Source organism: Aquila chrysaetos, chromosome 1, assembly GCF_900496995.4.
Source record: "Aquila chrysaetos chrysaetos chromosome 1, bAquChr1.4, whole genome shotgun sequence".
In the NCBI taxonomy this organism is placed as follows: domain Eukaryota; kingdom Metazoa; phylum Chordata; class Aves; order Accipitriformes; family Accipitridae; genus Aquila; species Aquila chrysaetos.
Window position 1 is genome coordinate 4,803,176 of NC_044004.1, and position 72,089 is coordinate 4,875,264.

Here is a 72,089-nt window from a genome sequence, read left to right on the forward strand (position 1 = left end):
CTCAATGAGGTATGAAAGGACTTGAAGGAAAAAATAATAATTTAATGCAGGCTACCCAATAAGAAAGCTTTACGCATAAGGCTATCAGTATGTTAAATTTAATAGTCTAGCAATGCTTCTCCCCAGTTTTAAAGACTGAACACTAATTCAGTTTTTAATGTCAAATGACAATGTCAGACTGTATAATCAAATCATGCTAATACAGCACCACACCACAAATGACCATGACAGACCTCATAACCAAAATTATGGCACATTTTTCCTTTTCATGCAATAGCAAAGATCTTAAATAAGGAGGGAACACACAGATCATCTCTTCTGACATCCACCAATTTGCAGGTTTCCCCTGATCAGTCCAAAATTATTGAATCTAAGCCACTGCCAAAGAGGCATAGGGATAGCAAGTCAGTTGTCCACTTTTACAATACAGGCTGCTCCCAAACTGGTCAGTAGCAGCAACTGTGCCAACCAATTAAAAAAAAAAAAAAAAACCACACAAAAACAACCCCCCCCCCCAAAAAAACCTTCAAAAAAACCAAACCCCAAAACACAACACACTACACATACTAAAAACCCCACAAAAAAACAATAAACCACACCACACTCCACAGATACATCTCAGGAATTAGATTTTATGGTCAGCCCCAACTGTGGTATCTCATATAAAGAGAATTCCACTAGCTCTACTACATTTGATGAAAAGGGTTCATCCCTGCTGTGTGTTTTGGCACCCAGTGCAGATCACTGGAAGTGGCTGTGACCAGCACAGGGCAGTTCATGGCCGCCTCCCACACAGGTCACCCCACCTCCCCCTGCTACTGAAACTGTGCAATTTATGCCAAATACATTCCACCCCTTGCCTCTGTAAAGCATATATATAAGAACTGTTTGAATGTACGACCACTACAAGCTCTAGTTTCAGTATCATCACAACCTTAACATAAACACAGAAAAACCGTTTATCACCTGTTTACACACTGTTTGCACCTAGCATACCAGCAAACTCCAACCCCAGGCTATGCCTGGTCCCAGTGTTGCCCACACACTCCATCAATGGGCTACACAGTCTTGACTGAGGGCATTTCACTTAATTTACTTACTACCAATTAATACAAACTTTTGATTACTTATTTGGGTGCTGAAGGAAAAAAATAAACAAACACTTAAGGAAACACCCTGCCTCCCCCTTCCCCCGGCTCAACCCCAGTGTAATACCTCTCTGGCCCCCTTCTAGCCTTGACTTGCCTTGTTTTTACTGGGAGGTATGCTCAGTCCATCCTCCATCCCTTCTGTGAGGCAACACGCAGCACAGGACATCGGGGTCAGCAAATAAACATGTCCACCTGCTGCCCTTTGCCTCTTCCTGCTCCAGCACAGGCCATAGCGACTCAGAATATCCCTCACTCAGGCCGGGTCGGTCCCCTGCAGGCTGCGGTCCCGCAGGGGCACCCCTGCCCCTGGGTGGAAGTCCCCCAGGGCCGCCATCCCTCAGGGTATCCCTGCCCTGAGGTGAGTCACGGGTAGGCCGCAGTCCCCTCAGAGGGAGGCCCCTGCTCTGGCATGGAGCAACCCCCCCACCCAAAAAAAAAAAACCCCAAACCCATGATTTTTCACACATCTCCTTGCAGCAGTTACTTACGTACACCTGAGCAGCAGCACGGTGCCTGCCTGTAAAGTTTTGGAGTGAGAGGGGGTGTTCCCTCCTGTTTCGGAGGTGGCTGGAACCAGCTGTGACCAGCACAGGGCAGTTCGCAGCCTCCTCCCACACCGGGCGCTCTTGCGGCTCCCTGGTACCAAAACACTGCTGTTTATGCCCAAGACACTTTCATAAAATCCCATGTGATATTTTCACATGTAACATAACGTTCTTTGACACTCAATGTCACTCAATAAAATGAATAAATAAGTGTAATCCCTTACCAGGCAGAGAAAGAAGAAAGGCTGGAAATAGAAGTTGGTTCCAAAATGGCTTCTTTAGAGCTGCCAGGGTCCCAGTGCACTCCCAAACCATTAAATAATAAATACTGGGGTCAGAGTCCAAACAGCATGATTACGCAGCAACCTCTTTAATGACACTGCAGGATTTCTGCAGGTGGAGCTCCTTTTGGTGATGACGCTGGGGTGGACACCAGGTGTGTGAAGCAACCTCCCACCCACAAAGCACGTGCTCTACGAAGGCATGCAATGGTGAAGCACAAGGAGAAGCAGGACAGCTTGTTCTGCCGTACCAAAAGGCTGTGTGGATGTGACTGCAGCACTCCGAAGAGGCTGAGGTAGATATAAAAAGTTGTGCGGCTGTTATTGTTTAAGCGACAGCCATGAACGGTTGTGTGCCTGTATTGGGTGGCTGTGGCAAGGTGGGTTTTTGGGGGGGAGGTGAGCTCGGGGGCTCCTGCTAGACACAGTTCCACAGTGGACCCACTACAGGGCACTGGGTGAGAGACTGAAAGAGTTAATGTCTCAAACATTGTGGTGGGGCAAGTTCTGCTTAACTACAAACTCTGCATAAGGAGGAACTCTGCCTAGCGAGGAACCCCCGGTGGAAAGAAGCTGCTCAGCACCCATCAGCAACAGGAGGGGGAGGGCGTGCTGGAGGGCGCGCAGCTCCCTGCTCTGGTGTGCTGAGCAGGGCAACTCGCCATGCAGGGAAGGGGAAGTTACTCCCCAAAGGCTCACAAACTGCTCGTGACGCCTAATTAGCCTAATGTCCACCCAAAGGAGCAGCAGGGATGACAAAAGGACACAAACTGAAGCCCCGGGTGCACAAGCCCACTGGAACCAGACCCCTCGGCTGACTGGACCAACACTGGACCCAGGACTGGTGAAATCTTTCTCTCTTCCTTTTTCTCTCTGTCTTCTCTCTTTCTTTTTCCTTTTCCACAATCCCTACACCTCATCCCTTTAGACATAAAACTGTTGACCAAGTCTGGGACTAGGATTGGATCTAGCTGCCCCTGGGCTCCTCTCTGAGGAGGAGTCTAGAAAGTAATGGGGTCTGCTCTGAGCCTCAGGACTCAACGGGAGGGATCTCCTTATTGTCTTCCCTGAACTGATCCCCAAATAAGCAAGGCCTGTAGTATATGTTTGGTGATGTATGGTTAGCACATGTTACATGGTTTGCTGATGTAGTTTCATGCCAATTTTTGTTGTGAGCATACCAGTTTTGGTGGTGAGCATGCCAATTCTCGTTGTGAGCAAATAAAAGTTGAGTTTTGTGAGTTAAAGGATCCCTGGTGTTGTTTCACCTGAATCGTGACCTGAATCAGCAAACCTGAGTCATCTTCCTGGGAAATTGGGATGTGACACACTGCTTAGTCTGTCAGCAAAGATGGTGGTGCCTCTGGGAAAACACACCTAAGAAAGGGCAGAAAATGCTGGACAGGCAGAGGAGGAGGGAAAAGAGTGAGGAATAACAGAAGCAACCAAGGTCAGGAAAGGTAGAAGAGGTGCTCCATAGTGGAGCAGATATTCCCTCGCAGCCTGTGGAAGAGCCTATGCCAGAGCAGATGGATATTTCTTGAAGGAACTGCTGCCCGTGGAGAGCCTGTGCTGGAGAAGATCTTTTCCTGCAAGACTACAGCCTGGGGATAGTCCGTGCTGGAGCAGGAGAAAAGTGTGAGAGGCCAAGAGGAGCTGTTATGGACTGAGCATCCCCCTCCCTTTGCCACTTTGCCACCTGGAAGGGGAATGGAGTGAAGCTGAGCCTGGGAGAGAGGAGTGGAAAGCTGGTGGTTTAATATTTGTTTTTGTTTCTCACTACCCAAATCTAGTTTAATTGGCAACTTAGAATCATAGAATTGATTAGGTTGGAAAAGACCCTTAAGATCATCAAATCCAATCCTTAACCTAACATTGCTAAGTCCACCAGTAAACCATGTCCCTAAGCACCACATCTACACATCTTTTAAATACCCCCAGGGCGGTGACTCAATCACTTCCCTAGGCAGCCTGTTCCAATGCTTGACAACTTTCCACAAGTTCAGCCTGTTTTGCCCATGACTATAAATGATTGGTGATGTCCCTCGATTTATCTCAACCCATGAGCTTTCTCATCCTATTTTCTCCCCTGTCCTGCTGAGGAGGGGGGCATAAGTGAGCAGCTGGGTGGGAATTTGGCCCTTAACCACAGTTAACTCACCACAAGATGACTTGTGATATCTGCAACAAGAGAAGTCCATAACAAGAGAACTAATTAAAAAAAAAAAATTAAATGAAGATTTTAAGAACACAAAGCACAGTGCTAGGCTGATGATTTGTTGTCCAGTAAACAGACAGAGAAAATGTTCCTTGCAAGAACAAAGTAGCTATTTGTATTTAAATCTACAGAGCACATCTATTTTATGCAGTACTAAATATAACAAAACATTACAGCTAATCTGTTCAATTTATAGCACCTAGATAGCTTTTTGTGCTTCTGTTGTCTGGACTATTAAAACATATAACTATAATAAAGTAATATCTATGGGGGTTAATATTCACAACAGCGATACTGCTGCATCACTACTTGAGAGCAGAAAACATATTGAAATTACATGATATTTAAATGCCACCTCCTCAGAAATTACATTTGATCTTATTAATAAATAAGAGGGGCAAAATCAAACAGAGCAAAAATATTTACTTAGACTTCTCTGCAGGGAGCAGATGTATAATGTGAGAGAAAATATGGGTCTAATGCTGGACTTGAAAAATGTGAGTTTAAGTCTGTTATAAGCCCTTTTTGTAATTTTGTGAAAGTCCTACAGGTCTGATTAATTCCCGTAACTGAGGATCCTAAGAGTGACCTGTTCAGTAAGGGCACCTCTGCTCTCAGCCAATATGAACAGGCACACGAACTCAGCTTTCTCCAGGTGACTTGTCACTGCCATGGGCATAAGTGACAAAGTTAATGTCGTGGGGGCTGCAGCGGTGCTCTGCGTGGGAGGAAGCCATGAACTGCCTTGTGCTGGCCACAACAACTGCTGGGGCAGGAACATCCCTGATGGACAGCAGCCGTGGGCGATCCACGCGGGGACAGCCCCTGAGGGGCTGCAGACGTGGGTGTCACGCACTAAAGCATAGACACTAAGGAACAGTGCAAGAGTGTCCATACCTTGTAGCCTGTTTAAGGAAGGGCAGTGAGAACCCGATTCCACTGGCTCAGCCTTTCCTCCATAGAGCAGAATGGAGCAATTTAATCTTTCATCACTTCCCTAGAAAATGACTGGATCCAGGTGGTTTTGTCATGTAATGAACATGTAAGCAGGGCCCAAACTATTGTTTTTTTTCCCCAGCACCCAGAACAGCGAGTTGTCTCAGCATCTTTTTGGGGGTGGCAGAAGAGAAGAGTATGGAAGCCAAGACAGAGAGCAATGAGTCAGGAAACAAGACTCAAATCATCAGGTGGCAGGGACTCATCTACTGGAAGGAGTCCTTACATTTTATTGATATAAAGAAAAATACTGGTTTACTGGCCATTCCCACAAACCTTATAGACAAAGAAAAAGCTTGTCTCAATCCACCCACAAAGAAGAGCATGCTGTGCTCAGCAGTCTGTGGTCATCTAAAAGTCTTTACAGAAAAGACTCTTGTCCCCTGCTGCTTTGCAGAATGCTTAGCAAGGAGCCACAGGTAAGTAGGCTGCCGGCATCCTGAGACAAAATACCATCTGAAAGACAGGCAGTGCTGAAAGATACCTTTTTCTTGTCTTCCAAATTACTGTGCCCCTGTCAACACTTGTCCTTAGCCAAGAAAGAATCCTACCCAATTTTTTGTCCATTTTTGGCATTGCCTAGGAATGAAGGCTGTGTGCCCAAGGACTGAGGCAGCTGGTCTGGTGAAAGCAATAAAGGGCACTGATCATGAGCACAGTCCTTAGCTATTTGTCCCTGGACCCCATGCTTTTCTAATAATTGTCTATAAGCCACAAGCTCTGGGCTCCGTCAGACCTTGATTTCTGCTGGAGCTGGCATTGGAGAATGTCCAAAGCTGGTTTGGAAAACTCTTTCTCAGACATATGTCTGTGCTGAATACATAAACCATGCCAAAATACTGCATCTCCTTGAACTCCTCTGATTTCAGACGGGAGGGGTAGAACCCTGATTCTTCTGAGACTCGAAGACAGCTCTCATTTTATAAAAGCTTGAAGTAATTTGTTTTGGAAGTTTAAAAAAATTCACTCAGCCTCTCTCCCTTATAGCTGCTCAAATGAATCTGCAGGGTTTGTGAGAGGGTAGATTAGAATTGGCCAATCTTAGGTTATTTGTTTACCCAACCCAGTTGTGTGAGGAAGGCAAGGAAAGACCAGAGCAAACCTCAGCTTCCCTCACATCTACAGTTCTCTCATATAACATAGTTTTATATATTACGTATTCCCAAAACCTCTACACATATTTTTATGTTTTATTTCTGAGGCTGCCTAAGAGGAAACGAAACTTCAAGCAAGCCAGTTTGTACTTTGTTCTTTGTACCTAGTTAACAGTGTTAGAAGTTGGGTACCAAGTTGAGGGCAGGGCTGGAAAGGTGAGGGAAGAACTCCCACTGGAAGTCAAAGAATTTTAGAGGTCCTATGGCACAGCTATTTGTTGGATATACATTCCTATTGTCACAAAATAAATTGTGTTAGGAAGTCTGGTCTGTCCCATCTAGATGTGCTGATGCATATTTCAGGGAGTGCCAGCAGAAAATGCTTTCTTGAAACAACCGATGCAACCCTCCAGGTTCAGCAACACGAGGGAAGTCCTGTGTAATTTTTGTCACAGAAACTTTCTTTAACCATTGTCATTACTCTCTTTCTGTTTATTTAATTGCTATTTTTGGCATTGATTATTGAACTTCTGTGATTTTTTTCTGTACTAAGAAACTAAGCAAATATCCAGACAGTAAGATTACTAATTACAATGGTCTGATCCAACACCCATTTCAATGAAGAAACACCTGAAACTCTCCTCTCTTTCTCGTCAGATGACACATCATTCCTTCTTTCAACTTCTGCTCGCTTCAAACTGATTCTGGGCAGTGTGAAAATCATGGTTTTTTTTCTTTGAATCTCTGTTCTTTGAACATTTTTTTTTTTCTTTGAAACTGTTTGCTTTTATAAAATAGAATAAAAACAAATAAAAGGAAAGTGGAATACAGGATAGAAGTTGTAAGAACAAAGCATCTAAACAATCTTTCGTTCTCTTTTTTTTTTTGCACTAAACTAAGATCAGAGGATGGCAAAAGGCCCTGAAATACAAAGATACATAGGATGTGATTATGTATGTGCAAGTTCTCCAAATCAGGACTAGATTCAGAAGCATTGTATCAATATTGATATTTCTAGGTAGACATAGGTGGCAAGATGCTAAGAAATCTGCAGGTTTTGTTCTTTTTCCTGTTCTCAAGAAAATAGTAAAGCCAAATTATCAATTTCAAGAATGTGGGTCAGTACAAAAAGGTATTCGTTTCTGTTTCTGCTTACGTGAAATAATGCAAAATCTCAGTTATTGCATTGTAAAGATGCTGTAAACTATGAAACAAAGCAGGTGACCATTTAGGCTCCATTTTTGAGAAAACACATACATAGAGCAATGCTTAATGATTCAGTATGTGCTTTGATGTTGATCTCATCTGTCTTATTCAAGGCACTGAACTCAGAGCTTTGGTAGCTTCTTGGTACAGTAATATTTTCATCCTGTGGTCTGGTACAGAACACAATCTAGACTCTTTTGATTGTTACTTGATGATACTCTGTGACTTCTGTTTATAATTTTTATTCACTTTCCTATCAGCTCCTCATTGTCTTAGGCAGTTAGTTGAGGCAAAAAATTCCATGCCTGGGATAAGATAGAGAGCCATGGCTGGAAACCTTCTATGTAATTGAAACAGAAATGGAAATGAGTCACGATAACAAAAATAGATTAATCACATCAACCTAATTTGTTACCTTCACTGTGGTCTTCCCAGAACATAAAATTCCAGTATTAGTAGTCTTTACAAATCTATTTTGTGTTTTTCTTCTCATAACATATTATGTGGCAGGTTGTTGGGTTTTTTTTATTTGGAGAATGGCAAAATTTCAGAGGCTGTGGGCTATTTAGTTGAATTGCTCTAGGTAGTATGGCAGACAGTCAGAATTCTGTTAAACACTAACAATTTTTGAAATAACAAAAGAAATAAACTTTGTGACAAATACAGATCCAATAAATAGAACTGAAGTTCCATTAAAATTTAATTAGTCTATTCAGCCATACTTTTCACACTCCATTCCTTCCTTCATGGGCTAAATCAGATGTTAATGCACATATATTTTTGACAGATTTTGATAACTTTGCTGCTTTTTAGAGATTAAATCTGACAAGCCAGCAGGCCCATTCTATGGCTGTGAATATGGAGATGGCAATAACAGGAATTATTTTAGGCAGGGGAAGCTGCGTTAATAATGAAGAGCAGTTTTCAAATAAAGCAGAAATTAGTGAAGTGCATTAAGAAATTCTTTAAAGTCTCAAAGCATTGCCTCTTTTCCATTTCAATAAAATTATAGTAAATTTCTATGAAGGGCTTAATGACAGAACCATTTGCTGCTGCAGTAGCTGTAAAGAAAAATGACTTAATGAACATGAAGATATAACAAAAAGTTGCAACACTAACTGTTAATATAAAAGCCTGTTATTCCCAGGCCAGGGAATGTAAGTTTTGTTTACTAACATTAGAATTTATAAACTCTTACACAACCTTATTACAAATAACTAATTACATTGAAGAACAATTCCATTAATTTCCTGAAATAAGGTTGCAAAGCTGAGTGCACGGAAGCTAGGGAATATTAGTATTAACAGAGTCTCAAGTTTTGTTCCTATATTTTTCCTAGAGCTGTTTTCCACTAAGTAAACTGAAAATAAGAATTGCATTGTGTGGAGGAACGCTAATGCTCTCAGGAGTGGTCAGTAGGGCTAGAAGCTTTACCTCCACTGTGTAGACCCGTGTGCCTAAGGCCATCATTGAGCCTTGAAGGAGCATTCTCTAGAGCATGCTGTATCCTGTCTCAAGCCTGAGCCTTCAAACTAGTCCCTGATACTGGGTTGCTTCTTTCTCATGAGCAACTGCTCATTTTAGGCTCACTCTTTACACTAAATAACCAAGTCTTTGCTATCCCTTTGGCCACTTATTAATTGTTCAGCTCAAAAAGTCCTAGCTTCCCCTTTTCTTCAGATTCCCTACCCAAGGCCCCAAACACTGTCTCTAAATATGTCATCCTCCTTTCTCCTTCACAGATCCCATGACCTAGTTTTAAGTCACTTTGCTCAACTGGCTTCATTGCTTCTTCTAACTCTCTTCCTTACCTTGGCCTTTAAGTGCTTATTCTTCATGCAGTCTTAATTCATAATCAGCCTCTACTGTTTCTTTCTGTCCATCAACTCTTTGACTTATCTAAGTATTGCTTTTGCCCAATGACTGTCTCAAACTCCTTGCTTACCTGTATCTGTTTCCGCTGCCAACTTCTGGAATCTTTGGCAGGGGAAAGAAAAATCTCCTCCTCCCACTCTCAAACCGTTTAATTCACTGATTTCCCTTCTTCCTGAATGACAAGAATGTGAAAATCCAGGACTATCTTTTTCACCTGTCAGTTTGATTTTCTTATTTCCTCCAAGCCCCTTTCTTCCAAAGCAGTCTTTCTGAGTCCCCCAATTGTCAGACAGTGTAGGATTCATCTTCTCTAGCTGTAGCTATGTTAAATTTAAGAGTCTATTCTAAAGTGGCCCGTTGATCTCCATGTACTCTAAGTTTCCAGAAAGTTAGTTATCTACCCCCTGATATCACTTACAATTCTCCTCTCTTACAATTCTACTGCCTAAGTAGGATTTAAAGGAAATCCCTAGCTGTGATTTAAAACTCCCCAGCTATGATTCCTTTCTTAACAAAAGAAACATATTTTCCCCTTACGTTGTCTTTAGAAACAGGACTCTTCTGGCTGAAATCTTCCAAAATGTTTTTAGCCCAATGGGGACATTTAGCATGCAAAAACATCAGTTTGAGTGTTTTAGGCTTGTAAACCAAAGTTCCATGGGGCCAATATTAAGATCTTGGTTTTAGTAGATAACTTGATAATACCACAGTTATAGTGGGGAACAGGTCAGATTGCAGAAGATTCTAATGGACCTCAGAAATGTCATTTCCCTACCCAGTGTTCAGCAGCTTTGTGTAACATACATTTATTAATGGTAAAAAGAATTAATTACTGGCTAAGAGCTCTGTTATACACTTTTTAAAAGGTCTAATTGAAAGCCCATCAAATTCAACAGAAAAACTTGAAATGACTTTGTTGCACATTTTTAGAGCAATAAAAGAGGCATGTCCCTGTACAGCCTGGAGAGAACACTGAACTTCTTAGCAGAGATCAGCAATTAGGGGAGAAATGACTTTGTATTTCAGGTAAAATATCTTCTCCTCACCAATCCTATTTAGTCACATACCCATTTATCAAGCAAAGCTGTATGTCTCCTCAAGGGTATCAGTGACGTGAATTGCAGTTTCCTAAAACCCCAGTTTTGAATCTGCACTAGGGAAGGATCTAAACCCATAGCTGGAGACCATTGCCTGAGAAGATTATTTTCCATTTCTCCCTCATTTCTTCTTTCCCATAGCGCATTGGTGTATGCCATAGAGGGTATATGCAAAATTCTTTTCTCTCTGTCTACCTATGCATATTATTTAAAGAAAGGGAATAGTTCTTGAGGAGCAAATTCTATACTTCCATTTATGTCAACTTTGCTGTCCTCACTCCATTGAGGGAGGTTTATTTCTCAATTTGGCTTTTCACAGCTGGCCCGTATTTCAACCTAGATAAACTGATCCCCTACAAAGACAATATCTAGAGGTAGCAAAATTTTCTGCTGACTCTTGCCCCAGATGTTCAGCTTCCAGCTGCTTACGATTGCTGAATAGCTTTTGATTCATAAACAGGCAGTATTGACAGTAATCCCTCACAAAACCATTACTTCATATCAGACATTTGCAGCACATAAATCCTATTCTCCAAGGAAAATACATTATGTTTTCCCCTTTATATACTCAGAAACACTGCATACAGTACATAATATCATTCTCTCATAAAGAAATTTAATAAAACAAGAACATGTAACCATAACCTTCTTCCATCAATGTGTGCAAATTCATCTCACTTGCACATCACTGGGGATACGGATAGATAGAATGAGCACTTGCAGTAATGGCAAAAATTGCACTGACTTGTCCCATTTCTGAATGGATGGATTTCATGTGATCAGCATTGTCTCTCCAGGAAGTTTGCTGATTCTCAGTAAGAGTTTAACAAAGAATTTATTAAGCTACTTCTGCAAATTCTGACTACTCAGTGGAAACCTTAAGCCTTCTTTGTAAATCAAGACATTGAGCTTCTGCATCACTGAGACTCCCCTGAGGTCTGGATCAGACATCTACAGATAGAGAAACTACACAGTGAGTCAAAGATCAGAATAGGAAAAAGACGTATCACTGATCAAATTAGCTGGTCAAATTTAAAGATGGGCAATGAACCAAAGACATCTATTGCACTGATGTGTTAATTTCAGACTTTTGTTACACATTTTAAAATAAAACATAGTTTGCAGATATTATTAAAGGAACAGTATCTTTACAGATGAGTAATCGGTGCGTAAAACAGATGATAAACACTTGCATTAATGTATATCCATAAAAGTATTTGGCTTGAGAGACAGTAATTAATGTGCTAAAAGAAAATACAGTTTTGCCAGTTGATAACCACAAGTGATGAGTGCATGTTTTGTCTGTGTGGAGAATGAAGAGAGGAAACAACAAACAATTAAACTGGAAATTTTAAATAAAGAAAATAAGCTTTCCCACAAAGTCAAGAGGCTCATCCATTTTCATGGTCCAAATAATTTTTACCCTCCATTATAAGATGGCAGGGGTTCATTCCTGTATAAAGATTGACCCTAAGCCTATGGAATTCAAAAGAGAGGATTTTGGTAGGCTTCAGCTAACTTTGAAAAAGATCCACAGATAAAATGATTTTATACTGTTTACCATATATAGAGGGGAAAGAAACCAAAAAAGCGTAGAACAAATGTACCTTAAGCTTGGTCTAGTACTTTACTAGTCACTACTGATTTTGTAACAGAACACCCTCATTTCTTTGAGCAGGAATACTTCTTTAAACACTAGTAACTCAGACCACAGGATCATAAAATGACTAGAAAGAGATAAGTACAGCACAGGGATTTGCAGACAGTCCCTATACAACAAGGAACAGCTTACTGAAATAAGTACGTGTGCTGCTAACAAGATTGATGTTCCCAACTAATAAACCTGTTGTGAACTTCTCTCTTATTCATCACTTGAAGACTTCCAGAAATCTTATGTGATAGACTACATATATACAAACCCACTTACAACAATGCTTTTAGCTGTTTTAAAGGAAAAGAGAAATACATTATTTTTGAGATTCAGCTATATGGACAGTTAAGTAGTATCTTTTAGATTGACTCAGCGAATATCTGATGCTGAGTCATACACTCTTGGAGTGACTGCCTGGTAACGGTTGCATTAAGGATCAGAAGGATTTATAAAACAGAAGCTCAGCAAGACACATCTGAAAACATCACCTGTCTTAATGAAGGACATTGTATTTGATAGTTGGAACTCCAAATAAAGCATAGTTTGAACAGATTTTTTGAGAGCTCATGTGACAAAGAAATCTGTGTTCACATTTTGTGTTGCCTGAAACTTTTTGGATCATAATCAAACCATTTCCTATTGGTTTATTTTTAGACTTTTTTTCTGTGGTAGATATTTTGTCTTTCCTTTCCATACTACTTGTTTTATGCTCTTTGCCCCTCCCAATCTGCCCAGCCAGCAAAGGGGGATCTCATCTGCTCCTGATAGTGCTTACCTTGTCCTTGATTTTGCCAGTTGTCCTTCATGTGTATTAAGCAGGATGTCCCGGCCATTTGCAGTACCTTGTGCTTATCTTGTTATTTGTTTGGCACCTTTTTTATCCTTTGGGTGTCTTCAATTTTTCTACCTTTAGTCATCACACTCTGATGCTATAATAGTGGTAGAAAAAAGTTATACGTTGTTGGTTACACTATTTTAGTATGCATATATTTGGGTTCAAGGCAAGCTAACATTTGTTGTATCCTGATTAGTGCACTTTTAATTTGTAAGTATCACAGTCCTCTGCTTTCGCTACACTAGTCTTCCCTGTTTACAGTAAATAAAATGTGTATTAGATGACATGGGAGACCTGAAGGAAAACCTCCTCAAAGGAAGTATATTCTCCAAATTCTTTCAGTTTGAAGTTTGGATGTCCTCTTTTTTATGTGACTAATGAAGTTAATGACTCAGCCAGATTCACTTAAAAATAGCTACTATAACTCCACATAAAGCCTGGATCTTTATTTGTGGTGTGTTTGCCTGCCCTCTATCTAATACATGCCCTCACATTTTCTTACTCTCTTGAGAGTCTTTAGATTAACAAATGTTACACTTGTGTCTGTGTTGGCTCCAGAGGTCAGTCTGTAGAACAGCATCTCCGCTAAGGGGAGATGAAATAGCATAATGCAATCACTAGTGCATTAGAATAACAACCAGGAGACCTGCATTTTATTCCTGGCTCTATCACTAACAGTTTGTATGACTTTGAGCAAATAATTCTGTTTTCTGCCATTTCTGTTTTCTTATCTATGAAAAAGAAAAAAAAGAGACATTTTGTTGTAGTAACATCCATGAAATTAATGCATTGAAAATAATGTGAAGTTCACTTGAATTGATTGTCTTTCCTTTTTAATCCAGTGGGAAAAAAGATCTGCAGACTGAAACAGGAAAAGGATTAGGATTCAGTATTGTAGGACAGTTTTATTGCCAGTGTTGACTTTCCTGTTTTCTTGTAGTTTAGAATAGAGGAATATAAGCTCCTTTGTGTCCTGTAATTTTTCACTTAAACCTAATTGCTAAATTATTCTACACTGGCTTGAAATTTTGGGCTAAAAATATCCTTTAGTTGTCATTTTAGCAAGAGGTATAATGAAGAAATAAACTTATAAATATATTTGGTAGACAGATTCAAAATAGAAATGTAGTAAGTTTTTTATTTATTTATTTTTTAAATAAGGAGTTTACCTGACAAGAAAAGCAAGACCTATGTTATAATTTTACCTAATTGTGTTTAGCTTTCACTAGCTTCATAAATGATGCCCTATATTTCAAATTTCAGTGCTTGTGGTAGGTTCTGGAATCCATAAGTAGAATTCTCTGGCTGATACCATGCAGTAGGTTAGACTAGATATTTTCTGTTGACATGATACAGTTGTTCTTTGAGTAGTAACTATTTTTAAGGTTTATGAATTGGAGGAATAGAGGTATTCCAAAGTCTGGAATTGTCACAACTCCCAGAGAGGCTTAAGGGTGAGGATTTCTGGGACAACTAAGCTTGAAGAGTAAGAAAAGAAAGGAAACTGCTAAGAAACAGAGGATGAAGTCTGGGGCAGGAAGCCAGAAAGAACTGCAAGTTGAGCAAAGCAGGCCTCTGGGACAGGGAGCAGCAGTGATGAGAAGCAAAAAAACAGGTAGATTCTGAGAGACACTATGAGAACTGAATATAATCCTAGCACCTCTATGAGCAAACCAGACTGATTTGTCTCTTGTGCAGTCCTAATGCTGTGAGATCCTTTTGCACTCACAATAAGTCAGAATTAAAAACAGGGCTCGGATGAATGCCCCTGTAGCAAAGAGATCTTCAGAAGAAAATAGGGATGTCTCCATAGATAAATCATTTTTTACAGCATCTCTTAGCAGAGTGGGGACACTTCACATCTATGTTACAGATAGCAAAGATTTGAAGTAGTCACTAGATGGAAGTAAAAGGGGAAGAACAGCAAACTGGAGAGCTAAATAATCAGGACCATACATTAAGGAATTAAAAAAGATGTATGGAGTGGCATGGCTGAGTTGCTTGTACAAATATGCAATGATTCTCATTAAAGCCACAGGACCCAGTGATATTTAAAAATGCAGCAAAGAATGGAGCCTACATACCCCATTCCTCTCTTGGGATCTCCATGGAAAGCGGTTATGACTGCTTGAGGCACAAACTTTTATTGTGACTCCATGTTAACTTTCAGGTTTGACATAAGTGTCCCAGTCTAGCTTTTACTATCTCTACTGTGCTTTGAAAATGACAAATATTGTGCACTATCTAAATTGACTAACTGTATAGTAGTTTGCTATATTTGGATCCCAGAACATCATTAATTAGGATTCACTGAATTCAACTGAGTAGATTAGGTTGTCAATGAAAGCAGACCTCTCAGGTAGATATTGTAAATACCAGATCTTGGCTGCATGTGAAAAGCAGTCACAACATTTTGAGCTTCTATGCTGGCTTGCTGAATGATCTTGCACAAATCTGCCACTGTGTTCCCGTCTTCCATATCCAAAGCCTGTTCCTTGCTTTAGTTTCAATATTTTCTTATTCATACAGAAATACCATTCATTTTGACCATATGGAATAAATTTCTTATATTGTTATCAGCTTTTCTGAAAACATGTCAGTCTTGGTGATTAGATTATATAAAGCAAATAAATACGTTGTTCTCTCTTTAGCTCCAGAGCCATCACAATAAAATGAGCATTATCATTATGTACAAGGGACCAAAATTCATTCAACATCTTGCCTGTGAAAGACTCATGTTATAGCAGATGAGAGCTTCAGAAAAGGCCCAGCTAATCCTTTTCAAAATAAGTAAGTATTCTGAATGCAGAGTTTACTTTTTCCTCACTTGGTGCTGGTGTATTTCTTGGATCACATTGTGGTGAATTCCTAGTCAGTCTTCAGTGGAGTTACCTTCTTGTATCAGCCAAAGATGTGCCTCCTTTTTCCTCAAAGCCATTAAAGGATGGCTTTTGAACACTTACAGGTCTTCTAAACTGATGGTTTTCTAAGGGTAAAGCAATAATAAAACTCTCCCTTTAATTGTGCTGTGGAGACTTTATTTTTATTAATTCCATTAAAAGTAGAGAACTCTTTCCCATGTGTAGCTGCAGGATACTGGTGCCCATCTGCAAACACTGTCTGTCAAAGATGACAGAAATAAGGTGAGACATCTTCCTGGGAGGCTAGCGTGCTGGACAGTACTACAGGGGACTGTATGCCTGCAATAAGGAGCTGTTTGAGGTCCAACCTGCCAACCTTCCTCCCTATTCTCAGTTTTTTCACAGCAGATTTCTAGATGACTGAATTCTTCTAGGCAAGATACTATGAAGTTGTGCTTGCTAGTGTTCCTATGGCTTTAATAAAATTTGACATACGCTGTGACTTTTGGATGCAATTGGACAGCTCATGGGGAAATTGGGCTTTATCATTGTTAGTACAAAATAATCTCCTCCTCAGTAAACTACTTGAAAAGCAATCATTAAAAACTTTCGTTAGGAAATGAAGGAGAGCTCTTTCTATTTCAGGTCTTCAGAGTCCAGTAAGATTCTTAATGATGTTTTCTTAGTGCAAAAAAACCCAAGGAATGCCTGCACACCCCTTTGGGTATTAAGAATACGATATAGATATTCCTGTCAGGAACATTTACAGCACATTTCTGTCCTTTCTTCTACCTATTTTCTAGAAAGACATGGTAGAAGAGGGAAAGTGTAACTTTACTTGATTCTAGAAAAAGCAAACTAACTCTACTGCTAATGAATGCATCAATATCAACAGAGTAGGAACTTTGAGGGGAAGGGAATGCTCTTTCCTTGATGAACATGATGGATTCAGATGGTTGTGGATTGACATCAATGTTTGTCATGCATTGTCAGAAAGTGAACATGCTGAACAAAAATGCTGTCTAATATAAAGGAAAACCAGTGTATGCATCTTGCTTTGCCCCTACAGCATGTATGAAAAGGACAAGTACTTAACAGCATATAATATGTTCTTTGTATTTCTGTCTTGCATTTTAGAGGAGCTGATTACACAAGTGCTTCAGAATTCACTGTCCAAAAAAATATAATATGAAGCAATGCTACAAACTATATCACTAAGAAATCATAATCTCCCCATCTTCTTATCACTCAATTTATTAAACTGATAGGTCTATGAAAGATGATACCACCTTCATAAACTTCCTTTCACTGTGGATGAACTCAGGCCCATACGAATAGCTTTTTCCTTTCCTCTTCTACATATATCTGCAGGCCATAGTTATGTCTGCTTAGTCTCCTCTGTTTCTTCAGTTTGTTCTCAGTTCCTGATTTTTCATGAAGGCCTTTCAGTATGTTACATTTAACTGTGCCTTCACTGAAGCACTCCTAGAAGATTATCTTCCTGATTTGATATGTTATTAATAGGTCAGCTGCACTTCAGCTTTGCAAAGTCAAAATTGCACATTTTCTTTTTTTTATGTATTTTTTTTCTCAGAGAAGGGGAGTTTAACCCCATCATAAAGGAGAAATCAGAGCTTCTGTACACTACACATCATGTCAGAAAAGGCTAGTCTCAAGATAATATCATTGCATATTCTATGCGAGGTATTACCTCTGTATGCCCTTGCTTATATGTAAATCACATAAACATTTTTTCTTGAATTTATAGGACTTCGGCTCTTCTTGAAAAGAAAATAATTGTCCTCATTTCAGTAAATGGTCCCTGATATGAAAAAACAATAAACTCAAAACAAGGTTCTATGGCAAAAAAAATAACATAACATTCTACACTTTTTCTAGGAAGCTGTTGGCAGATGGATGGGAAGTCTCAGCGTTCAGTGAAGATGCTGAAATGAGAGTGATTTCTGTGGAACATTTAGAAGCAGGGCTCTCTATAAGAAATTTTCATCTGGGATTTGGCTTACGCACAACAGCCCAGAAGTTGTTCCACATTATCCGATCTGTATTTGTGAACTATATCCAGCCTTTTCCCACATCAGTATGAGAGGACTCATCTGAGCTATAGACCAACCCTCAGGATGAAATCTCACAGAAGATGTCCAATTGCTGAGCACATCAGTATTTATTTGTGTGTTTGTCCACACAGTTCTACCCTTTGTTCCAGATCTCTGCCATCAGATCAGAATTCTCTCGGTGTCATGCTTCATAAACAGCTTAAAAACATCCTGGAGTGATGTTCTGCACTTTGCAAGAATTAGCACTTAATTTTTCTCTTGTGTAAAAATTTATTGCATCCCTGAAGTAACTCAGTGCAACAAACTGCTGTTTGGAAGATACCGAGAAAACTCACATTCCTCTGTGAGGATCATAAAATGTGGAGGGAGTACCTTCTCTGTTTCCTCTTTGATTTTGTGATGCCTGTAGCTTGTGTAGCTCTGGATGTTATCAAGCAGAAGAGAAAAAAATATGGATGGCACAAGTGCCCCAGTTTCTCAAATGTGTGTTCTGCCCATTCCATTTTGACATGAATGATTCTTGCAGAGTGGAAATTTGACAGTGAGTCTGTGGTGCATCTAAACATATGTGGCCAGGCTTAACAAAACCAGTCCACTGAAGTCCACGGTAGAGGCTGTTTATCCCCATTGTTAATAAATGTAGTGACCATCTGGAAAGCTCATTATACAATCTGAATTTTCACTGGTGGAAAATCTCAACCTGTCAGCTCCATATTTCTTAAATACATGGTTTTTTTATAGCAGACAATGTAACAAATTGGTAAGAGGTAATCGAAACCTGATATTTTTCACCTCTGAAAAGCCAGAATATATTCACAAAATGCTGTTTTCAAGACAGACTCTGACATAACAAATGAGATTTTTTCATGCTGTAATCTGTTTATTTGCTGATGAACAGTAAAGTTCTCACAAACTTTCTTACAAAGTGTCTTACAAATGATGCTACCAGCTTTACAGACCTTGATACAGGAACTTATTCAAAGACTTCTACTAGCCAGGGTATCCAATGAGAAATACCTTCCCTGACTGTATTTTAAACTTTGGGAAGAGGAGACTACATCCAAGAAAGAAAATAACTATCATGTTTCTGAATTTACAGAAATGGTGTTTGGCTGTGTAAGAAAAACTTTTCTGGAGATAGTAGAATAGCTGCAAAAGAGTTTAGGGGAAGACCGGGGAAATCATACTTGATACTGTCACAAATTAGTGGTTGTGCTATGAATAACTCAGTAGTAATTTCATATTAAAGTGTGATGGAAGTTTCACTAACTTCAGTATGCTGCAGACACTGTCTCTCCGATAAAAAAGGGATAAAAGGGATAAAAACCTAGGGAAAGGTTTCCTACACAAGCTCACTGAGCTTTAATTAGTTTCCTGATTCAAATCTTTTAATGTATGTGTCAAACATCCATGACACCTCATCAAGCCTATGCTGTGGATGTGCAAGACCTATCCACAGATGTCTTAGAGAAACCATCTAGATGCCCAGCTCCCCTAAAACCTCACACTTACAAGTTGTTGGCCCTCCTCCCCACTGTGACTGACTTGGCAAAAAGGTGAAATCATGAATAATTGCCTCCTTTGAGTTTTTCAGCATTTTCACTTCCAGCTGATACCTACAAAAAGTTGAAATTCTGTGAAGTACAGGAGGAAAAAACAAGTCATCTTGAGTTAGCTGATCCTCTAAAGTACCGAAGATGGCTGAATGTGCAGGAATCTCACAAAAGAAATCTCATTCTTCTTTGGTAATAAATTCTATTTCTTAAAAAGCTGGAGAAGAAAAATGCAGTAAGGAACACAAAATAGAACATAAGTCGTGAAATCCATTTCTTTCTTTCACTTCTTCAGGTGTTCAGTACTATATACCGGACCGTAGCTTGTGATGGCCAGCCGTAACAGATTTATATTACCAGATACTTATTCAACGCATTAAATTATATCTTGGATTATAAATGACCAGAAATCAAATGCATGAGAGTAATCCAGATGGGAAATGGAATGTATCTTTTTCAATCCCCTTGAAGCAGTGACAGACAAGACAATTTGGGAAGAGAAAACCTTTATCTTCACTTTCAGTATTTGTGTCCTGTAGTAACGTTTGGCGCAACTATCTGCAGCTTCTTTCTGTAGGGCCAGTGCTGTTCCTGTAGAGATTACATATGTTCTGGTCTTGGTTCCAGTCAATCATTAGACAACAGAGACTCCTGAAACTTAGTCACAGCTCTTCCTGGCTTGAGGAAATATCTTCAATAAAGATGAAACCGATGAGACCTACATTATACAACACAGTTTATTTTATGAGGAAGGAGTTTAAAATCACAGATGTTAACCGATCATTTTTTGGTGTTGAATTGATTACAAACTTGATTAAAAACTGCACAGTGCTTACTGAGTAGAGAAGCATTATACCACCCATGGAACATGGATCCTAGAAATGACACGTTAATCTGCATAAACCCTGCATGTATGTGTGCTTGGCAGTATAAGCCCAAGCTGTTCTGTTTAGGGCTTGACTGACTTTGATTTTCACAAATACTTAGAACCATCTCAGAGGCTATGAAGTCCCTTTTCTGCTAGCTTGGCTAATGGAACTCTGTCCCCCTCTTCAGTTGAATTGGGATATATTATTTGCCACAGGTAATCACTTGCAAAGTGTATCCTACTTCCATTTTGAAGTAGGAGCCAACAGCATTGAAGAATTCTTATTTTAGTGTGAAATATTGCTGTTCTGAACTGTCATGACAGCCACAGCAACTGAGGCAGAACTTTTTTTCTCTTCTATTTTTTTTTTTTTTTTTTAGACTTGAGAATTCAAGAGGATTCTTGAGAATTGAAGAACAGGCAGCTGAGTAATACTCCAAAATCATTTATTACAGAAGGCTTCGGCTAGAGAACACTGGTGCCAGTTTGCTTAGTAAGTGAAGAAAGTGAATGTGTACCAAGTAAATCAGAAAGAATATGAAGAGTTTACCTAAAGCCGAGTAGCCACTCAATTCAAGACAAAAATTCTTGGAACTGTAATTACAGATACTATTTATTTCTGATCCTTTCCTGCAGGGGTAGGATGCAGTTATAGAGGATAACCTGATGACAAAAGACAATGACAAATCTGAGCAGGGATCATTAGCTGAAAAATATTAATAATAGCTAAAAATAGAATGAATTAATTTTCCATAGAAGAGCTGTGCCACTGATGATTTCTCACTGACATTGACAGAGGTAGAATGGTCAAGTGTTGGCTCTACTATTTTTTTGACATCTTAAAGAGAAACCTTATTCATGAAGATTTAATTGCTTTGTACACCATTGTCAAGAACAATAGATTTCTTCAAGAAAACAGTGAGAAGACTGTTATGGATGTTATAAATTGCACCTCCAAGCTCATCTAAGCCTGAATGGAAAGGCCATTGATATTATTTTCAACTTTACCCCTTCTTTGACAGAATAAGTCTCACAATTACAGGACAAATTCATTCATTTTCTCTGTTATCTCTGCCTGTCCTGTCATCACTTCTTCCTGAGTCCAAGGGGAAAGGTTTTTACCGACAGGTGAGAGCATGTTAAACTCATCTCTGGTTGTCATAGCTGCTGCTCAAGGATCTTCCTACAGCAACCGCGGATCCTTGTAGCTTGTCCTTAGCACCCATAATTACACTCAGAGCCACTCTTGAGTCATTCTATAACCTGTACCGCTTATGTGCATCTTACTATTTTTCTCACATAAGTTTTCTATTACTGTCATGACTTCTGAGTCTTCCCCTGACATTGCAGACAAGTAGGTACCTTTCTTCAACTTGTCCTGAGTTTCCTGGTAGCACTGGCAGTAGCTTGGTGTCACTTCTGAGTCTTCTGCCTCCATGAGCTGGCTAGGCTGTTAAAGACATTTCCGTACTGCTTTATATCAGATTTTCTGAGTTTATCTCAAACATAAAATAAAGTCTACTAGTCACATGGCCCTGTACCCTGTGTAAGTTGCCTAGCAATTGGGAATTTTAGCTGAAGAAACTTCTGAGTTCTAGAACTGGGTCTTGGAGGGAAGAATAGGAAAATGTATCTGGTTGGACCTTTGTCCATTTCTGCTTTTTGGCTACCAAAATTTCTAAGTACTCCAGACAGCAACTGAATCACCATGACCTGTACAATAGATGGACAACTCATTTTCTCTTTTACATGGTTTTTGTTTACAGGTGGCAGATAGTACTACCAATTTGTCATCAACTCTTAATTTGATTTGGTTTCTATTTTGTCATTTGGTAAATGACATATTACTGGAAATAAATGTTCAAGATGGATGTGCTACTAAAACCACACTAAACCTGCTAAACAATGAGATTGCCACCCAAGTCCCTAAAAGACTATAGACCTGGAAACTGGATTTGTGTGAACTGCTACAAAGAGTGACTGCAAAAGAGGAAACCCATGATCACCAAAACTCTCCCAAATAAATGAACCCTCTTACTAAAGGTACTGTCAACATTGGAAGGTACTCCTACAGGAGATATAACCAGATATCAGACTTCGTTTCTTAAATATATTATTTGTGTTGACAGATGGACTGTAAGAAATGAGGTACAGCACAGAAGTGATCAAAAGCTTATTTTCTATTTTACTACACTGAAATTAGCCATCATTTTGTAGCTTTTCCTTTTTTGGGTGAACAAAGACCTGATAGCCAGGTAAGCTGTTAAATGGAGAGAAGAACTACCAGTGATTTTCTTGACTAGCAGATTGTTTGACAGGTCCCAGCTGAACACTTGTTACTTTTGTTAGGTTTATTGGTAGCCAGTCACTCCATAATTATGAAATCCTAGGTCATCATTTCCTTATCACTGAATGGAAATAATTATTTTCAAAGTCGGTAACTTGTTTCTACATCTTCAACTTTATTAACATTTTGAGTGAGGTGGCATTAGAGATATGCTAGACTTTTTTTCCTTTTACTTGTATTGGTTAGTAAAGTAGGATATCTAATTCTTATTGCCTGCATGTACTATTTACATACCTTTCCATCAGCTAACCAAGGGCTATAGGACATTAGAAGTTTTGGGACTTGTAAATCCCAGTGAAGACCCAGTCTAATTTTGTAAACTTTTTCACAGTTGGTGTTAAAATATCTCCACAGGATCTGGTGGGATTATAACCCACTCCTGGTGCTGAACAAAGTAAAATAATACTACCAGAGTTTTATCACCCCAAATTAATTGGTTGGCATTTGGTAACCTATCCCAAGTTCCTGGTCTCTTCCATCTTTTCTTGCCTGTCTCAGAGAACAAAACTCCTGATTCTTACTACAGGTATCTTCTCTTTCTCTTCTTTGTTAAGGGGGCAGAGTAGCCTTGTGGAAATGGGCACCTAGGAGGGGATCATCACAATCTCATATTAAACGTTTGAAGATATCCAGAACTCTGGCAATAAGCCTTCACTTACTCTTTTAATAAATAAAGAACTCAAAACCAATACCACACTTTAAGAAGCTTTAACCCACTTCTTGGATATTATTTAACTTGTACTGCAGAAATGCAACCTCATGGAAGAGTTATTTTCCTCTTATCTCAGCAGCTGCATGAGAAATTTCAGGTGATCCCATATGAATGCTCAGACACCATCCTTAGTTTACTTATATGGAACAACACTAACACAATTGCTAGCATAACATCAAAAGATTCAAGGAAGAGCAAAATGAAAGTAAAATGTGAGTACAAAGACACATAGAGACAAAGGAAGTCACAGAAGCACCAATAATTAAATCATGGGTACTGAAATAACTCTCACAGCCAATTATTTCTGTGTACCAAATATCATTGTGTAAGCTTGGGTGCAAGAGTCTGTATTAAGTTCTTGCTGAATGAATCATTAAAAGAATCAAAACTCTTCCACAAGAAGCAATACTAATTTGTCAAGAAAATAGCTTTCTTGAAAGCCATGGTTTTTCATAAGTATTTATTTTCCACTCCTCCTCAGTGAACACAGCATTCAAATGTGAGGAATTCAGAAAATAAGTAGATTGATTTGAATATTCTGATCCATATTGGGATTCCCTCCTCTCCCCCCAATTTAGCAGGGGTTTTATAAGCACCTTCATAACAGACTGCTGACAACAGTGAACAATTAATTGAATCACAGAAACAACCACATATTTATGCAATTCCTGACTTGAGTTTTGGGGATTCAGTGTCTTGATCCAACAAATATGCATTTTCTTGTTTTACACTCTTGGTCATCTGAATTTGCCATGCTCTGCTCCAAGGGAAGAATGACTGTAGTCCAAACCCTCAAATATGTTAGTATATCAGTACAAAATTCATTATGTTCACCCCCTTTAAAGCAGATTTATATATTCCATCAAGCTGTTACACAATAGCTGTGTAAGTTATAAACAAGTATAATGGAATAAAGCCCTCCAGTTTGGACGTCCATCATTCAAAGAGGAATAGAAACTGATCCTTTCACTGCATGTTTAATTGCTATTGTTGCATCTTTTACCTATTTGGCTCTTTCTACTTGATTCAGGGTGAATTACTGCCACATTGATAACTAGTTTTTCTTTCCCAGTGTTATAGGGGGATCCCTCATGGCTCTGAGGACTGTTTTCACTAGGACAGCAAGATAACGGATGAAGAAATAACAACACAGAAGGAAGCATCAAAAAGATAAGAAAAAGGTGTTATTGCCCATTGTACTGAAACTGTAATGTTTCTACATGCCTTGCAGTCCATTTGGTTTGGGTTCCATTCAGCTGAGACTCAGAACTATGATACTGAGGCTGGCTTATTGCAAGAGGAATAAATAACAGATATCATTAATAGTTTGTGCATGGATCATAAGCTCAAAACCCAGATGATCTGAGCCAACAGAGGAATCAAGTATGGAACTAGAGAAAACCTTTAGGTTGGTTGGCATGGGAGGGGTTAGCACAAGATAGGAGCCAGGACATCTAAAGTCTATCCCTAATTGTCTGTCATATAGATAGCTATTCCCCCTGCCTTTTTTTTTTTTTTTTTTTTTTTTTTAAATGAAAAGTGATTAGGAGTTGTAATTACTTATATACACTGGAGATTATAGTTCAGCCTAAAAACCATACCTTGTGAATTTAACAAGAATGTGAACTAAACATTTATTAAACACATTTAAAAACCAAAATTCTTAAAAACACAGATTTGAAATCTGAAGGCCTTAATTTTTTCCTCAATCCAGTGTTCACCAAGAAGACAACTCTTTTTTTTTTCCTTCTTTCCACTCTTACAGTTAAGTTAGTTTATCCAGAATATGTTGTTAACTTTCAGCTCAGATTCCATCAGTATTTTGAGTTTATAAACCTAGGAGCAAAGTTTCCAAGTGTAACCAAAGCTCATGCGGCCAGAACAGCCTCAGTCTCCAAGTTAGAGTACATTTTGTCAATAAAAGTGCTGTCAAATTGGGATGCTATTATCTACCCACTAGTATCACAGCAGAGAATGAGACCAAACCTCAGATTCACATGAAAGTCTAATAAGTGAATGAAAATGAATGAAAAGTAAAACTTTTCTAGGTCCCAAAAGGAACTGTGAACAATTTGTTTCCCCCTTCTCCCTGATCTGCCCCCCATCCCAAGCAAGCTACTGAACAAAGTAAACCTGGAAGGAAAAACAAAATGCAGAGTTTTGTTTACTGAGCCTTTTATTAGTTGTTTTTATCTAGCAGATGCTTTTGTAGTTAAAAACATGCTTTACTTCTGTCTGATTTTAATGAACTATAGCACCAATTATTAGTGCTCTTTCGGTATGTTTGAATTAAAGACACATTCAAATATATTTACCTTTAAACTTTGGCAGGTTAATGTCACTATAGATTGTGGAACTCTAAATGGTTTCAACACCACACTGCTTCACTCTTCACACACAAGATTCACTCTTCAAATATGTATTTAAGCAGATGTATTTTAACTTTTATTTAAGCATCTTTACTGCAGTAAGCCATCTTAGAACTTGTAGGCCTAATGGCACTTAAGGCTCTATGGATGTAAGGTCAGAGGGTACTGAGCACCTGCCTCCTCATTTAGGAATAGGTATAGAAAAAACAATTACAACACTGAAAGTTACAACAAGAGAGCCTGTGTTTATCTCCCCCAGATTCCTCATGTCAGTTGTAAAAAATGAGCCAAATAGGGTCAGATGTAGAGGGTTTTCCCCCAAACCCCTTTTTCCCCCCCCTACCTAGTAGCCCTTGCAGGAATTTAGCAACCTGAAAAAGCATTACAGTACAGCCAGTCACAGCTCTGCAACAGCTCTGTTGGAAGAGATGCATGGCACAAAGAATTTGGAACATCTAAAACACCACCAGATAATAGATACCTATGATATTCTTTCTGTTTACTGTGCATGTCTATCCTATTGGAAACCAAATTTATATATCACTTGGGTACCTGAACAAGAGAAACAGATCCGCTGACAACAATCAGGGCTTGCCAACAAGCTAGCAATCAAAAAGTAAGTCGATAGGCATAATGCATATCTGAGATGAAATCAGGAAGGCAAGCAAGCAGATTAAGATCAGCACAGAATCAAGCATAACACACATACAATACAGCTCAAGCAAACGCTGGAACCGAGAGCCTGAGCTTAAATGCAGTGCCTGGCCAAAGGGAACTTGTGGATGGGTGGAGGTTCTAATTAAGGCTGCTTAGGGCAATTAAAGCCTGTTGGTGTACTCAGGGATCTGGCAGCACTGTTTAAAGACATCAGTATTACAGATTTCATCCTTTAGGAAGGACTGATGAAATAGGATTACAGTAGTGATACAGGAAATAATGCTGGTAGATTCTTTGAAAGATGGTGTATTTTTTGATGGGAGTGGAATTCAGGTAGCAGTATGAAGTCTCACCTTTCCTCTAGTTTTTCTAATAGCCACTGTTTTTTTCCTAAGATACTCTACTCTTAAGTGTGTTTGGCTTTTAAAATGATAGTCCCATTATCTGCAGGAAGTCTGAAGTATGATCTTAATTATGAAAAGATAATTCTGAGCTGTGAGTAGTTTGAGGTGAAGCCATGACACTTATTAGGAAAGTTTTGCAATAGCTGCTATATGAATGACTATGGCAAGACAGGTAGAAACAGATCCCTAGCTGTGTGCAACAATTGAATTCTAAGTGTTCATTGCTCTTTCTAAAAGATTTGAAATGCATCGGTGTGTGCAGCTTTTGCTTTTTTCTTCATAGGACATTCCTTCCAGCCCTTTCACCAGCTTTGTTGCATTTAAGGACCTTAGCATCCTTCTTAAATTGTGAGCCCCAGAACTGCACACAGTATTTGAGGTCAGGCTGCACCAGTGCTGAATACAGCAGGATAACCTCTTTTGGTTATCCTGTGTTTGATGCACCCCAGGACGGGGTTTGCCCTCTTGGCTGCCAGGGCACGCTGCTGACTCGTACTGAGCCTGCTGTCAACCAGCACCCCCAGATCCCTTTCTGCAGGGCTGCTCTCCAGCCACTTCTCTCCCAGCTTATATTGTTTCCAGTGTTATTCTGTGACAGTATATATTCCATTTTGGCATTATAGAGTCACTATAACTGATATATATCTTTATTTTGCTAGAAAATTTTGGAAACACTGCAGCTGTGCGGGATAAATCTGACTCAGAATTCAGTCAGATAAAATAACACTCCATTTCATAACATCTATTCAATTACTCCTCTTCCCAGGGACAAAAATGCCCCACTTCTTAAGTATCACTTTCCCCGCCCCTTTACTAGTATAGCATTATCTTGGGCAATTGATTACCCCTTGCCTTGCTAATGTCTTCTGCCCTAAGGTTATGAATGCTCTGAAATCTTATTGAATACTCGAGAAAAAAAGAATGTGAAAAGTTTTTTTCTCCCAGGAAACAGAAGCTTATAGAAGTAGTCCATCACAAGCAGGATAGTTGCTTATTTTACCTTTCTTTATTTATTTTTCTTTTCTTATTCTATTTTGTTAGCAGATTGTATGCAGTTTGTCACTCAGCACCTCAGCTTTTTGACCATACTGCAGTATAGTCTTTGCCTCCCACTGTTGCTATTGTACAGAATGCTTAGATCACCTCTGTAGACCATTTTGATCTAAAAATATGAGAGAAGGTGACAGCTCCTTCTTCCACAAAAGCAAGGTCTTACCACTTAGCATGGTCTTACCATGCTTTAGCATCTTTGGGAAGGCTGGAGATGCAGTAATCTGCCTGAAAATAGGTTTCCCTTTTCTCCCTAATATCAAAAAGAAGCTGGATAAGAATTTAACTAGAGAGATACAAGGTTGGGAATCAGGATATCTGGACAACTTTGAGCAAAGAGACGAGATCACTGAGGAGTGTGAAACATCCCACCTAAATCTATAAGAGAAATCAGAGCACAAATGAAAAGTGATGTGATGACCTGCAGTCTTTCTATCCAACTATTTACTTTGTACTCATTTAAGAGAGTTTTCAGTTTTGTGAATGTATAGTGAACATCACTGATGATGCAAATTCAAGTCTAAGGAAGCTGCAGAGTGTCCACTGTTTACACAGTCTTCTCTATGACTTCTTTGGGAAGTGAATGGTTCATAATTTAACATGTCTGTAGTTGACCTCTCCCCATCAGCATCCCAAGAATTAATATTCTACAATATTCTGTGGGAGTTGCACAAAGTTCCTGTCCACTTCTTCTCTTCAAGGTATTTTGTATCTGTTTGCAAGCTGTCGTGCTTGCAGAACTTGCAATATCATTCATTCATAATGCAGTTTGTTTTCCCGACTACAAAAATAGTTATATTTACTCTGCATTTTCATTTGTTTCAAATTTAGAAGGGATGAAACCCAATTGTAATCATACAGTAAGACATATGGTAAAGTAAGATCCATAGATGCGCATTGATTTATGTGATGTGTTTCACTTTCAGAAAGTGGTATTTGAACATGGTGAAACTTAAATACTGCTCAAATTAGGACAGCTATGCCACATCCTTAGAGGTTTTATCAGGATATCTTTGCTTAATCCAAATAAAAGTGCCAGAATTAATGTTATTTTTATGAAATGTAGTGCAAGGGAACTTACAGTAAAACCTAACAATTCCCTGACTCTTCTAGATGAAGTAAGAAAAAATATCTTTATGGATGATGATTAAATGAAAGACGTGCTTTTGGATTCAAAACAGTATAATGTTATGCTGGTCATTAAAGTGAACTGCTGTTTTCCTCTCTTCTTTATGACAAAATTGAAGAGAAAAGCACTTGAAAAATACTGATCTTATAGGATGAAAGAGGATAGCATGATCCTTTGCAAGTGGCAATTTGCAGAAATAAGTGCTGAGTTCATGGATGTACAGGGAGTGGATTTATTTCATCTGATTTTAGACATCCAGAATGAGATGTCTGCAAGTAAGGTAGTAACTTCTATAGTCAATGGAGAGAAATAGACACTTTATGGAAATAGTTTCAGGGTGTTATTCTCTTCAGGAAAATATTCCCTATATTAGAAAATGAGTCTGTTTTCAAAGAATTTGCCTTCTGTGCAGGCAAACATACAAAGGGAGTCTGTGTTTTTGGGTCAGCATGCCTATTCCAATCTAGGAAGGCTAATAGAATAGAATCATAGAAAGATATATGTAAAAGAGACTTCCAGTGAACTACCTTCTCAGAGAAGGGCTAATGAAGTTCTATCAATTTGCCCAGGGCCTTATCCAGTCAAATTCTCAAAATCTTCAAGGATAGAGATTCCACAATCTCTTGGGATAATTTAATCCTTAACCACCATCACAGCAAAACCTTTTTTCCCTTATGTCCAATTAGAATTTCCCTTGTAACTTTTTTGTTGCCTGACTCTTTCGATTCTGGTTTCTCCTCAGTACCAAGTCTTCATCATATTTGTCCCGTGCTACTTCTAGCACAGGTTTTCTGTCAACAACATAGGCCTTGTTTCAAGAAAAGTCCACGCTTCTCATTTGGTGCAATCAGGATGCATTCATCTATTTCCCACTGGCCCTTTGGGAGCTTGATAGTTTTCCTGTTTCCATTGCTGAGAACTGTGAAGTTCATCTCTTTTTGTGCATGTTTTTTCCAAGTGGATATACAGCTATATAAGGACTAGCTATGATGTACCAAATATGTCCATGCATCTGGTTATTCTACACTCCAACATAGTACAGCCAATATTAGTACTAGCATTAATCTACTTTTATATTCCAGACATTTGTTTTGAAGACTTCTGTTCAAACCCATATCAGTTGGTAGGCAAAGTTCAGGTAACACCTGACTCACAGGAGGAATGGCAAAGAATCTGATTGCATTGTTTGGTTATACTTCAGCAAGAAGAGGAGTATAGAGTAACCTGGAACATCTTTTTTTAAATTATTTAGGTTAGAACCATGAACTCTTGGAACGCTTCCTTGAAAATCCAACCAATTCTTCTTCTATTCTCCCCCCTCATTTTGTTTCTCACTGATCCTAATTCTTAAGTAAGATATTTAAATGGAGAGAAATTAAGTATAAGTCAAGTAATGTGAGGGTACTTGTGCTTAGAAGAGTCACTGTGTGCTTGTCTTTTGTCTTTCAAGCTTCATTCAGGAATAGTTGTGAAGTGTGCAGACTGTAATTGTACCAGTGCTCACAGGCTCTGAAGCCAGATTACAAAGAAGGTGTGTGAATGCTGGATGTGAAATGTCCTTCTGTGTATAGAATCCCTTTCCAAAGTCGACACTCCACTGATTTGGTCATTTGGTACTGTTGGTTTATTATTAAAAAATTGCTGATTTTATGAGCAGTCCCAATTCACTGAGAGTTGTATTCAGAGCTGTGGCTAAATCCCTTGATTTCTTGTTGCATTAGCTGACCTTCACCTCTGATCACTCCAGATAAGTTTTCACCTTATTATCCAGGACAGTGGTGTTTCTGTGATGGCCTTAATGAAAATGTGCTGTATTATCTAGGGTGACTTAAGCAGCTGTTTACTTTTGTATTTAAAATCCTTGTATAGTTACTCTAGGAATCTTAATTTTCGGATGACAGTAGATTGAAACTTTCAATGTTGTGGAGTTATGTTATGTTGTTATGCTCATGGCCAGAATCACGAGAAAATTATCACTTCGGAAGCCTGACATTGGTATTGAAATAGTTCACAGCTTTAGACAGTTTATCACATCTTTCAGTTTTACAGAAGCTGGGCAAAATATAAATTGACAGTAAGTCTGAAGAATATTCGCATAGAGGGATATTTGTCCTAGGTATAGTGTATGGAAGTCTTGTGAAGATCAAATGTTTATATTCTATACAATCCATTTTCTCTAAATATGTGGTTGCTGTTTGACTGCTTCTGTATTTCCCCGGATTTTTTTTGCCCTTTATTATTCTGCACTAGTAATCTTAATAAAAGAAAGTGAAATAAGTGTTACATACTTGATTATAATTCAGTTGTGATGAGTTGGCCCTTAAAATCAGATGGTACTAAAAGTTTACAAATGACATTTCCTGTTAGAGATGAGTACCAGCTGTATAGTTTGGACATGGATTTCAAGCCACAAAGATGTTCAAATCTGTGGGTTTAGTTTTCTTGTCTATCATCACTCTATATTTAGAGATGTATTTTAGAGATGCCGATCTAAAGCATGTTTTCTCTTTTGTAAATTGCATCCTATTTCTGTCCCCCTACACCCCCCTCATTCTGTACAATTAACTGTATTTTAATCTAGCTGTATGATGCATTCTGTTCTGAACAGGGACCATCATTTATTATAGTCATTTTCTGCAATGTCTGTAAATTAGATAATTATTCTTACCAAGCTTTCCAAAAGGAAAGTCAAGTTGGTTTTTGCTCAGCAATGTATGCATTCTGAGTAATTCAGCAGTGTCCAAATAATTATCTCTCTTTAGACTTCTGAGGCAGTAGAACAATAGCTAAAAGCAACAGTGAACTTCCTTTCCCAGAAAGGCGTTACATAAAGATGCTGTCTAAAATCTTATGTTGTTCTCCTGCTAGGTCTCACGAGCTAAGTAGGCTCTGGGTGCAACACAGCAGAGGGAGATTGCTGACCCAGGCTCCCAACTCTCTGAAAAACTTTGGAGTCATGTATTGAGACCTGGCACTAACTCCTAAGCTATTAGAAATCAAAACATTAGTTTCTGCTTTTTGAACTGAATTGTTGCTGGAAATCCCACACTCTAGATAAGAAGACATCATTCATAACCAACAGTTATTTCTAAATTTGGTGTTAAACTTCAGTTCAGGGTCGATCATCCAATTCCTAACTTTTCTGTTTTCTGTGTCAGCATCTCCATGCATGAGTAATTCTAGCTACTTTTCTTTTTAACTGACTGCCTCATAAAAATTCACCCATGCCACATTTTCTGTAAGGAAAGAAGAATTTCTGTATGCTTTTGATTTGTTTGTTTCATTTTTATTTCTCTCTCTTTTTAATGGGCAGTATTGCCATGACAGTAATTTGAATGTAGGGTAGGGACTCTGTGGCTCTCAGGTTAAACAGGAATTCAGATTTCATTTCCCACTGCTTGTGGTTACAAAACATTTACTACAGCAAAGAAGTCCATGTCTTTCTAACATCTCACTAAATCAATTAAAAATATCAAAGTCTACTTAGGACTGTGAAGGTGTGTTATATAACACAGACTGAGCACGGTTATTTAGAAATAGAACTGCATTCTGGAAGTATTCATCTATTCATTTTTCTTAAGCATTCTTCCTTTCCTCCCAGAACGTCTTCACCATGTTTGTCTCAGTTGGGAAATGATGTCTTGGCAAGAAATCTGACCCTGTTATTGTTCCATGGGGCTATGTCCAACAAGATAACAGTTCAGAAATTAATGCGATAATTTCTGACAGACCCTTTTTTTCAAGTTTTTGAAAAATCAAAACAATAGTACTTTCTAACTCTGCTACTCCATATCTCAGGAAACAGCTTCAGTGCTGTAGAGGGCTAGCTATAATCTGGCATATTTGCATTTCTGAAAGAATCTACATGAAAAATATTGTGGTGGAGGGGATAAGCCAGTAAGACTGCTGTGTTCCAAACTGACATAAATTTCTGTAATTTAATGAAAACAAAGCTGAACTCTTCTCTAGCCTTGCTATTTATTACATAGTTCAAAGCTGGTAGCTGAAGGTAAACAAGTAAGCACCTCAGATGATAAAGACATATTTCCAAGCTTCTGCATAGTAATATCAGTCTTTTTTTTCCTGCAAACATTAGAGAGTATATACCAGAAAAAAGTATTAAGAGCACATTCACAATATGCTTTCTGTCGCGTCTGTATTCAAAAGCTGTCTTAGGCACAAAATGGAGGCATAATATTTTTACTGGTTTTCTGAACTCTGACTGGATTGGATGGCTCCACTTTGAATGTGATAATAAGGTATATTCTGAAGATTTAAATTTGCTTATGACACTTGGACCAAGAAAATCAAGTGTTTTATTAACCAGAAGGCTTTTGAAGAAATTTCCTTAGCTTGCATAAACCCATACGCTGCCCTGCAGACAGAAGATGATGTAACACAACGTCAAACATATCTGTTTGACTACCTTGGGGCACCAGAGCTTAGTTTGAGTCCCAATTTACTTTTAGTACTAGTATGAAACCTTTATTCCTAAAACATAATACTTTCATGTTCCTTGCCATTAGTCTTAATGTTAGAACTTGGTGGACAGTCTAAATTTCGGGGGTGATTTATTGTGGAGAGGTTGATAGGAATCCACTGAAGAGCTCAGACCAATGCCTGGCTGTGTCGAACAAGTGTCAGTCTGCTTCTTGTACAGAAGCTGACTTCACACCTGGGTTTAACAATCTGTGAGGACCCTTGATCTCATGATTACAATGGTCTTTCCTGGCCTTAGTCTTTTAAAAAAGTATGAGAAAGCAACAAACCTTAACAACCCTTGATCTTTCTGCCAGATTACTTTTCCCTCTCATATTAAATCATAGAATCACAAAATCATAGAATGGTTGCAAGGGTCCTTAAAGATCACCTAGTTCCAACCCCCCTGCCATGGGCAGGGACACCTTCCACTAGACCTGGTTGCTAATGCCATCTGTTGTTTGCTACTTCAGGTGATTTAAACTAACATGATTGCATGGAAGGTTTTACAAAGTCTTTTTTTTAGCCTGGTAGGACGCAATGCTATTTTTGAGTCAAAGTAGGCTACATTTAATTGTCACTGAGCCTATGATTTATTTGGCAGGATTACTGGATTTTACTGATTTATCTGTTTATTTTGTTGCTGTCATACAGTGCCCTTTACTTAGTGATGGACTAATACATTTGTTTTTGTTTGCTTGGTTTTTCCTCATTAGTAAACAGCTCCAGAGTCTCTTAATTTGCTTAAGCCATATGCTTTCCAGAGGTTTTGACCATTCATCTAAGATAAGACGCAGGATGCACAATGTGCTATGCACAGCTTACCTTGTGCTGTCCCAGGTATATCAAGTATAATGGAGACCTTTTCTTTTTTCTTCTTATTGTATAAGTAGTACTATTAATTTCTGTGTATACATTATTGCTGCAAGTCTACCAACAGCTGAATCAGAAGCTGCTTGCCAGCAATGTAGGAGTGAGGAAGCCTATGAATTATTTTAACTCTTTACTAATCATTTTGAATTTTATGACAGCAGATTTTTTGTGTATGTCTTTAAAACAAACAAACAAAACCCCCAGCTCTTCCAAAATTAAATGCATTGAAAATAGGAAGCTACAGATCCTTCTGGAAAAGCCTGGTGGATTTAGTAAGAATAAAACAAGAAACTTTTGCGGAACTGTACATAAATTATAGAAATGGAAATACCAAGTTCCATAGAAATTACTCTAAAAACCCTATAGAATTTAATAGAAAATGAGAGTCTTTCTAAAATTGCTTTTTTAACCATCCTATAAATTGTTAAAATGAGCATATCATTCTCTATTAAACTCTTTAAGGAGGCTCCAAGAGTATCTAATTCTCTATTCAGTTTCAAAGGGGTGATCCCAATTCTGCAGTCTTTCTCACATGATTGGATTCTTTGACATCAGTGGATTTGTTCAGAAAATGCAAAACCTATGCTGTACATCATGCCACATTATAGGAAAGTTATGTAATATAAATCATTACCTTACTTTGTAGTGCCAATAATTCATTCTGCAGATTTTGATATTCCCAGGGCAGAATCTGTAGTTTGGTTTGGTGGATGGCTACCACACTAGCCTGGACACCTAAGTTCATGTCCAGAATTAAGGAAATAGGTTTAGAGTGGACTAAATTATTTCACCAGTGGAACAAAAAAGAGTCCCAAGAAGTAGTATGTCATCCTGGGAACACCTCGACATGTCCACTTGTTCTCTAAATTACTGGATCTATTCATACTTGTAGACTTCAAAAATGCTGCAGGGGGAGTCTTCCAGCCAAGGACTGGGATTCTCCTTGTTCATTTGCAGGTGTCTAAAAGAGGGATAGTTGATCTAAGTCAACTTTTCTTAGTGCCCTCTGTGCTAAAGAGTGGGTGAAGATATGAAAAAGAGAGCGAGCTCAGTGTGATGATTCATGATATTTTTTATTATTTCTAAAAGCTGTTGTCTAAGTCAACTTCTGAAAAGTCTGTCTCTTTAGGAAAAGCTGACTCATCTTCTGAATGTGCCTATTTCTCTCTGGGACATCAAGCCTGTTTTGAGCACAGAGACATAACTGCAAGTTACATCTCTTTTATGGAAAGATGTTAAGAATTGCTGTCGAGACTTGTATCATAGTCATGTCTGAGAGTTTATCAGGTGAAATCTGGACACACAATAGAAGAGGTGTTCCTCCAAACAGGACCTTCTCTCACCCTGTGCCACTGTGAACGATTGTCAGACTAGGGCTCTATCTCATGCCAGTAGGTAAGGGCAGGCACAGCCATAATCATTCCTGTTCATAATGATGGGACAAAAAGACTAGATGGTCCTCACTATTCTTGATCTACAATAAAATAATGAACTACATAAAAAGAAAAACAGAGAGATTGTGCTTTTTTCCAATACTAAGTTCTAGCCTGTGGTCCTCCCTACTGCTGACTTTACTGTGAAGTTCACCATTGGCATTTTACTTTAGGGTTCTTAATGGACAACTACATGGAGATCTTTCATTTATTTTACATTTTGACCTATGCTTAATTTTGAATCTGAGTGATGTACAGTAGTGATCTCGTTTGCTCAACCCATGACAGGTACTTCGAATGCATTCCCTGAGACCAAGGTCTTCATGCCTTCTTGTTCATATCTTGTTTATGAAGAAGTTTTTTATTCCCCCCAAAATTCAGACCCAAATCCTGTATGCCTCAAGGCTGTATTGCAGTTGGTTTGACTTCTTATTCTGAAGGTAATCTTAACACAGAAACAGTACTAGTGTTTTCTTTCCAGTCAGATGACTGCTGCAATACAATTTTCATACACTGCACATGAGATTTTAAAGCACTTGTATACCAACTCTGTCTCTTGCTTTCTTTTTAGTCTTTGTCAAAATAGTACTCCTGCAAGCCTTCTGTTTTACAGAAGGTGAAAAAAATAGAACAGGTGCAACCAGCAATCTCTGTGTTCCAGCACAAAGAATAGAAATGGCTTTGAGATTACAATGTAATTTCAGGCTCAGAAAATGAAATCGGTTTCATCCAGAAAGAAAGGGGGGAAAAATAGAAAAGAAAAAGAACTGCTATTGAAATGGTTTTTTTCTGCCTCTTTTGGCTTTAGTTACTTCTCCCTGTTTGGGCCTGATTGCTTGTTAAAAAGTGAAGTATATGTTTAACATTGAAATGGTGAAAGTACAAGTTGTTTACCTGAAATAAGCTGCATTTAAAAGGGAGCTGTCATCTTTCCTCCCCCTTATCTTCATGTCTTCATACATTCTTTTGAACCCCAGGATAAATCAGATGGAAGAAATTATATGCTAGAAAGAGATTTACATTAATGTTGATTCTAATGGTGGTAACTGGCATTAAATAAAGGTATTTTGCAATATTACCAAGGAAGGGGCACACTTTCAAAAGCAATCAAGTTGTTACTTTGACCACTGTTACTGATCCTGTGCATGCTCTCAGGCTGCCCCAAATGTGACGGAAAACATTAACTTAAGCCACTTTAGCAAGCAGACACTGATTTTTTTTTTTTCATCTAGGGCTGTATTCATTAAGCTAGGGTTACATAAAAAAATTATGGAGGAACTTCACGATTCCTAGCAAGGGTCAATTTAAAATGCCACTGTGCCTGGCCATGGGATCAAATGTGCATCATTGTAGTCAGTGCCCTGTCTTCTGCCTGCACAGTGAGACTGTCACCTCTCAGTAGTTACTGCAAGTTTGTGTTGGGGGTTAACCCCAATAGGCAGCTCAGCCCCACACAGCTGCTCGCTCACTCCCCCACATTGGGATGGGGGAGAGAATCAAAAGGGTAAAAGTGTAAAAAATCGTGGGTTGAGATAAAGACAGTTTAATAGGTAAAACAAAAGCTTTATGCACAAGCAAAGCAAAACAAGGAATTCATTGACCAATTCCCATCAGCAAGCAGGTGTTTAGTTTCCTGTTCCAGAAAAGCAGGGCTTCATCATGCGTGACGGTTACTTGGGAAGATGCCATCACTCCGAACATCCCTGCGTTCCTTCTTCTTCCCCCCATTTTTATTGCTAAGCGTGATGTAATATGGTCTGGTATATCCCTTGGGTCAGTTGGGGTCAGCTGTCCTGGCTTTGTCACCTTCCAGCCTCTTGTGCATCCCCAGCCTATTTGCTGGCGGGGCAATGTGAGAAGCAGAAAATGCTTTGATGCTGTGTAAGCACTGCTCAGCAGTAGCTAAAACATCACTTCAGTAAAACATCAACACTGTCTTGGTCACAAATCCAAAACATAGCACCATAGGAGCCACTGTGAAGAAAATGAACCCTGTCCCAACCAAAACCAGTACAGTTTGAGAGTCATCAGGCAATATATTCTCTTCCCACCTCATGGGGATATTTGGGATATGGTATTTAAAAATTATGGTATCACTACCACACAACAATTTCTGAGAACTTTCAATGTGCAGCAGCCAAAAACCCCATAAAAAAAGCCACTTTACCCAAACTGCAATGTTCATGTGAAAGACAATGCCATAGATAGAAATTTCTTTCAAATCTTTATTCTTTATTGCTGCCCCACATATTTGTGTGTTTGTGCTTTAATTTAAGGAAAATGAAGTAAAACCCTGCTATGAACAACTGTTCTACAGACCATCTAAACTGACTTTTTGTTCTTTCAAATAAGAACAGGTAAAGTATTTGAAGACTGTCAAACTGGCATTAATAAAATCTCTTCAGCTGAAGGGAAAAAAACCAGACAAAATTTTTGAAAGCCTCAGTATTTAAAGGCAGTGAAAGCATTTTGAAGAAGAAGGAAACTTCTTTTTCATGTTTTTAACAAAGTCAAAATATTTTGAATTGTGGTTGTTAACAAGAAATTCTCCAGTTATAAAGTGACAAACAAGATCAAATGAAGACATGGCAGCATTATTAAAATATACAGAAGGGTTGCTGCAGACCAGGAAATTACCTCTTCTCCATGACCATAGATAAGTTAAAAAACAATAGGCTTAAATTCCATCTATGAAAATTTATGTTGAACTGGAGGAAAACTGTTCTAGTGGCTCAAGGTAAGGAACATGAAATCGTTAGTAGATCACCTGAAACAATTACATAATTTTCATCACTGTAAATGTTTAATGCCAGGGTAGATAAATATTGGTCCAAAATGGTAAATGTTTAGTTCACTCGGGTTTGAGTCAAAGACATAGTAGATAACCACTTGATGCTGCTTTCATCCTTTTTTTAATATTTATTGCTTAATAATCTACAAGTGACCATTGATTTCATCAATGAATTAGGTTTTACTGGAGCTGGTAAACCACCTTATAACAGGGTTCCTCCTTTTCAGAAAGGAACTGAAGTAGTTTCATTTTTTCCAATGAAGAGAAGGAAGTGCCTGAAACTTTGGACCAGGTGAAATAAACACTCAAAGTTCTTACTTCTTCCCCCTGACAATGGAAAGATCCCAGCTGACTAGCTTAGAGTTAGACATTGATGTTGTCAATGTCTAAACTTAGCTGAAACGCATCTCCCGTCCTGCCCAAACCCCTGAGGCCTGACTTCAGTAAACATGCTCAGAGTCCATCTAACACAAATCAGAAAGGCAAAGCTCTTCCCAATATGAAATGCTAGACATTTTCTTTTCAAATAACATAACTTGAGTAGTGTGGCCATCTGTAAAAATGAATAGAAGATTTGGTTGGATTCTCACCTTTTTCTGGAAAAGGTCCAAACATAGATCAATCTTTTGTCAGAAGAGAACTCACCAGAAAGCAGAGTAAATCACCTCCATAGCAAAAATTTCAATATTTACAAAGTCTGTACATGGCAGTAATGAAGTCTGACTCCATTTTTTTGGAAAATGGATGGAGGAGAAGATTTCAGAATGTCAGTCTTGAAGGGACGGAGGTAATTGCAGGTGGCCCTGATTTTTACACACAAGTTCTGGAGGGGAATGTGTCCTTCTTGCTGACAACTTTTAAGTTGTTCCCTAGTTAAAAGGAGGGATTTTTCAGCTATTCTTTGGCACATGTTGCAGAAAGCCCAGCTGCCTAGGGTCAGCATTCTCTCTTCCATCCATGGATAAGTTTCAGGCATATAAATATTTCATGAGAATTTGAGATGTCTGAAAATCCTGCCTCATGTCTTTTAAGGTAAAAACACCAACAAAATACAAGTTAAACAAATCACAAAAATTATTAAAAATATCTTTAAACTTCCTGAAACAGCACTAAGACAAACAACTTGTTGTTTTGCTCTACTGTTCGCTTTTAATAATGCCACATTTGTTTATTTTTAGTCTAATTTTGGGGTTGAGATTTTTTCTCTAATTAGCTAATAACATGCATTCATAACAATTTGTGTGATTATAATTTGACTTTAATTGTCTGTATAGTGCCCTGAGTCATTTGGCAAAAAAGAGGCTTATAAATATAACTCTTTATATTATTGACATGCTTTTGTAATTTTCCATTTTCCTTTTAGAAATGCAATATTAAAATATTTGAAGCAATGAGTTGTAAGGAGAATGGGGGGTGCATCTATTTAATTAGCTTCCCAGAGAGAAATGTGCCTGAGATTTGGTCGCTTTTGATTTTTATTCTATCTATCTAGAGAATTCAGTAGAAGCTTATCGGAGGTTGTACCGATATTTACTTACACAGAGTTGTCTTTTAAATCCACCTGAACACTTTTCTTTTCAACAAAGTCCTCAAAGATATGCAGCAGTAGTTAAATAGTGTCTGTCCTGATTTCATTTTTTGTTACTAACAAGGATTGTTTGATTGTTTTCTTGTGTTGCTTCTCTGTTGTATCCAATTCTGTCTTAGGTTATGTCTGCTCTGCAGCCACTTAAACTAGCTAGTGTGAATGAGGGTAACAGTGTAGGTAAGATATGAGTGTAGGACAAGATAAAACAATCATCTGCTTGTTTATGAAGTTTCTTGGGTGGGTTTTGAAATGAAAACTGATTTGCGCACAGCTCAAGCTAGGCTGATATCTGTACCCAAGCTAGCTAATTTGTGGGGAGTCTGCTTTGAAGGCATCGCTGTGACTCTGTTCCAGGCAATGACATTTCGTTTGTGTCTTCTGGTATAAGGAATTATCACGTTTCTTGACGGTATTAATAAACTGGAACTTAAATTAATTCCTTCAACCAATATCAGAAAGCAAGCACTAATGCAGTTTGTAAACCTTGAGGCTTAGTCAGTGGAAGCTGATGTAAATGGAGATAGTTGTTACTTTCTTCTCTGGACTCTACCTAAGCCAAGCTGTTTTTCTCACTTACTTTTGGATGTTCCATAAAACCAGTGAGAAGCCGGGATGCTGCAGCCCGCAGCCAGATCTGTGATTCACTGAAGTTTTCCTTTGCCCTTCTACATTTAGTCAGAGCCAGTCTTTGGTACTGAAACAAAAAGAAATACTGAATAAAGGTACCTTCAAACAAGGAATATATTGAGAAAGTCCTTATTTGCAAAGTTCTAGGACACATTGCAGCAGTGAACAAGATATACATATTAATGCTTTGGATATGTGGAATATTAAACTCTAGGTTTGACTTTTAAAATGCATCACATTAATGGAATACCCTTTTCTCCAGATTAGCATAAACCACTGAGTGAAAACTGATGTTTCCTGAGTCTGGATGTCACAAAAACATAAGAATTGCTCTTGGTCCAGACCAAAAGCCCATCTAAACGAGAACCCTGTTTGCAGCAGCGGCTAAAACCGGATGCCTATGGAAGAGTGATAGAACAGGACAAGTTTATACTAAGTTTCCTATGAATATCCTTCCAACCCCAGGTACTTGCATAGAAACCACCACTGGCTTTGCATTTAGCAATTGTCAATAAATTTCTTTTCCACGAACTGGTCCAGACTTGCCATGAGCTTATCTAAACCTTTACAATCCACAGCAACCTTAGTTCACTAAAAATATTATAGACATTCTTTAGATATTTTGAGCTAATTTCTCCTACAAAATGGGGTTTGTTGCAAGTGTGGGGAAATTTGAGGCTTTACATAAAATTATTCATTTTGGAAAAAAGTCTTCTAAAAAGATGAAAAGCTAAAAAATAGATTAGGTCTCTGTTTTGCATGTTTCATGTCTTCTACAGTTGGGGCTATTTCTGCTTTTTCTGCTACTTTTTTACTTGTAAGGATCAACAGCTGTAATTGTTCTTTTGGTACCATGAGAAATGAGGAGAGATATATATATATTTTAATCCAAACATGTGAATATGACACTGGGAACAGATAAACTACTAGAGTATAAAATATAATGGGACTAAACAATAGACTTTTAATACAGCCATTATTTACATTAGATATCTGTTGAGGATTCAATAGAGACACTTCTATTTCATCAAAAATGTCCTTTCCTTAGTAAAAATAGCCTCCACCATTTTCTTCACTGCTGCAAGAGCCACATGTGATTCAGCAGATTTGGAGCCTGGTTACATCATTTAGCATCTGTGTCTCTATCTAGCTGGCAAGGTCAATTTGTTTCTGCAAATAGATTTCCCTCAACTACAAGGGGCAATCAGTTCATGAATTCCCAGAGGTTCAGTTCTTCTTGCTCTCCCTTCTCGCTGACTCTGTTCCAATTGGGGATGCTATTAAGCATTATAAAGTTAACCTTCTGGTGTATACTGGTAGCAGCACTCAATTTTTTGTCAATCGTTTAGGTCCTTTGTTGTTGAAGTCCTTGTTATAGTCAGATTGTCTACATGATATTAAACCCTTGGATGGATTGCAATCTTTATTACTTTTGAGCATTGATGAATGGAAGGCTGAATGATATTTAAAACAGCTTGAGAATATTCATGTGTAGCTGTTACAGCTGTGAGTTAATCTTCATTGCAGGTCAATCTTGCATTCCTTTTTCTTTTGAAGGAGTTCAAAGTTAATAGCCATCTCTTCTTTCTACTGGTGCTTGCTTCTGTCTACCCTACGTTCAGCCTGAAGCAGACATCACTCCTGTACTCATTAATACGGTGATATACCAGAATTGTCTGCTTTTTGTCTCCCCCAATTGTTATATCCCTAGGTTGACTGCTTGAACTTGTGTTTTATGGAACATCGATGTATTCAGATAATATCTCCCTAAGAGCCATGGTGCTTCAGATAGTTATTTCATAGATCCACCACTGCTGCTCTGAGCAGGAGCTTCTCAGTAGTCTCTGTTAGCAGCAAACTGTCAGACATTGCTTCCTCTGTTTCAGCTCTATGCGTGCACAAAACATACAACTTTGAGAAATGACAGCAGTGAAAGATGAGCCTATCTTTGAGTTTATTTACACTGTACAACTGAATGGAAGGTGAACGCCCCCAAGCTAATATCAAATGCCTTATCCATTTGTTTCCACTTTCCTTGCCCTGTTCTCAACTACCTGCTTTGGGGATAACAGAATAATTGCTTATTTCTTTATATCTTACACCCCAGTATTATGTGTAGTATGTACATTGGTCTTTCACACTACTGATGGGTTGGGCTTTTGTAGACCACAAAGAAATCCATTGTTTTCAACAGAAAGTTCTTTCTTTTGTTTTATATTTACATTGAGTTTAAAAAATTTTTTTTCTTAACTGTTGGTGTTGAAGTAGAACTGCCAAATTGCATGCTTCAGTATATTTCTTTTCTGCGGATAACACTGGTAATTACAAGAGGAATTTCAAAAGTTTATTTTAGTTTATTGGTTCAATGTTTGTTCATTTTTCCCTCAGGTGAAGTGTATAGTGGATCAAAACCATTTTAGTAAGAAGTTATTAATTTAGTATTGTGGCTTTAAAAAAGCAGTATGAGAGAGGCATATTATGCCAAAATTATAAATGTATCATTTCCTTGGAAAACTAAGAGTCTATATAAGTCAATACCATACCAAATTAAAAATACTATGCTTAGTATTTTGTTTAGCAGGAACATTTTATTAAAACAGATGTCTGAGTTTTAAAAGAAATAAGGGAGAAAACCCATGTAACTAATTGAATTCAGTGCCATTTTTTTATCCTTTTTAAAGTTTGTTCAAAAAGAAATTGTATAAAATAAGTGATTTCATATATATTTATAGGAATTACTCTTTTCTTCATTTTATGTTCCAAGGAAATGGTTGGAATACGTCTTCTTAGAAAAGCGAATGTAGAAATAGCATATAAGATGTTAACAAAAGATCAAGAGTAAAATGAAATAAGTATTTGGCATTTAATCTTCTCCCTTGTAAGCTGGTTTCCTGACATAACTCCACCGACTTCAATGAAACTACATCAAATTACAACAGTTGGCTTCAGGCAAGTGAACATAAAGTCCTTTCAGAATGGGGCAATGGAAGTCCTCCCTTTCCAAAACATCAAACACCCAATAAAACACAAGGAATAAATCTCCTGCCGCTTGGGTCCCATAACTCATAGTGACAACTCAGGCCAAGAAATAGCTCAGTTGCATTAATGCAACAGTAATAAATCTTGAGAGTACCAAGAGCTGGGGTATTCAGTATGAAGAAAAACACTGACAGAGCTGTGCAAAGCCAGCTTAGGTCTGTCAGGGTCAGCATTAGATGGGTTTAATAAATCCCTTCCATTCCTGAGAGCATGGTATAGAGACATTCAAGTTAGGTGTGGAACCACTAAGGCCAAGTCTACGTCTGAGCTAATAAGCTTTGCCAGACTTCGGCTGGCTTCCATGCGTTTGCAATGTTTTCTTAGTGCCAGCTGGATAACCCACCCGTGGCTAACAGAAAGTTGACTGCACTTGCTTCTTCTCAGAGCATACTTTAACCTTCCTCTCTCTTGGCAATGTGCAAAACAAACATAATAAGAAAAACTAAGAGCATATGGATAGGAGGTAATGCCTTTAATTGGGAGCTTGCATATGGCTGCAAAAATTAATTAAAATCATGCTAATTCTGCAATAAAAATCCCTGCTACAAGGTAAAACACTGAGACAAGCACATAGGAAGGTTAAGGTAGGATGGTTACAGAAGTGCTTCTGTGATTCTTTGCTTTAGGAACTGGGCTTCAGTCTCCTGATTATCTCTTGGGTAATTTTTGTGAAATCTCTTGAACACCTGTCTGATCACAGTAATAAACATTTTTGTTTATTCACACATCTTGACTGCAAACTGAATCTTCCTTTTTAATGTACATGGACGACGGATGCTGCTGTGTCTATAGAGTGTTAGCAAATGAGGAAGGTAGGGAACAAGAATTAAGATACTATTCCAGTAATATCTTCATTCTATTTGTGTGCCTGTTCAACTAAACAGTCAAAAAGCCTTAGGACAAACTTTTATACAGTGAAAAACCTCCACTCTAAGTCATGTTGCAGAGGGATTTTTCTTCTGAAAAGCCACAATTTCCCGCACTTGATGAATTTCCAGAAAGTTCTGAGAAAGACGATATTATTTGGTAGGCAATGCTGCCAATGGGGTCCATGTATGATAGAATTACAACAGGGTAAATCTTCTGTGTAAATCAACTGTGTGAAGCTTCTTGCCCATTTTTATGAGGGGGGGGGTGTACTTGCTACTTCAGGGCTTACAAGTCTATCCCATGTAAGAGAAAATTTTCAAAAGGCTATATATATATATATTTTTTTTTTTAATTATTAATTTTGTTAAGTGGTTTACAAGCACAAATCCACTCCAGATTTGACATGCTAGATCCATGGGTTATGAGTATACACAGAGTTATCTCTATACAATGAGAACAAACCTTATCAAACCGTGATTGTTTTTCTTCTTGTTTTGCCCTCGATCCTTTATTCAGTTGTGTTCCCTGAAGTGGGTAGGAGTATGGTCAGGGAAGCTGAGAGATATGCCTGGAGCCTCTGAAGATATTGGCTTCCCTGGCTGTCGGCTCCTCTCCTCTGCTGCAGATGCTGCCTCCCAGCAGAGATGACGGAACAGCCTGCATGCGTGATTCAGCGCAAAGTCAAGCAGTTTAGCTTAAACTCACCTTCACTAGCCATTTAAACTAAGTCATCAGTCTTCACTAAAACAGGTGACAAATACGCACATCTCGTTAAAACAGCTCTTCTGTGAAGGCTGAAATGTCAGGCGGAGTAACAAAAACCTGGAAGGGTGAGTGCAGTAATGTTTGAAAGTCTGACAACTCTTTCCGCTTTGTGTGTATTCCCGCAACCTAAGACTCCTCTTTGCCCATCCTATCTGGTTCCATTTCATTAATTACATTTCATAACATGTCCAGTCTCCTACCTCTCTGAGGAGAAGAGAGATCTTTTATTTCCTCCTTCTTTTCCCAGTGCGTCAAGATACAAGCATTGCGATGTGTGGGATCTTTCTAGTCCCCGTTGCTCCTGAGCATCCCAGTCTGAACCCGAAGGTTTTGTTTAAGGAAAACTACAAACAGTTGTGGAGCTTGACTGATAAAAATCATGGTGCTCTGAACCATCCATTTCCCTCCACTCTTAATTTAAAGCAATCTAAAAGTGAAAATGTATCTGACTTTCTACCCACATCCTGTGACTAATGGGAGATGCTTTGTTGTGGTATGGAGGTATCACAGTGTGCGATTAGCACATATGTGATGCGGTCATACTGTTTATAATGTGGAGTGAGCTTACAAAGCTATACATAAATGTTACAAAACTAGAGCAGAAGACGGGGCTGGTACTCAAGGGGGAAGATTTAAAGATATTATCCTAATGGCTTTATTCCTTGCAAAAAAAAAAAGTCATTTTGTATGCAAGGCATATGTAAACTTGAAAGTACAGCAGCTTGTTATTTCTTCTTGGAGACCTCCAACCTGTCAGGTTTTAGGGAACAGGAAGGTAGCCAAAATTTGGTGAGAACAGAATATCCCAAGTAGACAAAAAACTTACTTGTGCTGTTCGTAATTTTATTCTGAACTTTATTTCATTTTCTAAAGTTAAATTACACATTTGATAACAAAGTTCATTGAGTCTTTCTGCATAATGAAGGGAGATTGTTAATGTTAATGGCAGGACATATAAAAGATTTCATGGCGCTTTTTCCCTGAAAGTATTCCACACTTGGCCGAGATCCAAGGGCCATGCATTCTGCATCCAGCTCCTAATACAGAGTGCCTGAATAACACAGAATAAATTATTTTGCCTTTTTGTGCCTCAGTTTCCTACATATGCCAGGAAACTCTTCTGACAGAATGAGAACACATCATAGTCTGGGTTTTTAGTGGAGGTACAGGCAGCTGAAATATAGACCTCGCTCCTGATATCATCAGGCTGTGTCAGAGCATTATCTGACACGATTATATACCCACTGATGTGCTTTACAGTGTCATCACAGGTGGTTTAGAGATTTTTGAAAACACATTGGAAAGAAGTAGCTGGGCTGACTAAAGGTATGCTTATGTAAGTTTGGTCCTAACCGTCACATCATGATGAAGACTTCTAGATCACATCTCCAGAACTTTCTGCTGCGTCACCTCAAGTCCAAATTGTCCTAACTGAACAACAGGAACAAAAGTCTCTTTAGGATGTGTCACAGAAGTCAAGCATTTAAAAAACTGGAAAACAAGAAAGTCACAAGGAGATGAAACATAGATGAAATATAGAGGTGAAACAAATAATGAATATTATCCCTTGCCATAAGGCACTGAAGGTGTCCATAAGATCCTGTATGGATGGATGAAAATCTGACTTAAAATTAACTTCTGGTGACAACAAAATATTGGCCAAACCCATCACATTTTCCTGGTGTTGATGCTGCATTTCTCATTATTATATTTCCACAGATCTGTAATACCCCTGAAATTACCTCTTATCCATCCGTTTATCCTGCTTCAGAGTTCATTTGCATTTCCTTCTGTTACTGACCCTGTCACTTTGTGTTCATTCTAGACTCCCATTGTTCTGCTCAAACTATTTATATTCTAGTCCTTGGTTACACTTCAGTCCATGACTTATTTCTGAATTAGTTACAATCCCAGACACATTATTCAATCTACTCCTTTTTTTTCTCAGCATCTTATCTCTCTATCAGAATTCATCCTCCCACTTAGTTTTTCATCAGCCATGTAGGTCAAGGATGGCTGATCTTTATTCACAGTTCATAACCCCAAAAAATGAAATAACACTTTTTTACCTACTTCCTAAGATATTAATATTTTTTAATAGTTAACATACATTTTGTCTCCAACAATCTTTCTTAATAAGACACCATTGGTGTGTTCATGAATTACTCTAGATAGTCATGAAACTAGGCAGGAAATATTCCTACCAGTCAGCTGTACCTTCAACAGTTCTGTTTGCAGTTGATCCAAAAATGTGCCGAAATGTGTTTCGTGGATACCTGTTGGGTAGTTACTCCATTGGGTTTGCACCACACCAACAGATACTGGTTTACTATGTGATTCTGAAAAATTTTGGGGAAAGATTTTATTTCATCCATTCTCTTTTCTTTCTGCCAAGTAATGACAAGATGGAATAAACTGTATTCTGGTAGTCCTGATGGATGTATGTAGTGGGCCAAAATAATGTATCTTTTATATTTTCTAGGAAGTACACTCCCAGAACCAACCTTGAACGGTTAGTGCATACATCCAGCATCTGATCTTTGGTAAAGCGGGAAGAACTAAGCACGACATACTGAGATTAATAAGCTTTGGAACAGTCCTTAAAAAGACAAAACTAGGAATGATTTTAATACTGTATTTTGTAGCAACCTGCATGTAATCAGATTTTGTTCTGCGTGTTTTCCTTTAACTGACCTTTGTGTCTGTTTTTCAGGACATTGTTTACTCTGTCCGTATTATGCTGTCTGGCTTTATAAATGGATCTGTTGTGTGGTAAAGTATCAAATGTTTTTTTTCTGAAATCTAGACAAATTATGCCCAATGCTTTCACCTTCAATGGGTTCAACAAAATCAATTCAGTTATATTGGTAATGTACTTTCCAACACTCAGCAGCCATCTAGGCCTGAATTTTAATGAAGCCAACACACTATGTGCAGGCTGCTGCATGAGTACCAATAATACCTTGCACTTATACAACAATAATTCTATTTACTAGGCAAGACACAAATGAAACGCCCAGAATGTAATACCAAAAAAAAATTAGAAGTCAAGATATTTTTTCCAGCACCATTACATCTGAAAATACAGTAAGCTGTAATGCTTTGTTTTTCTTTTCTCCCTTCCCAGGCTCCCTTAAGTAAAGAGCTACAGTAAGTTTAGCTACTCAGTACTGGTGCAAGCTGTTGCACTGAATGCATGATGACGTGGAACCAAGACAATCTCTAGGTACGCTCTGTACTGTTTTGTGCACTGCATAGCATATGGAAGAAAGAAAATCTGGAATTGTCAGCCAGCTAGCAATGAAACAGCTAAGACTGGGACCTTTTCCTACCACCTGTGCTAATACAAAAGAGCTAATTCCAGTACAACAGTCTGGTCCCTCGTCTGTATGACTGCATTACCTCCTATAGTCTGTATTGCTGAGCCCAGAATCCTGCAATTACACAGGGTTCATCCAACATTAGCAGGTCTGATATCAGATTCTTCAGGTGCTAAATTTGAACGCTTGCAGGCAGCATTTTCAAAAAAACCCAACAACACAAGCTGTTGGATGTCTCGAAAAGATGGAGAACATCTCCTCTTGTGCTAAGGCAGTATTTTACCACTGAAAACAGTAATTTACCACCAAAAGTTGAAGTATTGGCGGGACAACGAACATGTGTGCTAAGTTGAACTAAATATTTCTGAGAGGATATTTATATACTTTTCTCATTTGCTAGTCTCATTGTGGTTATTGAAAAAGGTCTGTTTATGAGATTTTGTTTTATTTCACATGATTTCACAGAATCTTTAAAGTGATTAAGGGGAACTACCACATAATATTGTGAAGACTCTGGACCTAAGACATTGTGAAATGGTACCATCTGCATCCTCCTGCTTTCTCTTGCCATTGCTGTTACCGTTGTGTTCATTATCCCAGATTAGTTACTCACACAAGACACTGGGCACCCTGTAGTCAGGACAAATACTCATTTTCCTTGTCCTCCTCTCTGTGCCAAAGCTTTATGAACAACAACCCCTCCTCCCTTACGTGTTCTAGTTAACAGTGTACTACTAAGAGGAAAACTATCATTGTTTTAGCTTGGAGTCAATGTTACATGATTAAGATGCCCTAGTGTGATGTCATACTGCCGTGAAATACCTCGACATGATACATCATAACAAAGGATCCATGATTAGAACTGTATCCTAAGAAATAGTATAAAATAAACAGAAGTCCTACAACACATTTCATCCTAATTTAGAACAGAGATTTTCCACACAACAGCTTTTCCTATGGCATCAAAGTCTAAGTTTTACAGGTTTTAATTAATGTCTTTTAAAAAAACCACCCACCACATTTGCAATGTATATATTATTTCACCTCTGCTGGTGTTCTTAGACCTCTGATTCTGTTCCTGTACTTTCACTGGCATGTATACTGTGCAGAAGGCAGCTTCTGTGAATTGTCGTAGTTTCAGCTGAATGAAGCTATAATAATGTGTTTCTTCTGAGAGTTTGGTTGAAGGCCTCTGCTAACACTGTGGGAAAGCAGCAAAAACACAAATTGGAGATGAGTGCTCAATGACTCTTTGCAAAGCTTTCTCATCAAACATACTTTCTTCTTTATTAGTACTGTAAACTCTCTAAGTGTGGAAAAATCATTTTGTACGTTGCTACAGCAGAGCTTGGTTGAAAATGTATTATGAAATATGCAAATAATTTTCCAGTCAAAATAGGACAAAAATGCACCTTGTAATTATTTATGTTCATTTTGTGAGCATCCAATTCAGGATCCTTGGGGCCTGAATTCAGGGAACTGGAGCACTCACGGATTCATTGGCAGCTGTAGCTGTATGAAGCGCAGGAAATATAAGCTTAAGCATTTTAACCATTACCTACCCAAAGGCAAGGAATACTACAATTACACGACATTTGAATTATGCAAATTGCATCCAAAGCATGGGACTAATAAAGCCTGGTTTTGTATTGCTTTGTGTCTGTGCTGGCCAGTAAGCTTCAAATTCTGGCTAAAGCTTCCTTTTGCTGGTCATAATGTCATATGTGAAAGTACATACTCTGTTGTCTAATAAGGGTTGAGCTCAACTTCATCCTTACTGGAGGAATCAGTAGGGTAGTTCTACTTTAACTTCCTAATTTGAAAGGGAGAAAAAAAAAAAAAGATGTATAGTATGTCATTTTATTTTCAAACTCTATGCTCTCCATTAGATTTGGATGGAACTGGTCAACAGGTTCAAAAGTTACTGAAGAAATGAGTCAGACACCCAGAAATGCATGTCTGCAATGCAATGTCTTTCATTGCTTATAAACCACACTACAAACTTGGAACAGCATCTTCAGCCAGGGTAAATCTATTTATCAATACTGCTTCTGTGAAATTATGCTGATTTTTGCCTGTTGAGATCTGTGATCTTTGAAAATTTCTGTTAGAAATACCTGTTTTGTTGGATTTGTTGTACCTTAATCAACATTCAATTTTCCTTACATTCTCTAGGGCAATAATGAAAAGGAAAAGAGGAAGATAAATGAAGCATAGTTTCTGCAGATTTGTTAGAGAATTTTAAGAGAGGGTTTGGGCTGATTTATTGGATATTGAGTAACATTACAGAAAATATTTATCATCCTTCAATCCAAGGTGGCAAGGTGTTCTCAAAGATCTAAAATCACAGTAGCGACTGAGGACTTAAATTTACTGCAAATGAATTGTTACATCTAAGGATAAATGGATAAAAGGGGGAAAAACGCTATGTTCAAGACATACCAAAAAGTGGATAACATCTGTAATGTCAAACAATAAAGGCTGTGTTAAAGGAAATTACTCTTAGAGACTAAGAAATAATAACAATAATAAAAATTATTATTATTTACAGTTTCAAATTTCACTTGTTGGATGGCAATAGAAATGAAGTTAATTAAACTTTTAGTCACATTTAATACCATTAACCATGTAATAACTGATATAAACAGGCAGTGCTTATTGGAAAGAAATAATGTTGACAAAACTAACTAAAGGTTTAGGAGGCAGTAGAGCAAGTTTAGAAGGAGAATATGACATTATGTAAAAGCAAGTATTAAACTTCAGTGTGGATGACTGATATGTCTTTTAAGTTAAATGAAAGCAAAACAGAGCTTTAAAAATTATAGGAAAGAAGAGATCTGCAGTATTGTTAGAATTTTATGTGAAGAAAGAGAGGGACTATAAAGAGGGCATTGAAAGTACAAATGGGAATAATGAAGCACTACTGCTGAAGAATATTAAGATAAACATAAGAGATTCTTTAAATATGTTAGAAGACAAAAATAGGAAAGAAAATATTAAGAAATTGAAGGAGAAAACAAAACATGGCAGTGTTAGTAGCTGAAAATGAGTAGGCAAGTGAACCACATCTTTACTAGGAGATTATTGTCAACAGAGCTGTGCAGATGTTGGTTTTCCACCTGCTTTTGGAAACAAACTGAAAAATTAGAGCACTAGAATAAGAAAAGGAGACACCTCATAAGGGTCCTGTCTGTAAAAGATCGGATTCAAGAGTGGAGAGTGAGCTTAGAGTACACTGTTTGGAGGGTTTTTTTTCAGATTAAGTCAGTGATGGCTCTAAATGGTCATCAGCTCTGGAAATCACTTCTTGATTTTACAGATGTAGAAAGAGATGCTAAAGGAGGGAAACAGAAACAGGATGGAAAACACATGAGGTTTATAGCTTTTGGGGCTAGTTAGAGGTGGTTTAATTGAAATATGGGGATTTCTTATCAAAGTCAAGAAAAATGCTTTGCTTGATTCAGTCCCTTAAACTTTGTTTTGTATTGCTTGCATTTCCTTTTGAAGCAGCTGCTGTTGACCACTAGTGGATATTCATCTTTTACTAGATTAATTATGTTTCTTCTTTTCATGAGTCCCATGAGAACTAAAATCAGAATTTGACTCCTGAGAGATAAAAGCTCTTTTACTGCAGACAGTAGTTGTCAGCTTTTTGTTCTCTGATTTTGTGTGGCTAATAAGTAAGACCCAGGGTATTGCTTCTTTCTTAAAGTGCTGATTTTTCTGGATGATGGAAGGAGGGGGAGGAGGCATGACATTTGCAGTTTATAATTATGCATACCTGGGTCCTTTCGTTCTCATAATAGTGAGTGATAAAACCAACGCACGTTCTTTCCTCTTGGTGCCTATTTTGTACATAATGCATCTGTATTATGTGATAATCAGCACATCTCCCACTTCATTATAATATATATAGCCAAGGAGTTGCAGGAGTTCACATACTTTGTTATATTCAATTTATCGTCTTGTGGAACTCTCAGAAGTGTTGCAAAGTTTGGCCACTAGCACTCTTTGGAGTATCTATTGCCATGAGATGGAGATGTGCTGACTATTCAGGGAAGAAAAAGTGTATTTAAAAGAAGCAAATATCATCACAGTAGACTGCAATGAAATAACTTTTAAGCATTTGATTAGGAGACTCTAAAGCCAAAGAATTTTACAAAAAAACAGCAAGGGCAGCTAATAACCTTAATTCAGTAGTATCCTGGCAAAGGTTAGCAATATACTTGATACTAAGGGAAATATGATAGAAGGTTGCTGAGTGAGCAAGCATGCTAATGGAGATACATAAACTGCATTAACTGATGGGATTGTGGAGTGTAAGCCTGGCTGAGTTTTTAATATACAAACTCTATTAATTATATGATTTAAGAAAAAATCATGTATTCAACAATTCTGTCTCTCTCTCTCTTTGTCTCCCCCCCTCCCCCAGCTTTAGTGGGAGGAGGGGACAGCTTACGATCTGGTGGTACGCTGGGATAGGAATCAAAAAGACACTTGAAAATTGTTTTGAACTCTTTTCAGAGAAATCAATATCTTTATCATTGCAAAACTTAGAGAGATTAATATAAGAAAAGCTTAGGAAAAGCAAACATTTCAGGGGTCAGAGATCTCTCAGAAAAGGTGATATGGCCCAATGCAGGACAATCAAGAAAAGGAAATCTAGATTTTATTTTTGCCTCTGCCACTAAAGGTCCACGTCACTATTGTCTCTTTGTCTGACTGCTCTCCCAAACAGCTCTTCTCAAAATGGGCTGAGAGTACTTCAGGGATGGGCTGGTTCTTATTATATATTTGCATTGTATATTGGCAGTTCTGGGTATTGCTTGTAATTTTACACCTTCTGAAACATTTGCAAACTCCATGAGACCAACCATTCATTATAACACCATTATTATTATTGTTGTAGTTATTGATATACTATTGCTCATAATAATACCAGTCATACTAGAATACACTGTGTGATAAATGATGCTGATAACTTGCTCTGAGTAATACCATACACTGCAAGTGGTGCCCCTGACATAGTGGCTCTATCAACATGGCTGATTATTGTTTATTATAAATAAAGTTATCAGCATCTGATCTACTAAGTGCCCATGTTAAGACTAAGTTTGTTTAACTCCCAGATTAATTATGTGCCTCTTAAGGCAGTATTACCTTTCCAAAGGTGTGTAGTGTGTAGGTTAAATGAGATAATTTAAGGAAAAATGACAACAAAAACCTCACATACATCAACAGATGTGGTGGCCAAGAACGTTTAGCTTTCTGTCGAGGTTTAAGCCCAGTTGGCAACAAAGCACCATGATGCCGCTCACTCACTCCTCCCCCCGCAATGGAATGGGGAGAAGAAAATATAACAAAAAGCTCATGGGTCGAGACAAGGACAGGGAGAGATCACTCACCACTTATGGTCATGGGCAAAAGACAGACTCAACTTGGAGAAAAAACAAAATCAATTTAATTTACTACCAATCAAATCAAAACAAGGATAATGGGAAGTAAACCCAAATCTTAAAACACCTTCCCCCATCCCTGCCTCTTTCCCAGCTCAACTCCACTCCTGGTTTTCTCTCCCTCCTCCCCCCGGCAGCACAGGGGGACGGGGAATGGGGGTTGGGGTCAGTTCATCACATGCTGTCTCTGCCGCTCCTTCCTCCTCAGGGGGAGGACTCATCACTCTTCCCCTGCTCCAGCGTGGGCTCCCTCCCACGGGAGACAGTCCTCCATGAACTTCTGCAACGTGGGTCCTTCCCACAGGCTGCAGTCCTTCAGGCACAGCCTGCTCCAGCGCGGGCTTTCCCATGGAGTCGTGGCCGTTTTGGGGGGCATCCCCCTGCTCCGGCGTGGGCTCCTCTCTCCCCGGGCTGCAGGTGGGCATCTGCTCCCCCGCTCCCCTCCATGGGCTGGGGGGGGACAGCCTGCCGTCTCACCACGGGCTGCAGGGGCATCCCCTCCTGCCCCGCTCCTCCTCCTCTCCTTCCTCACTGACCTCAGTATTCGCAGAGGGGTTCTTCTCACATTCCGATCCCCCTACTCACTGCAGGTTCCCCTTCTCAACTCTGTTCTCCCAAAGGCACTACCACCATCGCTGACGGGCTCGGCCTGGGCCAGCGGCGGGTCCGACTCGGAGCCGGGGAAGCTTCTGGCAGCTTCTCACAGGAGCCGGCCCTGCAGCCCCTCCCCTGCTACCAAAACCCCGCCACACAAACCCAAAACACTTTCAAAAAAATACTTTAACAAAAAGATTATATAAACGTGAGGCAAAAGTGAGGGCCCCTATACAGGACTTATTCTTTTAACAGCTATAAGCCTGTGCATCATAGTTGTAGAGAAATGGAAGAAAAAAGCAGATATCACAAGTAGGTCAAAAACTCTAGTAAGCCAAAAGATTTTAAGAAAGTACATATAATTCTGAGCATCTCATTGCAGAGGAAATTGGGCAGGAGACTTACCAGGAAAACTCTTCATCCTAACATGATAGACTGTACAATGTGAGGATTTGGGGAATGGGACTTCAAAGTGAAGAAAACTTGGTGGCCCATCTGGAAGCCAGAGAAACTACATGCAAGTTCTTAAAGCTGTAAATATTGTGCTTGATGTAGTTAATGTCAAACCTTCCCAAAGTCTGAAAGAGGGGGAATCCAGAACTGTCCTTCAATCTACTTTCTCTACGCTGTCCTAACCTCGTAAGCTTGCTGTTAGCAAATGGCTGGTCTGAACAAGAGAAGCTCCTTTTCTCACTTTCCCTGCCTTCTTTGGTACATTTCTATTTGAATCCAGCCACTTCAGTCTGAGAAAAGGGAATTGTCTTTTCACCAAACCCTAAGGAAAGACCCTGGCTTTGATAAGGGCAAAGCAAGTATATCTTACTACAGACTTGTGTCCCATCTCTAATGTAAGGACACAGAGTGTTGAGCACAGAAGGAAACCTAATTGTTCTTCACTTAGCCATCCTGCTGATACCTCTGGCATCAGGTCTATCAGTAAAAACTCGTGTCAAAGCACAGCAGCGACCGATCAGATTGCAAAGACAACATCGGTACCATAAACAAAGTCTCTGCCCGATCATGCTGGAAGATAAAGCATGCAGTTTCAGTTTAGTGCAGACTACAATAGCTGTGCTATAAAGCTCACTTTGATAAAGCCAGTTTATAGTCATTGCGACAGCATCTGTAGCTGGGGTTAAATATCACACCCAAACCATTTCAGATCATTTCCTTCTTAGTATGCAATAATGTTTCTTCATATGCTTGAGATTCTATCTAAAATTAAATGCTGGATATCCTGTACCAGCCCTGTGGGAGATGGAATATTTTTTCTTGAAATCTGTTCTTATCAGTCACAGACATACTTTATCCTTTACATGTGGTGTCATTGGATACATCCCAAAATTATAGCATTGTGGCCAGAAACAGAAATTTTATTTTATTTTTTTTTTTCAAGCAATGATGCAAGAAAGCTCTAACCAACTAAGCTGTAAAGCTTAGAAAAATAACAGTTAAGGAAGAAAGGACCAGCTCCATTGGGACAGAGAAATATTAAGCTACATCTTGCTAAGCACATAGCGAAAGCAAGAAAAAAAAATAATGGTGATGTGATGAGATGACTCATTCTGGACACAGATATTGCAAACGGTGGGGAATTTAATTGTCTTGCAATTAAAGGGTGAAGGCACAGAGAGGGTAATAGCTTCTATTAGGCAGTAAGACAGCTCCACTACCAGTGATTCACTCCTGAAAAACAAAGACTTCTCAAATACTGTGATAATTTCTAGATGTCTGCAGGAGAATTAATATGTGAAAATAGGAAAATTCATATCGGCTATAACAATGACAGAATTCCCTCAAAGGCTGACTTGAATGTCTACCATACCATATGAAGCAGATAAGGTCTTAATATAAGAACTTCGCGTGATTTCCAAAGCATAGTTATTTTACTGTTGCAATTCTATAAATGAGATTTAGAAATCTACTAAATTAGCTTTCTTTTTTTCCCTTCACTTTATTGGCAAAACAGAGAATTCTCCACAGAGAATACTAACAGCAAATACTGCTAAGTGAAATGTGATACATTTGAGGCCATTTCCCTGGTAAATAACTAAGGAAGATATCCAAATAGAATCAGTGAGTCATTAGAGATATAGCACACTTACAAAAAATACCACTTTTAGTAAGATTTTTTTGTTGTTGATAAGGTGAAGAAGGAAATCAGTAGCTGGGGGGTGAGAGAGTTACTAGTTAGTATAGGAAGAAACAAAAGCCTACTTGCAATTCACAGAAGGCTTTCCCAGATGATAAGGGGTATTGCCATGAGAAAAATCCCAGTGAAAACCCCTTTTATAAAAATCTTGCATTATCCCAGCATCCTCTTATAACAGATTAATAGGCAAGCTGCCTAATCTCATGTTCCTTTCTATTGTCTTTGATTATCCATACATATTTGGTGTCACCCAAGTGGTTCAGTGATAATTGGGATTTTGCTGTACCAGCATCTGAACTTTATTATTGTATATTAGTAACTTGGATCCCTTGCCAGCATCCTTTAATACATCAGCAAATAAAAAAAATCATTTATAGCCCAAAGAGAAGAGGGATTGTGCTCATCCTCCGCAAAATTTACTTTATATTTTTGTTGCTGAAAAATCCACCCTGCACTGTATAGAAAACTATTGGTGTCTGAATGTCAAGGAGTGTAGGGGAACGTGGGTGTTTGTGTGAAACACAGTGATTCTCTCACTCTGTCACCCTAAAAGTTATCTCCCGACTTCTACTTTTTAGTGTGTTGTTATTGTGTTTATGAAATAATATGGGCTCCCTCTGGTGACTAATTGAACACCTGCAAATTCCCAAAACTTTTAATCAAAGACTGAAACCTGATGGATCAAAGCATCTGCCTGCGTGCAGGAGGATACCACACACTTCTACATTTCTGTGTGTGCGTATAAATTCCGCAAAACCCCTGTGTAAGCACCAAATCCAAGAGACAGCCACCTATTTTGTTCAAAACTCCAGGAATGCAGTTTCTATTGTAATGTTTTCTAACCCTTAAAGACCACCCACTGTAGGTAAGCAACACAAGGCTGAAATTAGAGATTTCACATGAAGATAACGATTTTTGCAAACCCACCTTCTATTGAAAAAAGCTAAGCCAGGGATGGAAGAGGGAATTGTCACTGCCATGCAAAAACATGCTGTAGTTTTCTAGAATATTTCAATGCGATTTGTTTCAGAGGAAAAACAATGTCAATTTTTAAGATGCACAGCGTGTTTGAAAGGAAGCGAGGCTACACTGAAGTTTCAGGGACTTTTGAGGCAGAATGGAGAAGTTCATAGAAATCACCACCGATGGTGGCTTCATCCCTTAGCATGGAATGAAGACCATTTTCAGTAGGCAGTTTGGATGCAGCACTTAAATTTGTATTACTAGGGTGCAGACTGCTCCTTGTCAGGTGGCCTTAGCGGCTGAAAGCCCTCCTAACCATATTTTTGTTTATAACTATAGAAACAGTACTTCGTAAGAGCTGTTACACATTGAATTTGGATAGCCTTACAGAAAATAAACAAAAAATGTTAGTTTAGATGAACAGAAAATAATTGGGTTTGTTTAATGTAATGTCCTTTCAGGGACTTAATTTTCTCTATTTTAAGCCATCCTGAAGGTCTCTCACTATTTTTTCCATGTTGCAGGAGCACAGAGATAGCTGAGATGAAGACAGAGCATGTTCTTTAGAATACATTATGCCTCGTAAGGAGGAGCATCCCGGCATCTGAGATCACTGGCAGGTCTCTGTGTCGTTTGTGTGGATAAGAAGGCAACCATAGGGAAAAAAAAAAAGGATAATATCTTATTTTGAGAGTCATTCCAGAGATATATCATTTTTCTTACTGTATCAGCTTTGTTACAACCTTTAATGCATTGTTTAAATGGTAATGGTTATCCACAGTAATATATTTCATTACACTTTTTCTTAGGAATTTCACAAAACCTTTCAAAGGCACAGTAAGAGTTAACTTTATTTTGGGTTTCAGCTTAAGGACTATCAGTTTGTAGCAACATTCTACAATCTGGTTAGTTTTTTTATAGCATAAACATATTCTTTCTACTTTTACATTTGAGATTGCAGTAGTACAGTAAATTCTACAAGTATTATATCTCAGTAGCTCACAGTACCAGTCTATATTCAACTGTTTAGTCAAGTTAGACTGCTCAATAAATTAATCATTACCTGTAAAGCCAGTATACTTTTCTTGAAAGTGGTGACTCAAATTACTATAAACTAATTCATAAACACACACATACTTTACCAAACCTGTAAAGTCACCTACTTGAGAGTTAGTGTACATGAAAGTCCCTTCCCAGTCCTTTCCATTTTCCTCCTGTGAGATGATGTCTTTTTAGAGGCACACCTCTATGTTTGCTTTATTCAAGCTTTATGAATTCTGTTACTATTTTAGCAAAGAATAATTCTTTAGAAAGAATGAATAATTTCTTTATGTTACCTTCAAGATCAAATGATAATTATTTATATTGATTTTGCATCTTTGCTTTCATTCCACTTTTTAAAAAAATTTTTTGGACAGAACAGTGTCTTAAAGTTTGGGGTTCATTAGCTTTTTTTAATTAGCTACAATGTTTTTTATTTTTATTAACTATGAATGTTGATATACAGTCAACAGTTGTTTTTTTTCCTATTTTCCAAAATTTCCTTGTGTGAGTTCATTGCTGTCTTAAAAATAATGAAGCAGAAAATGGATTATTCCCACCTTAAGTGTGTAGAAGTGAAAAATTACTGGAAATATTTTGGTATTTCTGTAATTTGTGACATCAGAAATGTATCTTTCGAGAAAAACTTTCAATGTTTTCACAGTTGAAAGAGAAGTTAACATGTAAGAATTACACAGAGCATTTTTTCTGCTTACAAAATGCACTATTTTAACAATAGGTTAATCTTGGAAAAAACACTACTTACATTTTTTTGTGATGATCAAGTGAGGTATAAGCATGTCTATGAACAGTACCATGGTATGTTATTGTTTCTGCCGCAGCCACCTTGTTCTTTTCTTTAATTTGCTAGCAACATAAATAGTTTTGTTCTTAGAAATACTAGAATCATTTTATGATCTATTCCATTTGCATACTTTCTTACATCTGACAGTCCATCTCAAGCAACTGAAAAAATGTGTGTGCATAAAATACAGGAGGTTTTACAGAAATAATTGCTATCTTTGCTATTTCAAGAAAAAAACATGTCTCATTCTGAAAGATGCAACAGTTAATCTTTTTGGAGAGAACAGATTGAACTGCTAAAGAACTCTTTCTGCTGCAGTCGCTATTACTGCATGAAAAGGTGTCACTCAGTCATTTAAGAGCACATGAGATATTAGACTTGGTTGTAGACTATGAACTCTTTGTTCTCTACATTTTCCTTCTGATGGTATAATAGATCCCAGACATTTTGTTCCACATAAACAGTCTTCAGTTAAATGTAAGTATATGAATTAAAAATTATTTTATGAGTTAAAAATAATCACTAGATACCAAAAGAATGAGTATATAGGAGAGGATAATCTTTGGTAGGATTTTTTTTTTTTTTCCAAGGTAGATTAAAGGTTTTGCTTGTTGTTTTCAGAAACTCATTTCAAACGTAGCTTTTTGCATTTCAAAGGAGATTGATGTTATTTCTATATAAACTTTGTAAGAAAAGCTTCATCAGTTGGGATCCTTAACAATCAAAGATACTGAAGAACTGCAGTGAGCTGTAATTTAAGATTGTGTGGCTTGATATTAGTATAATAATGCGATTGGGTGACTTGGACAAAGCTCCATCCAAAAGAGGGCAGGTTCAGTAAAAGACTTTCCAGGGACTACGTATTCTTAGTACTTCCTTGCTGTTCTACTTCGCCTAAGTTCTTCAGTTTTGAAGGCTCATGTCAGCGTAAAGTCTCAGAGATTTTGCACCCTGTTTTTAAGGGCAGCACTCAGGCTAAGCTTTCCTCCGACAGCCTCCTTCTCTGTCCTAACCTCCACCCAAGCCCCCTTCGCTTTCCAGCCCCACCGTGTGAAGGAAAGCCTTGCTTCCTGCACTACTTTCAGTATCTCTGAACTTGCCGGCAGCGCAGTATCATGATGTCCTGTGTGAGCTCCTTTTTTTAAAGAAAGCATGGAGCCTGGAAGAAAATTTCCAGTAAGGCCAATATGTGATAAGTGTTAGACCCCTTCAGAGGAACTAGCTCGATCCCTACATCAAAGTCTATTATGCATGATACCCACACAGGGCAAGGACTATCCAGATAATCAGTAACAACTCTTTCCAGATTTTTTTCTTTTTTTATATTCCATTTTCTCACAGGGGATTGCAAAAGCAGAAGCAAGACCTTTTGAATAATAACATTTTTTACAGGCAAAATCCCAACTAAGATCATTACTCCTGGTATGCAGTTCAATGTGGTTTTAAGAGAATAACAATTCTTTTGGACTTTTGTGGTTAATTTGCATTGCTGGGTACCTTGAGCTCGGAAAGCAAGGTCAATTGTGCAATGGCTTGGTTGACTGAGTCAGCCTTGATACAATAAATAATAGAACTAAAGGACAGAATGACACTTTAAAGGTCAAATCAAAGAAACCATTGGCATCATTACCTTGAAAATTTGATAAAGCAGCGCCTTTTCATGAGGCAACTATATGATTGGAAAACATGCAAGAAGCAGTGTTTGATATTGCCTAAGAGACTGTTCTTTCAATACGGATTCTCCACCCTATGTTAAACAGCGTTACAATGAAGGGGAAGCAGAGCAATCACAGCATGACTGAATCCTTGTCTTATTAAGGAAAAAATAAGATGAGAAAGGAAAACTGAAACTAAATATGCAAGTGATTTTCATCAGTTGCCATATTTTCATGTCCTTCTCTCTCAAATGCACACACTTTTCATATTTAGTTCCCTACTAGTATGAATAATGTTTTCTAATTAAAGCTAAAGGTGTCATACTCAAAGTGAAAAAAATTCAATTTTGGGCCATCACAGATAATTCGTACTGCATACATTTGTGGAAATGGCTAGATGGCTCATGGCTAGATATGTCCTGTTTTTTTCATCAGACATAACCTAAGCAGTTAAAAATGGAAAAAAGGTATGTGTTTAAAAAAGTATAATGAAATCATAGAAGGAATATAAATTCATTTGCTACACAGAAATCTTGCAGAAAAATATCTTGAGACACACAATATATGGAATAGTAAGAATGTAAACATTTCTCATTTAACCAAGTTTAATATATTTTTTTCTGTGGGAATATATATTCAAAACCATTTTGGTATTTAATGAGAGAAGCTATTCCTGTTTAAGGCTAGAAATATCTTTTCAAGATCCCATTAAAATCAAACAAAATTGAACTAATTTAGGAAGATTTTTTAGGGGGAAAATCCTCATACCTTTGCCTGTCTTGTCTTTGATACTGAAGTTTTAGTGATGACAAAAAATTGGAGAAAATGGCAGTCTGCTCTTTGGCTGTTTCTTTTTGGTGCCACTTTGAGGATCCTTCATTCTTTGTATCCTGGTCACTGCTTCCTTCCTTAAAAGAGCTGAGGGGATGAATAGACTAAGAAATGATGAGAATAATACTGAAGTTTGGAGATGGAACTTTCCTTTAGAGTCTGAAGAGAAGAAAAAAGTATTACCTGCTTTCATCTTTTTACTGGCATAACTCCTTTATGGATGGTGTTGGTAGCCTCATTAGCTTAAGAAATTTGTTAATGCAGGTGCCACTGTGCAATAGCCGTCTTTATTCTTGTGAAAGGAAGCCCTGGAACATCTTTAAAATTCAGAGATTTTACTCTTTCTTGTGTTATGAACATGTTCTGAGGTTTCTTTAAGTATAACAAAACTGGCAGAAGTTAAGACTATTTCTTACATGTCCAAATGTGCTTGCATATATATATATATATATATATATATATTAGTTTTAGGATATACTTTTAAGCTTGATTATGAGTAGCTTATATATTGTTTTTTAAAGCATTGACATTCTTGCTTGCCAATTCTTGAAGACATCATTTGTTTCTTTGGGGTTTCTTGTTAAGTTTTATAATCAGCTCCCTATAAGTAATTCCCCTTAATAATACAAGTATATTCAGATGGCTGAATATTTTCATTATGATTACAACCGTACTGTATTATGCCTAAACAAACTGCTGTTTAAATAGCTGTGCTCTAAAGAATCCTTGTTTTTCTTAAACATTTTCTTCAAAGTCACATTTAAACTTCAAGGTCTGTATGAAAGGGATTTGCTAGTGAAAATGTTCCAAATGTTTCATTAGCTTCAAACCGAAGGAGCTTTTCCCCTTATTTGGAATGGAAAATAGAGAGGAAATTCCTGTTTCAGGAGGGGGGTGGCTGGTTTGGATAGGTTAGTTAATGTACCATTTTTATATCTTATTTTTCATGGAGATCATGGAAAGTATTATCGTCATAGTGATTATCAAGGGGGATATCATATTGTTTGGGAAGAAGACATAACCAGTTGGTCATTTGCCCTTAAATCAGAGCCCACTTCTCTGAAGAATGCAGTCCACAGGAGCTCTCTGCACAGGGGTACCGGTTTTGGCTGGGACAGAGTTAATTTTCTTCATAGTAGCCCGTATGGTGCTGTGGTTTGGATTTGTGACCAAAACAGTGTTGATAACACAGGGGTGTTTTCGTTACTGCTGAGCAGTGCTCACCCAGAGCCAAGGGCTTTTCTGCCAAGGGCTCTGGGGGGGCACAAGGAGTTGGGAGGGGACACAGCCGGGACAGCTGACCCCAACTGACCCGAGGGATATTCCAGACCATAGGACGTCATGCTCAGCACGGGGTTTTTTTGTTGTTTATTTGTTTGTTTCCTTTACTTATTAAACTGTCTTTATCTCAGCCCATGTGTTTTCTCACTTTTACCCTTCTGATTCTCCCTCCCATTCTACTGGGGGGAGCGAGCAAGGGCTCTGAGATGCTTAGCTGCCTACTGGGTTAAACCACAACAGGTTACAAGAAATCAATTCTTCTAAACATGCCACACAACATGAAGATTATTAAAGCCCTGGTCTAAATGAGAAGGCTGGATGCCCATGTAACTGCAAACATAGGAGCTCACAACAAAGGCTAATGCTCTTTTGCATCCTTTTTCTCTTTCCCCAGAAGATCTGCACCTACATGGTAAATACAGATCCTTGTGCAATCAAGAGTTTTTCTTTTTTAAACTTTGCTCATCCTTTATTAAGGGAAAACAGAGATCTAGGGACAAGTTTTACTTAACTGAACACTTTAGTTTCTAAAACAAGCAATAAAAAACAAGTATAAATTTTACTCCAAACATCAAATACATGAAAGTGCTAAAGATTTCTTTTTCCTTTGAAATTTTGTCAGGATGAGGTGTGTTTGTATCAGTCTTGCAGAATAAAACAGCTTTTTTCTATGTCAGTTCATTTTTGCATTAGTATTGGATTTAAACTCAACATTGTTTTAACTGGAGTACCTATTGGAGCTGATATGGGTATAGAAGGAAATGGATTTAAAACGCTGTTTGGGAAGCAGCAATGGAATTTCTGTAGCTTTAGGGCTTGTTTTTTAACTGTGGGAATTAATAGTCAGTCACTGTTGGGTACTAGAAATTGGTAAGTATTTCAATGCATGCTGCATTCTGTGTCAATTTTTAAACTATATCATGGTCAAGATTCATGACCTGAATAGTTGCAAGAGAAGCAATATGATAAAAAAGAAAAAAAAATTGCCTCATTTGCCTACTTTATTTTTGGCTATCATGGCTATAATCTTATTAGTGAGGTTTTAGAAACTATAGCCATGCAAAACAACTAGACCTAATATTTTAGTATCATACTGTGAGCTTGTTCATGTATTTCAGATGTTTGTAAACTTAGAGAGCTGTGGGATATCTTACAGGAAAACATAATGAATGTCAGCAACATAAATAAATATAAGAAGACTTGCTCACTAATCACTAGCTGAGCAGTCATGTAAGGTGTGGTTGTTTTTTTCATTTCTGCTTTTATTTCATTTGTGTGTGTTTACTTGGTTTGTTTTCCTGAATATTCTCACCACTATCTCCACTTTCCTTCTCATTATGTAACTACCTCTTGATAATATGTATTCATTCTTCAGTTGTTTCAGTATGACACAAACACTATACATTCACATGAAGACTGGAACATTTAGTAAGGGGGACTGCTGAATAGAGTAACTCCTTTGACTGCCATTATACCCTTTCACTTGGCGAAAGAAAAGGAACAACATTGTGCCCTCGGAAATATTTAGCTTCTATAGAGGAAGTAAAATTGATGATGTACTAACTTGGTAGTTCTTTGGTACTTTTCCTTTCTTAAAGGAATTTTTTCCTTCCTTCCAATTCCATCTTGAAATTTTAGAATTGAACTTACTCCATTTTTATTTCAGCAACACCAAAGATGTAGTAAGGGGAGAGGCAACAGAGTTGCCTTATTTAGAATTCTACTTCTTTTCTCCCAATAGAAATGAGTTGGGGTATTGACCCAGTGTACTTTCAGTCATCTATCTGTTAAACCTAAATTAGAAATTTTGAATCTGCAGCCCTTCTGTGGTTAGTGAAGAGTTATTAATAATTTAGGTGTGCCCAGTTATTGTCTATATGCCCCAATGATGATGTAGAAAGTCTAGGTTTTCGTTTAAGACATCTTAGGTAAGTTAAATGATAGGAGCTTGTGCTGCTGTGGCTTGACCATTCACATTGATGTTGATGTCTGAGAATGCTTAGCAGTCCTTAAATAGTTTTGAAAAAAAGTCTAGAATGATGTAACTTGAGATTTCTCTTCTGCTTTCTCAGGATGAATGCAGAATTTGGTATTCTGGTCTTTTGACACCGTTACAACCCAGGAAAACCTCTTTTTCCTGGCTCATTTCCTGAAATGCAGCAGGAGAAGCAGTGGTCTTTGGGAAGAAGGCACCTTGATCATGCTGGCCTCAAAATTAAGAATCATTTCACCTAGTTTTATCCTGCTCTAATGTGAGTATCAACAGGCAAGTCACCTTGACTCTTTACAGGTATTTAGGAGAAATGGGCACTTCTGACATATTTTAAATGTCTTTGTTAGGGTGACATGATATGAAATCTATGGTTTCTCTCCACAGATGTAGAGGGGATTCCGTTGAGACCTCAGACATACCACTTCATTTTTCCATGTCTCAGCTTAATATGGGTACATTATCTTTCTTGCCCCTTGTTTTCTTCTCTTGCATAAGTAGATTGTAGTATTTTCTGCTGCAGGGGCTGCTTATCAATGTATTTTTCCTGTGCTTAAAACTGTTTCTCTGTAATACAAACAACGGAGATGAAGGACCTTCCTTTCTGCTGCAAGGTTAAAATACTTCTGAACTTCATAGACGTCTGCTGCTGACTGCCCAGCAAAATTACACAGTCCTTTCGTGTTTGGGTTTTTGGGGGTTTTTTGTGGTTTTGGTTTTTTTTTCTTCCAAATATCTTTCTGATATTGTGGGGATATCTCACAATATGACTTCAAAATGAAAGATGTTGAAGGAAAAATCAGATGAGAGAACTATTTCTATCTTTAAAAAGAGCTATATGTATACCCAGATGTTTTAAAATTTCAAGCATCATGTTCCAGTGCTGAATATGTTTAAATATGTGGTTATAATTATCATTCTGAAGTGATGCCTTTAGTTAAAAGTGGATGCTCTGAAGTAATGCTTTTAGACAGTACAATGCTCAGTTGGAAGTTTGTTCTCCCAGACAAGACCTTTACTCAACATCCATCATTCAAAGAAGATTTAAGTAAAGCACGTGTCTCTCATCTGCTCTATTTTTATTAGAAGTAATGAAGAGATACTTTGATAAGTTGTTCCACAAAAGCAGCCTAATTAAAGGTAGAGGTATCCACAGTAGCTGGAATTACTCAATTCAAAGGACTTTTTTGGTTTTGTTTTTCTGAGGTGAAATAACTGCTCTTGAGAAAACACATTTTCAGTCTGTGATCTTAAGGTCTAGGGGTTGGGCTGGAAACACAATCCATGTTTTCTAGTGAAGCTGCACTGTTTTCTACAAAACAGTTTTCAGGAGAAGGGGGAGATACAGTAAGAAAAAAAATTAACACAGTTTTGTAGCCTCATGCGCAGGGTCTTTGCCTGGTTGGATGGGGAGGCTTTGGATGACTTCCTTTCTACATAATATAAACATTGGACAGTTGGATCTAAAAAAAAAAAAAAAAAAAAAAAAAGCATAAGATTTCTACCTCTGTTGAAACTACTAAGCAAAAAAATAAGTTCTTCATCCTCTTATCGTGGCTGCCAGCCCAATATTTACAGTACTTTCCTGGCAATTTCCTGGCTAAGGAAAGGAGCATGTCTTCAGCGTGACGGTTGAACTCTCTGTTCCATCAAAGCTAGTTAGTGACACCACCTCCAATATCACAGCTCTGCTGAAGACTGTCAAACAAAATAGAACAAGCGGTCATGTTTGCCTGTCCTTGGAGGGGATTCCTGGCTTGGCATGAGCAAGGCATCCCCCTTAAATCCTGACTGGTGCCTAAAAGGTGGAGGAAAACATGTTTTCACAAGGAGATCCGTGTTTAACAGATGTATTGGCAGGTTTTATATGTCTCCCCACTCAAAGAGTGCATGCTCAGACAGTCCTTCAGGGATTTGGCGTCCATGCCAGGTACCTAAAAGGTGCAATCGCATACTTCAGGCATCCGAATTTTTTTGTGTATGTGACCCCTAAGTCACTTCCTGGACCAGCCACCCTTTGTATTAACCAAAGAGAAGTTAAGGTCCTTGCTCAAAGATGCACAACAAATTTCTGACAGAGCCAGGGAGAAAACCTCGCTGTCCTACATTCCAGCCACCAGCTATGACTTACTGTTTCTCCTGCCTGTTTATTGATCATGCATTTGTTAGCTGCTTGACAGAAGACCAGCTGATAAGCTAAATGTGTGAAAAGAAATCCAACATACCCAAGAGAAAACAATATACTCGGGAGATTTGTAGCTCTCACTTAAAAAGAGAGCTGATAAGAGAATCATGGGGATTGTGCCACCTCCTCAAGCCTGCAAGTTCCTGAAGCTTTTTAATACATGGCTGTACAATTCCTCCCGTTGTTTCTCTGTCAGCTTTAAACCTTATAATCTGTGTCTTTGTTCCCCAAGCTTTTCTTCTTTACGTGAGTGTTGCCTTTTATTTGAAAACTACGTGGCTACACAGGGGAGAATAAGGGCGGGACCTGGTCCTTAAAGCTGCTCCCTCACATTGCCAAGTAACCAGAGAGGGAAGATGGTCTGTTTTCCAGAGAGGGCAGGGAAGATCAAAGTGCTTGTGTGAAAGAATCATAGGTAAGGATAATAGATGTGCATATTTAAAGGAAAAGCAGTTATCAAAAGTGAATGTTAAGAATGTGCAAGAAACTGACCTTAAGAAATATAGTACGAAAGAGCTCCTTTTTCTTTCCTCTTCTAAATTGTAACCCTTCAGTCAAATCAGAGACGACCTGTGCTCTTAAATGTATGCATATGCATAGTCCCACTGAAATCCATGCCTTTGGCATCCATGTGTGTCATTTGTGGTATAGCGATCCACCTGAACTTCAGTGAGGAGAAACACCTTCCACAGCAAAGGAAATAACAAGAGGAAATGGCTGAATCTACCAAGAACTGTATCTCTGTTTAAGATCAACCGCCTGATACTGCTATTTTCTTATGTATCGCTTTGCGTCTCAAATCCAGTCATGTGATTGTTTTCAGTCTTTATTACATGCCGCTGATATAAAAAACCCCACTATTAGCATTAGTGAGTTATAGCTGTATATTTCTGTGTTCATTTTTCTTGTAGTCTTTTTTCCATAGAATATTTGGAATTACTTTCATTTTTTAAAACACAACAAAATAACAGGTAGGGTCCATTATATACATACACACATAGACATTTAACATACAATTTCTCCTTAATGACTAGAAGTATTATTAGGCATATGGGAGAAACAATAGCAACCAACTGTACAGCCACAGCTACTTTCTCTGGAAGCACTCCTGTCTGGGGCCTGTCCTTTCAATGACTGCTTCTTCTTGTTGGCTTTTCTGTTGCAGAGCCTGGGGAAATGTGCGCTGCGCAGTGGAGAAACAGAACACAACACAATACTGCCATTTAGAGGCATTCTATACCCTAGGGTACGCTTTCTCATATTTGCAAACTTCACAGCATCTAGAGCTGTAAACTGAAGCCCTGATCCAGTGTGACTAGCTTTGGCAGACCGTGTTACCTTCTGTACCTTCCCTTGACAATACAGAGTGCTCAGGTACCTACTGTAGCTATGGAGGGTCATCCTTTACACACACACCGAGAAAAGAGCCTAAAGTGAAAGAACATATTCCCTTATCCAGGGGATGTCATGCTAGATTTCGGCTTCTGTCCCTTTAGAAATGAGAACTAAGATTCTCCCAACTATACACACTGGTTTTATAAAAAGTCCAAGGCATAATAAGGAATATGACAGAATAAGAATTGGTGACAAAAGCTGCCTTTTTCTTGCTGTACAGGAAGATCCTTAGGAAAGGGCTTGGGCCAAATTTATTGCTGGTCCACAGCACTTGGCTGCTGGAGCATTCTCACTGGGTTGGCTCACATGCTCCTTTCCTTGGGATTTGGAGGAGCTTGAGGAAGCCCATGTCTTGAGTGAACATTTTTACTTGGAAAGCTGGATGATGTGGTCTCCTGTGGACACCCCTGTCTCTCCTGCATACGCACTGCCCTCATGAAAATGCCATGTGGTAAGTAAGTAACACTGCATTTCTTGAGGAGCTGCAAAGATGAGTAAGGCCTTGGAGCATCTCTCATACAAGGAGGGACTGAGAGAGCTGGGACTGTTCAGCCTAAAGAAGAGAAAGCTCAGGGGGATCTTAACCTGATGAGGGGAGAATAAACAAGACAGATTCAGACTCTTCTCAGTGGTGCCCAAAGCTAGGAAAAGAGGCAGTGGGGACAATTTGAAATGCAGGAAATTCCGTTTAAACATAAGAAGAATCTTTTTTCCCGTGAGGGTCATCAAACACTGCAGCAGGTTGCCCGGAGTGGTTGTGAAGTCTTCATCCTTGCAGATACTCAAAATGCAACTGGACACAGCCCTGAGCAGTAAGGTCTAGCTGTCCCTGCTTTGAGCAGGGATGTTTAGACTAGACAACCCCCAGAAATCCCTTCCAACCTCAGCCATTCCCGTGATGTTGTTCTGGCACCTATGAGGGGTGATGAACTGTTAGGCAGCCTCAGCGTAATATCAGGTGCCGATTGAAGAATTCAACAAGAATATATGAATATCAGATATGGAAAGCACTTTGGACATCAGACTCATTCTGGAAAGTATAGACAGAGTGTCATGGCTACACACAGCATGCAGGAAAGCGGCTGGAAGCAGCCAGGAATCTCATTCTCTGCCAGTTAATTCGGTTCTATAGTAACAAGAGCAGACACATCTTTTTCCTTAAGAGAAGTGATGACCAGGTTGACACTGTCTTTTATAAATCATTCTTTTCTCATTCTTATAAACTATTACATTTATAAGCTGTGTATAAGGCACATCTTCCTATTGTACAAGTGAGGTTTTATACTAAGCATGAAAATCACATCAAAATTCACGCCAGTCAACGGGGCTCTCTAAGAACAGGATGCCCATACTATTAAATAAAACAAGCCAGCATCTGAGGGCAATGGTTAATACTGCTAAACTGTCAGCCACCAAGACAAGGTGGCCTTTCCCAGCCCTTCTATTCAGATTAGTCCTTCCATGATGCTGTTCTTTGAACCACGTGCAAGGGAAAGCACCTTTTGGTCCAAATGAAAATTCTTCCCAGGAGCACGGCAACAGTTGAAGAAGCCTGGATGCTCGTGGGCCTGATGCTCTAGCCTGTGTTTTGGTGCTGCTTATTTTTACTATGACAAACCTGAGGACAGAGCGCCTCATTCAGATCTAATTTCAAGATGAAGGCCAAAGAAGATACATTCTCTAGAATGACTCATTTTGAAAATTTGGGGGCTTTTAAGTGTCAACAAGGCAAAAAAAGAGAGTAATTAAAAAAAAAAAAACAAAACAAAAAACCCAAAAACCACACCTCCCTGGTACTAGAAAATTTCCTTGTAGAACATCATCCTGAACTGTATGGGATTTTCTATGCTCTAGGCTTATTCTGGGATGTTTCACAACAGAACCTGGTAGAGCTCCATCAAGGTCAATGGATTATCATCAGTTTAAACCAGATGAGATTCTACTCCCATCTATTTGTACAAATGTAAAATTATCATTACAGAGAAACACTAAACAAGCAAAGAGCTTTCATGATAAGAAAGAATTTGAAAATAAGGTTTCTTGGGACATTTTGGGAGGAATTTCTATTTTTGGTTTGTCCTCCATCCCCCCCAGTCCCCCCAGAGTTTTCCTTGTTCATTTCTAGAGCTTAGGCACTTTTATCAAACACTTACTTTGTACTACATTTATTCATAATTCTTTTACATTTACTGTAATTAAGTCTTTATTGATTTGACACAAACCAACAGCTGCATTTCACTATGGAAGTCAACTGAAAAATATATGCCATCTACTAAACATGAACAATACACTTGAGGGTGCAGATGACATGTATTAAACTCTGTTATCATTTTTGTACCTCTTCAAGCACAGTATCAATTATATATACATACTTGCAGCCAGAGCTTCTACTTGATAGGCTGCATATAAAGTCTTTGCAGTACAACGAACTATAAACAACTAGCTACGCTTAGATGCATTTTAAATAGGGTTTTGTATTAAGAGAAATCTTTGATGTGGAAATTATTTTTCATTTGAAATTCATCCTCTTAACCACTTCTGAACAGCATTATATTTTATTGAAATAGAGGCCTTAATACACTCCAGAGGTGCAGAGGGTCCAGGAACCTTCCCAAAACTACTGCACTTCAGGTACAGAACTGACGGTGCTATCTGCTCCTCCTTGGCTTTGGAGACAGGATTGGTCACAGACTCCTTGAAGGAAGGGAACAGTAAATAATAGGACAACTGTAGGAGAGTGACCTGGAAAGGGAAATGTAAGAAAAAGCTGGGTTGTTGCCCAGATGTGAACCAAGATGCAAAGATTTTATGGCATTCTGTGAACAAGTGAGTTATTCCTCATAAGTGGGTGAGGAAGCGCTTTATACATGGATAAATGAAACCCCGTGCAAAGGAGCAGGGATAGAAACAGCCAGTTCCTGAGGCTGGAGTACCAGAGGGTACTTATCAAACGACTAGGGTATTTATCAAATAAGTCAAGTA